Source organism: Taudactylus pleione, unplaced genomic scaffold (genome assembly GCF_031769625.1).
Source record: "Taudactylus pleione unplaced genomic scaffold, aTauple2 ptg000005l, whole genome shotgun sequence".
NCBI classification, from domain to species: domain Eukaryota; kingdom Metazoa; phylum Chordata; class Amphibia; order Anura; family Myobatrachidae; genus Taudactylus; species Taudactylus pleione.
The window spans coordinates 24019708-24091796 of record NW_028284408.1 but is presented as its reverse complement, the minus strand read 5'-3'; the positions used below and the strand labels follow the sequence as shown (position 1 = coordinate 24091796).

At 45.6% G+C, this 72089-nt stretch overlaps 1 protein-coding gene across 2 annotated transcripts; it reads left to right on the top strand.

Moving 5' to 3' along the window:
• The first annotated feature begins 25753 nt into the window (after nucleotides 1-25753).
• Nucleotides 25754-59218, top strand: DDX23 (DEAD-box helicase 23). Of its 2 annotated transcripts, none has more exons than XM_088448349.1 (17): nucleotides 25754-25842; nucleotides 26516-26703; nucleotides 38489-38572; nucleotides 40786-40885; nucleotides 41006-41071; nucleotides 44665-44803; nucleotides 46287-46420; nucleotides 47637-47749; nucleotides 48214-48357; nucleotides 49287-49512; nucleotides 49960-50105; nucleotides 50232-50409; nucleotides 54905-55147; nucleotides 55230-55381; nucleotides 55581-55689; nucleotides 55952-56126; nucleotides 57436-59218. In XM_088448349.1, the coding sequence occupies exons 2-17, from the start codon at nucleotides 26516-26518 to the stop codon at nucleotides 57657-57659; spliced, it is 2421 nt and encodes an 806-aa protein (XP_088304475.1). In that variant the 5' UTR covers nucleotides 25754-25842; the 3' UTR covers nucleotides 57660-59218. The 2 variants fall into 2 exon arrangements, with proteins under 2 accessions (XP_088304475.1, XP_088304383.1); XM_088448257.1 differs by having other exon boundaries at nucleotides 25759-25874.
• The last annotated feature ends 12871 nt before the right edge of the window (nucleotides 59219-72089 follow it).

The window sequence follows — 72089 nt, the reverse complement described above, 5'->3', positions numbered from 1 at the left end:
AAATGTCACCACAAAATGGCTGCCAGTAGCATGGCATCCTTTACATAGGGCTGTGACCTGCATTGTGACATCACAATGCATGCAGGCAGCAGCTGGAGATGGCTATAGCTGTGATCAGCTCTGGGCCCTACCTGCCACATTTATATAACATGATTAGATTTGAGAAATTGAGACATTATTGGTTTTAACCTTTTTCTCCTACTTTTGAATGTGCACTCATTTGTAGTTATTACTCATTCACTGTAATATTTTTAGACTTATTTTTTTTTTATAGTATAATATATATTTACTAGGGAATCCCGGTGGTAACCGCCTTATTTATGGAGGATATTAGTTACTGAGGATATTATGGAGATAATGAGTCCGTAATTTGAGGGTATTTGTCATAAAGAGTTCAGCTAAATATGGTGGAACAACCACATTGGGCAAAGAAACCTTTCCATTGTGACAGGACTCTGAAAAATGTCTGTTAATCTCCTCTGCCAAGAAGTGTTGGCACCACAGTTCATACATTGCACGTCCATAGGACCCAAAAGACGGTATTCAGTTGTTTCGCCCCTGTTGGGCGCGATCAGCTGCTGGGGCACCATTTCAGCTTGCAGCCCCAGGGGGGTGCGAGCTGAAATGGGTGAAAAGTGACCTGTCTTGACCATCGCGACCATCAACCTGGTCGGTTGCTAAAGCTGTGGGTGGGTGGTAGCTTAGCTAGCGACCGGGAGGCCGCACTTCAAAAGCCAAGCGGCCGCCCTCATTCAGAATGAGCGCTCGCATTTTGCGAATGCCTCTGAATTAGGGCCAGAGGGCCTGATTCAGACCTGCTCACAAGCCCATAGCACTCGCAAGCGGGTCGATGGTGGCACGTGCGCGAGCCCTGGAGCGCAAAAAGCACTCGCTCCGTGGCTCACTACAAAAGGGGCGGCTGTCGATGTTGATCGACAGCTCGCCCCGTTTTGTAGGCGTGGCCGGGGGGTGGCTTCACAAACGGAGGCGTTCCCAAGCGAACGCCTGCCATTTGTGGGTGGCCCCACTGACATCACCAGTGAGAGAGCTTCCGGCTCTATTAGAGCCAGAAGCTCTCTGGGGCTTGCGGCCTCGAGACCCTACCACAAGGGTCTCGTCGCAAGCCCGATGGTCGCGATGGTCTTTACCATCACGACCATCACCCTGGCCGCTCGCAATAACTGTAGGTGGTCATCCATAGCTATGCGAGCGGCCAGGAGGCCGCAACTAGAAAAACCAGTGCCCGCCCTGATTGAGAGCGAGCGCTCACTTTTTGCGAGTGCCTCTGAATCAGGCCCATAGAGTGGCCGATTGGTAAGTGTGTATAGCTTACCAATCGGCTGCTCTGGTGGCGGATGGGTCTGCTGAACAATCCGCAGTCTAAATGTGTACCCAGCATTAGGGCGCAGAAGCACACGCAGCAGCGTCTATTGCTGGTTGCCAGTCAGTGACTGTATGAAATTGCCATTACTAACTCCTTCCCTAATGTACATCTGTTTGGCTGAACGTGGACAGACTGGGACGCCCACTTTTAGCATCCGTACATGTAACAGTACATTGTGTCATCGTACACCAGATCGTGCAATGTGCAATGTGCAAGACGTGGTGGATATTGCATTGCACCGTCGCTGGGTACACACATCGTATAGCAGTGCCAGATTATGGTCTGTATGGGCCTGGAGCTGACATTTATGAAGGGCCTATTGTGTGCCGAAGGGGCTGTCACCAGCAATGTGGGAGGTATGTGTACAGGGCTAGTATCTCAATCTAGCTCACCTCTTCGTATACTGTATTTGTCCCTGACCCCACACACATTTTGGTAGGCTGATAGTTACCTATGTTTGTGGGGCACATATTGCACCGCCTTTGTGCAGGCACGTGTGTAAGTATTGCTGCTTGTTAGTCACTACCTTACTCACCACCCACCGAAATACATTTTGCCCATCAAACAATGCTGCTTACAAAACCTCATACCTACTAGTACTCCCAGATACCAGGGCCGTAGCTAGGGTAGTGCGGCCGGTGCCATCGCACAGGGCACCACAGGCCAGGGGGCGTTGTTTGGGCCTGTCAAATTTCTGTTTATTATCATTCTCACTTCCTCTTATTTCATCCTCATCATCTCCTGGCCTCTCCTATCTCTTCCCTGGCCCTTCCCCATGAAGTCATGGCCCTTTTTTGGGTGCATTATGTCCCTTTGAAAAATGAGGGGGCGTCAATGCTCTTTCTGGTACAGGGTATCTGGCAGAGTCGTAACTAAGTCTAGTTACGACTCTGCCAGATACCATCTAGTATCTTCTCAGTCAGCCACAGTGACAATGGCAGGCCTCATGTAGGGCCATGCATCCAGCAGCATCTATGTAATCTCAGCAGCTGCAGAGCACCTGAGGCATGCTACGCAGCACAGGGAGAGCATGTGAAGCCTTCCACTGCGCCGCCCTTTAAATTAATTTTATGTCGGTCTGGGACTCAGGGCAGAGAAGTTGGTTGTCCTGTCCCAGTGGGGGGTGGAGCTGGAGGTGATGGGAGGAGGGGTTTGAGTGGACAGGGCCCGAGTCGCATGGCCGCTGGTGGTGACAGGAAATTTTCCTGTCTCCAGCGGATCCTCCATGTACTGTGGGCCTATGAAGCTCCACCCACCCCATTGTTAATCCAGCCCTGTCGTATAGTGTGTGCCCATCTTAATATAAAGCGTGTGCCCATCTTAATATAAAGCAACAAACATTATTATAGTTATTTTGCTTATTGCAGCATAAACAAATTTGTTTTCTACGTTGTTCAATCAGCCTAATTCTGCTTTCATCATGTACATACAAAATGGAGAAATGTCGCTAGTGCCCCAATATGTAATAGCATCACAAATTAAAATTAAACTATGGGACAGCATAAGCAGGGCCACTGAGACATCGGCTGTCATGCTGTACATTCCCTTGTTGTGTACGATGGGTCTTGTTCTGGTGCAGGGGTGTTTCCGGTGGAAACGGAAGGTTCAGGAAGACAGCAACAGAGTGATATAAATTACACAATACACACACAGTGTGTTAATTAAGTAATTCAAATGATTTATTGGTACTTAGCTTTAGTTTCTAATTAATTCCGATAATGGTCCAATACAGCACAAATCACACCCAGGAGCCTCACCCTATCACAATAGGCCGGATGGGTACCCTGGAGCCAGCACCATCTGAAGTCAGTCCTGGAGACGGGATTTAAGACTCCAGACTTCCCCATTTCACACCTAATTATAGGGCTTCTAGCAAAGACCAGATACTATATACCTTATGGTCATAATATTCAAATAAATATTAACAATAGGGGGCAGCATTGCCTCAAATATAGTTACTGGCAAAATCTTATAACAATTGACATTGACGTTTATATGTTCAAGGCTCATTGCATTAAGCAGTGCAACTAGTAATAACATATAACTATAGCACATTCCTTTGAGAATCATATCAAAGAGCAACTTCTAATAAAACAATGGTTAACATAGTTGAATATTAGTATCAAACTGCATAGCTGAATTAGTAGAAAAACATTCAAAATACATTAATACAATCACTAATATATACATTAAATGTACCCTGAACAGTTTAACAACAAAATAGCGCAACAGCCATTTTGTTTCTATCACCTGTCACAAGGAGCTTGGTCGCAGCATCGCCAGGGAGTGGTTATACCACGCCTACAATGTTGGTCCCTACAAAGGCCCAAGTGCTTTGTACTAGCTCCCACCCCCAATTGGAACCCCTGAGCATAAGTTCACACTGACGTTAGACTTTTAGGTTGCTGTGTTGCTGATGAAAACAAAAACAAAATACTTGTACAGACACACATGAGCTTATACTGTTGCCAGTCCTGAGGAACAGTCTCAGCATCCAATTTAGCCACACAAATGAATGGCCAAATTGCATATCTCCCAATTGTCCTGATTTTTGTGGGACAGTCAGGATTCGTGGGCTGTGAAAGCGGCGGTGTTTCAACCAAAAGCGTCTATTTCTGGGGCTGGATTTGGCAGACTGGGGTGGGAGTTTGGTCATATTTGGGGTGTGGTAAATATTGTCCCAAGTGGGCATGGGTAAATGTTGGGAGGTGTGAAGTTGGTCAGGATCTGCTTGTTAGAATCTCTGGGCAAAATGGATAGATCACTAGGCCGTCTTGGTATGTATATATACATATATATATATATATATATATATATATATATAAGCATATGTAGAAATGTCTGGTTACCATTGCAAAGTTGGGGAGGAGCAATAGACCCTTTCAGAAACATTTAAATATATTTGTTCTGAAAATAATTTATTTTTACTTATTTAATTATTAGTTAATTATATAGCACACACATATTACGCAGCACTGTACCTAGAATATTTAGTCATTCACATAGTCCCTGACCCAGTGAAGCTTACCATCTATATTTCCTACTACAGGGCCACAACTAGGGATGGGCGGCCAGGCTCTGTGGGTGGCACGGTCGCCACCCCACAGCCCCTGCTCCGATCAGGCGCGAATGTAACTGACGTATTTCTGCTTGCACCCACCTGAGGTGGTGAGCAGAAATTCGCGAAAAATTGAGTTTTTGGGCAGCCAAGGTGGTAACCAGGACTTTGCATGGATTTAGCCACTATACAAGTCTAAACCCGGTGCAATTGAGTGTGACAGGTGCGAAAATTAATGGGCTCTCAAAACAATTCTTTATACTTTAGACTGGAGATTTGGTACGAGAAATACAATTGAATTCTCCCCTTAGAGAGTGAAGCAAAAAAGTTATATAGCTTTGCTGACGGAAAATTGTGTTTTGCCGGCTATACAGAGCAAATCCATATTCCCTACCACATAAACACACACTTATGGTGCGGACACACGTAGCGAAATAAATGAGCGATTTCAACAATATCGTTATCGTTCAAATCGGTCATTTAAATGGTCCCTATCAACTCACCATCGACCAGCGATGCACTGCCACGTATGCACGATAGTGATATCGTCCATCGTCCGTGCATGCAGGTCAACTTGCTCGATATCAGCAGGTTACTATAGGGACCCACGATCAGGGGTAGCTGCGCCCCTGTGCCGCCCGGGTGATGGTCGCCTCTGTAGTTGCCCGCCATGCACCCTAAATGACGTTAGTTGGGGGCGTGCCCGCATGGCACGCCTCCCATGTAACGTCAGGCTGGGGGGAGCCCAGCTCTTCGTCACTAGCTGGGCTTCCCCCAGGCCTCTCCCGGCACTGAATGGATGCCGCGCGCAGCTGTGGCGGTGGGGGTACCCAACCTCCCAATTTGACCACCCGCGGGCCACTTCGGCCCATGGGAGGAACAGGGGGACAGTGCTGTCTCGCTGAAGTCGGGATGTTGGGGAGGGGTGCGCTCTATATGGGGTGGCGCCCCTGTTCGACCACACTGGTCGAACACCCAAAGAGCCGTCCCTGACCGCGGGTCACTATAGTCGTCGGTGAGTTTGTGGTGTGCTGGATGTTCGATATTGATCATCCAGCACCCCAGGGAGGGTGCAGGACGATCAGCCAGCGTTATTGCATTACTGACTGATCACTACGTGTGTATGCACCATAAGGTTATTTTTTTATCAGAAACCTAACCTACTAGTATGTCTTTAGATTGTGGGACTGACTGAGGCTATGCTACAAGCATTGTATTTAGAAATAATTGCATTATGTGACATTTTTAAACTTTGGATATGTAAACTATGTGGGGCTAGTGGAAAGTTGGCTATAATTGAGCCCCAAATCGAACATGCAATTTGTGTACATTAAAAAAGCTGCAATTTTGAATCAAAACGAATAATGAAAATAAAAAAAAAGTTGCAATTGCCTCCAACTCTCGGTTACATAAATAGCCAATTAGTCTACTTGTATTCTGCCAGATGGAAGAGATTGGAACACTAAGCGGAAACTCATGCAAAAATGGTAAGGGCACACAAATTTCACAATGCACTGGTTGGACTCAAACCCCTATCCCCAGTGCTCTGTCATCAGGCTGTTCTTATAAGTATAGGATTTAGGACCCTATTTATCACACGTAGGTGGTGCGTTAAAATGGCATGTCACCACAGCCAGCTGGACTGCAACTGTGCCATCCAGCTGTGTGTCAAGACTTGTTAAAGAGGAAATCTGTTCTCAATATGTGCCCCAGGAGTAAATCTACCACAAGTGCCACTTTCCCTAAAGTGATATAGCAGTCTGTGACATCCCTGCCAAATTCTCACCCCAAAATGCCATGTGAACGCTAGGAAAAGCTGAAGGAGAAGAAATTTGTTCACCCACCCCACCCCCCGATCACTAATGCTGTTGAGATCAGCTGCAATAACCATTAAAATTATCCACTATTTGCAGCAACCCTTGACCACCTGCAAATAATATGGCTGTCTCAGGTGTTACGTAATGCATCTATGTCCATATCTGCAAACTGGCATAATACTCTGCATCATTCCTAGTATGTCCTTCTCAAAGTATAGTTACAATGTAGAACAGTGTGCGGTAGAGATATTCAGCTGACAGCCTTCAAAGACAAATCACATCCATCATTCAAAACATTTTCAAAGGAGCTGCTAAATATTTGATTAAACCTCTCCCTCTCATCAGGCACTGTTCCTTCTGCATTCAAACATGCCCTTGTCTCCCCCATTCTTAAAAAAACCTACCCTTGATCCTAACCTTCTTTCTAACTACCGACCCATCTCTCTCCTTCCCTTTGCCTCCAAACTCCTTGAGCGGATTGTCTACAACCGCCTTACCACTTTTCTTTCCTCCCACTCCCTCCTTGACCCTTTTCAGTCTGGCTTCCGTTCTCTCCACTCCACTGAAACTGCCCTCACAAAAGTCAGCAATGACCTCCTTGCTGCCAAATCCCAAGGCCACTACTCTCTTCTCATTCTCCTTGATCTCTCTGCTGCTTTTGACACTGTGGACCACCCTCTCCTGCTGAATATCCTTCACTCCCTTGGTCTACGTGAAACTGCCCTCTCCTGGCTGTCATCCTACCTCTCTGACCGATCTTTCTCAGTTTCCTCTCACGACTCCTCTTCCCCCCCATAGCCTCTTACAGCAGGTGTTCCCCAAGGTTCTGTTCTTGGTCCTCTCCTATTCTCCCTCTATACTTCCTCTCTAGGTGAACTCATCAGCTCTTTTGACCTCCGTTATCATCTCTATGCTGATGATACTCAAATCTACCTTTCCTCCCCTGATCTCTCACCCTCTCTTCTGACTCGTATCTCCAACTGTCTCTCTGCTGTCTCTTCCTGGATGTCCCAGCGATTTCTTAAACTTAATATGTCTAAGACAGAGCTGATCATCTTCCCACCCTCCCACATCACCTCACTTCCCACTATTTCTTTATCAACTGATGGAATAACTATCTCATCTAGTCCCAAGGTGCGCTGTCTTGGAGTTATCCTGGACTCATCCCTCTCCTTCAAACCACATATCCAGAACCTTTCACAGTCCTGTCGTTTCCATCTCAAAAATATTTCTAAGATCAGACCCTATCTCACCCAGGATGCTACTAAAACCATCATACACTCACTGGTCATCTCCAGATTGGACTACTGTAACCTCCTCCTATCTGGCCTCCTCAAATCCCATCTCTCTCCTCTCCAGTCTATCCTTAATGCTGCTGCACGGCTTATCTTCCTCTCCAAGCGCTCTACATCTGCCTTCCCTCTCCTACAAGCTCTCCACTGGCTCCCCTTCCCTTTTAGAACCCAATTTAAGGTTCTCACGCTCGCTCACAAAGCTCTCACCCAATCTTCTCCCATATACATCTCTGATCTCATCTCCCTTCACGCTCCTCTCCGCCCTCTTTGCTCAACTAATGCACGCCACCTTTCATGCCAGCTGATTACTTCCTCCCACTCCCGCCTCCAAGATTTTGCCCGCACTGCTCCCCACCTTTGGAACTCTCTCCCACTCCCCATCAGACTCTCCACCTGTTTGCAATCCTTCAAACGGGCTCTCAAGACCCACTACTTCATCAAAGCCTTCCAGCTATCATTCTAACTCCTTGCTACATGCTCCTTCGTCCCCATCTGTGTCAACCCAGTTTGTCTTCCCCCACTTTTTAGAATGTAAGCTCTCACGAGCAGGGCCATCTACCCTCTTGTGCTTCTCCTTACTATAGTGTCATTTACTTCTTACTCACCACTATGGCACCTAACACTTGGTTGCTTATGCTCTGTTGCTTATCTGGGTGATATGGTCGCTAATGTAGCAATATATATTATCCATGTCCTGTATTGTATTGTTCTGTAAGTCACTTGTATACAATTTGTTTTTGTACTTTGTAAGGCGCTGCGGAACACTTGTGGCGCTATATAAATAAATGATAATAATAATAATAATAATAATTAAACCCATTCAGATCACATAAGTATATCCAGTGCCTCATATTCACAGGCTGGTCGTACATCGCATCTTCAGATCTGCCATGCTGTAGGGCAGATTTGCCAATCTGGGACACGATGTGGTGCCGATCGTGAGTATTTTTACTCACTATGTATCGCATGATTCATTGTACGTCGCGTAACTTGACTGGCGGATCCCTGTACACGCCCAATCACCATCTTGTGCAGCATCGTGATTTGAAGGAAGGACGTGATTTGAGAGCCTGCACACCCAAGCCTGGGCTTTATTTTTTGGGTGAGTATATTGCTGCTGCATTGATGCACTACCACTGCACACCAATGTCAGCCACCCACTGTCCCCCTATAAATTGCATGACCCACCAACCGCATGCTTATATGAGGCATGCGGTGGCTGGATCATGCATTATAGACCCTGTCCCCCAGTGTGAGCCACCCACCTACCCACCAATGTCACAGCTCACCTATTAAATACCTAGAAAATATGAAAACACCACAAACATATTAAACAACGATGAACAAATATATTACACCACTATAAATAAATATATTACAACACCATAAACAAATATAATAACATCCTGTAAAAAAAAAACAAATTAAAATCTCTTAGCAAACATATTACTATCCTGTAAAAAATATATTAAAACAACATAACAAACATAATAAAACCCTGTAAAAAAACATATTAAAACAACATAACATGAACACTTAAAAAATTGCCTAAAAATGTAAAAATAAACATTAAAAATCACAAAATTATTTACAATTATTGCTAAAACTGTATATGTCCTTATTTTTCTCCTTCCAAGGAATGTCTATGGATAGCGAGCAAGAATTTCTCAATGGATTCCTTGAGATCCTACAGTCCAGTCTGTGGCGGATAAGCTGTAGACAATACAACAATAAGTCCCAAAAATTGGCAGCGTTGGAGGAGTTGCTGAAGTACACCAAAAAGTTTGTTGCAGATGCCACCCTCAAGACAGTCCGTCAGAAAATCCAAAATTTGAGGATGGTGTACGTCAAGGAACGTAAGAAAGTGGACGATTCCAAGCGCTCCAGAGAGGGCACGGACGACCTCTAGAATCCCACGCTGTGGTACTACAACATGATGGCCTTCATCAGTGATCAGGAGTCACAACGCCAGTCTGGCTGAGCGAGAGGGAGAAGAGGAGGCGGCAGAAGTGAGTGGACCATCTGAGGAGTTTATGGTAAGTAGGGACACAGTTCATACATGTTTTAAACAAAACATTTTAGAATAATCCCAAATGTCCACTTTGGTCAGTTATCTCAGACAATCCTCCTGCCATGGCACCTCACCTGGTCCGTTGAAATAGGCAATATAAACCTCCCTCACTTCTTTGGCACATGCGGTCGATGTTCTTTGAATTGGTGGTGCAGACACTGGTGTAAACTGGGCAATCTTCTTCGGATGTCCTGCATCTTCAGGTCTAGCTGTGACTAGTCCCCGTTGTGTTGTTTTTCTTCGCAAAAAGTTATGCAGCACACAGCACGCCATTACAACCCAGTCTATCTTGTCCACACGTAGGTTTATGGTGGTGTGGAAAATGCGGAACCGGTTACGCAGTATTCCAAATGCATTTTCCACAATGCGCCGTGCCCGGGATAGGCGATAGTAGTATAGTAGATGCTCTTCTCTCTGGTCAGGCCCCTCTGTGCAAATGGCTTTATCACATGTTGATGTAAAGCAAAAGCCTCGTCTGCAACGAAAACTTAATTTAGGCCGTGCTTTGTCTCGTCCAGTGACGGCAAGTTGAGGGTTTTGTTGGTGAGTCTCCGGTATAATGCCGTCTTTTTGAAGGACCCACCATCCGAAGCACGGCCATTCTTGCCAACATCTACAAACCAAAATTCGTAGTTGGCATTCACCACTGCCATGAGAACGATGCTGAAGAAGCCTTTATAGTTGTAGTAATATGATCCGGTGTTGGCAGGTGAGTTGATGCGTATATGTTTTCCATCGATGGCTCCTCCGCAGTTAGGGAAATTCCAATGTTGTTCAAACTCTTCAGCAATGCTCTTCCTCTCTTCCACGGTGTTTGGAAACTAGAAAAATAGTAACAAATGGGTTAAAATATGACATATAATATTTTTTTTCCTATATAGACTCCCACCCAAGAGCCAGATTTGTCCTCTACTCTGGACATCAGTTCTGATCGGGGACAGCAAGGTGGATACCTTATCCCCATGCCCACCGACCATTCAACCCGCCCAACATCTTCCGCACCTCAAAAAAAAAAAGGCAGGGGAGAAAGCAGCAGCAGCAATACACGGAGCAGGAGGACATATTTCTACAGCAGGTGGAAAGAATCCTCCAAAAACAGCCTGATGACATAGACGACTTTACATCCCATATAAAAAGCGCAATGCGCAAAATGAATGGCCACACTCAGAAGGAGTTCCAGAGGCTGGTGTATGAGCTGTTAATTAGGTCTCTTAATTGTAATATGCATGGGTCAACATATATTACAGACCCTCTTATGTACTCACCTGCCCAACCGCCTCTGTGAGGCCCCCCAGCCCAGTTGGAGGCTACTCCTTCACCCAGTACCCTGTCCACAAGCCAGGCTATTCACACTGCTTTGCTGGAGGCAGAGGATGATTTTCCCCATTATTCTAAAATGTAATGTATTTTTTTTGTATTATTGTTGCCTGTACTATCACCAAATTTTATCACTCCCAATAGGTACTGTATGGTATACGGTGGTGATGACTCTTATTTGAGAAGTCACTACACACATGGCGCAAGTACAGATTGATGGAAGACGGGACCACAACCTGTACTTGTGCCATGTGTGTATTGGCCTGGCATCTGACCTACCGTATAGCATACAGCAGCCTAGCTATTGGGAGCGATGAAATATGGCGAAAATGCTACTTTCTACATTTTACATGCATACTTAAAGATGTATATTTAAATGAAAACATTTTTTTTAGTTATAACTGTGCAGTGTTCACAAGAAACAAAATGTGTAATGTGTTTTTTAATTCTTTTTATCTGCAAGTAGTTTTTATTAAATAATTTTCACATAACAGTTACATAGGCATAATAATATGTGAAAAGGTTCATAGTACATAACATTGTTCAAAATAATATAGCCCAGATATTACAGTGTAAACACCATACAGCCTCAGCGTCTATATTCAATTAGTATGGCCATTTAATAAACCGTCACATAAAATTTTCTAATTTAATTAATCTACTAGTATAACATAACAAAACAAATACATAGATAATAATAGAACTAAATAATAATAATAATAATAAATAGGAATAATAAAAATAATAATAATAGAAATAAAGTAATAAAAAATAATAACAAGATAAAAGAGAGGTAGGGGGGGAGGGTATTTCCACTGGGAACCTAAGAACCTGAGTGAAAATCTAAAATCCAGTAATCTAGAGTGCGTAGGATATATATTTACTTATAATAGTCCCATTAGGGATTTATAACGGGTCGATTCACAAAAAACTATCCACGGAGACCAAATCTTCAAGTAGTTTTTGGATTGGTCAGTCGAAGACAATATTATATCGTCCATTGAGCGATATAGTTCAATTCTTTTGAACCAATCTATTAGGGTCGGAGGGGAGTTAGCTCTCCATCTCACAGGAATGACAGCCTTAGCAGCACTATTAAGGTCCTTAAGAAGGAATTTTTTATAGACCGATAAAGGCATGGAAATTAAGTTCAGGAGCCAAAATTCAGGCCCAACCGGTACCTCCTGGCACATAATCTCCCGGCTAACCGAAGTCACCTCATCCCAAAAAGGTCTAAGGACCGAACACAACCACCAAATATGAAGAGGATTACCATATTCCCCACTACATCTCCAACAATAGGCCGATGCACCCTGATACATTTTAGATAATACTGATGGACAACGATACCAGCGAGAAATCACCTTAAAATGAGTCTCAATAGTTAGTATGTTGGTAGAACTACTCCAGGATTTCTCAAAAATGGAAGTCCATTGAATATCACTAATATCCATGCCAAGATCCGTTTCCCACTTTTTAGTAAAGTTTGGCAATGAGGAAAAGCGATATTCAATCAGTATTGTGTATAAGGTGGACACCATATGGGGAGGGAGAGTTGGTGACAATACCAATTGTTCAAATGGGAGGGACCTACGGGAACCTGAAGAAAAAGGGTTCTGTGATTGTATAAAATGTTTAATCTGGAGATATCTCCAGATCACATTATTGGATAAATGCCACTGGTTTTGAACCTCCTGAAAGGACATAATTCCAGAAGTATCAAATAGTTGACCTATCCTGGATATCCCTGCACCTGACCAACCTCGAAAAGTCTGGATCGACATCCCAGGAGGGAAAGGATTTTCTAACAATGGGACTAGAGGAGAGGGAACCGTGGAGATACAATCTAAACCCCTAAGTCTTTTCCAAATTTTTAATGTAGGTTCTATTGTTGGATGTGATATACTAGGTAATCGCAACATCCAAGGTACTACCTTTAGGGGTAGCTGCATAAAGGAGCCCTCGATAATTACCCACTGCTTGACGGAATCAACCCTGGACCATTCCAGTATTCTACTGAGTATAACCTCATCATAATAAGAATTAAAATGCGGGAGCTGGAGACCACCCACATTTCAACGACTAATTAGGATATTATGTTTGAACCGGGGGGTTCTCCCACCCCATACAAAGTTTTTAACCACCCGATAAAGATCCTTAAACCTACCGTGAGGGATCAGCACTGGCAAAGTTTGCAGAAGATAGAGCACCCAAGGCAAGATGTTCATTTTTATTACATTTATCCTCCCAATCCATGAGATGCCTTTACATGTCCAAGTAGTAAGCTCATGTCGGATCTTTGCAAGTAGTGGGACATAATTTAGTGAATGAATCTTAGAGAGATCCCTGGGGAGGAGAACTCCCAAGTATTTTAAATGGGAAGGATGCCACTGAAAGGGAAGGCCTGCAAGAGCCGATGCATTAATCGTAAGGTTCATTGCTATCGATTTGGGATAGTTAATTTTAAAAAAGTAGAGATCGCTAAATGTTTTGAATTCTTTCATCAAGTTAGGGAGGGAGATCATGGGGTTTGAAATAGTCGCCAACAGGTCGTCAGCAAAAAGGGCTAGCTTATATTCTGATCCACCGACCCTCAGACCTGAAATATTTGGATTGGCTCTTATGGCTCGTGCAAGAGCCTCCATGCATAACACGAATATCAGTGGAAACAGCGGGCACCCCTGCCTTGTCCCGTTAGTCCGGGTTGGAAAAATCCCCATTAATTTTTATTTTAGCAGTAGGTCCCCTGTGAAGTGCTAAAATTCTATGTAAGGACGTTGGACCAAGTCCCATATGTTCCAACAAACCCTGCATAAACGTCCAACCAATGCGGTTGAATGCCTTCTCCGCAACAGTGGATAATGGCATCGAAGCCTCTGGAGACCGGATTGCCAGGTGAATCAAGCTAAGCATTTTGGTTGTGTTGTCCCGGGCCTCACGACCCAGAACAAAACCCACCTGATCTGAGTGAATTACTGAAGGCAAGAGTAATTTTATCCTGTTTGCAATCAGTTTTGCATAAAGTTTTATGTCCACATTTAAAAGGGATATGGGTCTATAGCTAGGGCAGCGTGAGGGGTCCTTCCCCTCCTTAGGGATAATGGTAATATGGGCCTCTAATGATTGTGTTGAAAAATTATGTTCATCAGAAATTGTATTAAAGGCCTGGAGCATCATAGGTGATAGGGTGTCTTGAAAAGCTTTATAATATGAAATCGGGAAACCATCTGGGCCCGGACTTTTCCCTGATGGAGCTGTTCTAATCGCTTCTCCCAATTCCTCTATTGTAAAAGGCCTATCCAAAGCAAGAGCGTCATCTGCTGACAGAGTGGGGAAATTAGTGTTTGAGAGATAGGCCCGTATCTTTTCAATCCTTACTTCACCTATAGTCTGAGTGGGACTTTTAGACAGATTGTAGAGTTCAGAATAGTATGAATGGAATGCTGCAGCAATCTCCGATGTTAACCGACAATCCCGACCCGAGTCGTCTACTATCGACTGGATATGCATGGAGGCCCTCTGCGCTCGCAAAGCTCTGGCCAACATCCTGCCAAGTTTATTCCCCCATTGAAAAAAGCTGCTTCTACATTTACGGTAATCCAATTTAATTTTATCCACCATGAGCTTGTTCAAGGACCCCCTAGCATCTGTGAGTTTTGCCAGAACATCACCCGACTGGGAGGATTTATGAACTGTCTCCAGCTCCTGAATCTGCTTCAATAAATTCACCTTTTGTGCCTCCCTCTGCTTTTTCATGTAGGAGCCTAGCTGAATCAGCTTACCTCTGGTTACACATTTATGTGCTTCCCAAAGGGAGATTTTGGATATATCGGGAGTATCATTAAAAGAGATATAGTCATCAATGCATTGCTTCAGCTGATTCCTACAATAGGAGTCTTGTAGAAGAAGATCATTGAGTCTCCAAGAACAAACAGAGGGAGGCGAACGGCAAATCGATACTTTAAGGGAAACAGGTGCATGATCAGACCAAGTTACAGAGCCGATCTTCGCGTCACTGATCGTATGCAAGTGTTGGTGTTCTAAAACTAGGTAGTCTATTCGGGTGTATACAGTATGTGGGTGCGAGTAAAAGGTATAGTCACGTTCTGTGGGGTGACGCAGCCTCCAAACATCAACTAGTTGGTGCTCGTGGAGTAAACGTCTCACTCTACGGTGCTGTGAGTCAGGTCGATTGGAAGACGAGTGTAATAAGGGATGAAGCGTCCAATTTAGATCTCCCCCCACCATTAAGAACCCCGTTTTAAGTGTGAACCTGGTCCAGTAGTCGGTCTAAAAAGGCAGGTTGGTGTAGGTTTGGGGCATAAATGTTAACAAACGTAAAAGCCTGAGCATGGATCGTACAGTTGATCAGAAGACCTCTTCCTTTGTTAAGGACATGCAAGGCGATATAAGCTAATGGAAGATGACGAGAAAAGAGAATCGCTACCCCTAATGTTTTGCCCAAACTATTGTTACTAAAATAGGAATGTGGATAATCACGATTGCTTAATTTTGGGGATGTCCGGGATGATGACACCCAAGGACTGAGGGGAGATGAGGGTTCCAAACTTCAGGTCTTCCAGTGACCTTCCTGTAGCCAGGTACCTCAGAGTAGCCACCAGCCTCTCTTCAGCAGAGATTGCCCTCCTCAGCCTTGAGTCCTGCCTCCTGATGTGGGGGGTCACCATACTCAGCAACTCCTGGAAGGTGTCGTCATCCATGCGCAGGTAGTTGTGGTAGTCGTCCGGGTTGTTCTCCTTGATCTCCATCAGCAGGGACATGTGAGAGCGAGTATCTCTTTGCAGCAGCCACTCCTTGGTCCAGCATGCTCTCCTCCTCCTTCGCTGGGCCCTCTCCGGGATCACCTTGACCCCAGCATGGATGTCCAACACTCTATACCGTTAGCGATCCATCAGCACAGAATTCAGGCACAGGATAGAATGCAGGTAGCACACACTTGCAGGTAGAACACACTTTGCAAAAGGCATGCCAAATACAAAGCAGAGCACAGGTGTCACGGCCAGGGTATTTCAGCATGGCGCTAGGCGAGTGTTACCTGTGAGGTCATTGTGGCGCGGGCTGTCTGGTGGCGGAGCTGGTGTCTGGCGGGGGGCTTTGGCTGCCCGCGTTGTTGTGCGGGCCTGTTGTCACTCTGCGCTGGTAAGGCCTGGCGGCGTCTCCGTTCCATTTGGCATGGGCGCCGCCATCTTGCCTTCTGGCCATGTGATGCGGCTGGCCAATCCTGGTGAGTCACATGTTCCCTCCGGCCAGTAACAGCACGGCATGGGGTATTTAGGAAGGGTCAGTGCCTTCCTTCTTTGCCAGTGCAACGTGTATCTCAGCCTAGCTGAGAGGGAGTTCTCTGTGCTTTCCTGTTCCTGTGAATTCGCTGTCTGCCAGTCTGCCTGTCAGCTCCTAGCTCCCACTGGACTACCCCGCTTCCTCCATCACCCTTGCCCATACCTGAGTGCCTGAGCCTGCTGACATCCTGCGCTTCAGTTCACTACCTGCAAACCTGGCTTGTTTATTTTCTGTTCACTATCTGCAAACCTGGCTTGATTATTTTCAGTTTCACTACCTGCACACCTGGACAGCTCTAATTGTTTCTATTTGGACATTAACCCTTTTGCTCCCACCACAGAACTCTTGTGCACATTTATATAATCCTGGACTTTTATTTACTGCCACATTATATGTCTACTCAAGCACTTATTAAAGATCCTAGTTTTATTTTCAAATCTGCTTCTGTGATCACTCCTGCTACCACCCCGGGTCCACAAACAACCCAGAACATAACAGTTTGCACTGGCCAAATGGAGCCGGCCACGGATCAGGAGTCAGGAGTGGATTTGTTCAGGTGCATTTCTGGTCGTTTAGAAAATCTGGAAAACATGCAGCATCAGATGGCTAAATTTCTGCAAGAGATGTCCAAGCGACAGGATAGTTTGCAACCTTCCTTTTCTACCCCTGAAGTACCAGCATCTACATCCGCATCAGCGTCTGGGAATACAGGAGGCAGACCATCTCCCCGCTTACATCTTCCTTTACCAAGTAAATTTGATGGCAATCCTAAACTCTGCCGAGGATTCCTAAATCAGTGTGACATACATTTTACCCTGCAGCCTGACAACTTTCTAACTGCAAGAACTAAAGTGGCTTATATAGTCTCTCTGTTATCCGGCCAGGCCTTGGAATGGGTTTCCCCACTCTGGGAGCGCTCAGATCCGCTGCTGGATAATTACGCAGGCTTTGTGTCATCCTTCAGGAGGATTTTCGATGAACCTGGGCGTACTGTATCAGCATCATCAAACATCATGACACTGAGACAAGGGGTCCGTCCTGTCAGTCAATATGCCGTGCAATTTCAAATTTTAGCATCAGAGCTCAAATGACCTCGGCCTTCTGGCATGGGTTGTCAGACCGACTAAAGGATGATCTAGTCACTCGAGAGCTTCCTACTAATCTGAACTACATGATTTCGTTGTGTATCAAAGTTGACCTACGCTTCAGGGAACGTCAGGCTGAAAAAAACAGAACTGACCGGCAAAGGTCATTTACCCCCTCCATTTCTACCCGACCCATTCCTTCTCCTACTGAAGAGGAGCCTATGCAGGTGAATCATACACACCTCTCCAAAGAAGAACGTCAGAGAAGAATGCAAAAGAACCTCTGTCTGTACTGCGGAGAGTCTGGTCACCTGCTGATCTCCTGCCCCCGTAAACCGGGAAATGCCAAATCCTAACTGACCCTGGAGACATCAAGTTAGGAGTTATGAACCCGTCTCCAAAAATGAAAGATTTCACGATTACCCTAGCCTTTGATCTTAAACCCAAACCTGTCTTTGCTACTGCTCTACTTGACTCGGGAGCAGCCGGAAATTTCATAACGTCTAGTTTCATAGATAAATTTCAGATTCCTTGTTTGTCTCTCAACCATGCCATCTCTCTGACTTCTATAGACGGACGTCCTCTAACTAACGGGATAGTCACGAAAGAGACTCAACCAGTATTGGTCCGAATTGGAGCACTTCATTCTGAGTCCTTAAAATTCCTGGTGATATCAGAGGCCTCTCAAGAAGTGGTTCTTGGTCTACCCTGGTTACGTCAACATAATCCCAGGATTGATTGGAGTTCTATGCAGATTCTGTCATGGGGTATGGACTGTCAGAAATCCTGTCTTCCTAAAATTCGACCTGTGAGAAAGACAGTTCCATTAGTTTCTTCTGCCATTCCCAAGGAATATCAGATGTTCGTCGATGTGTTCTCTGAGCAACAAGCAAATATCTTACCCCCTCATAGGGAATGGGACTGTCCAATTGAATTGATACCTGATAAGATACCACCTCATGGTCGTACCTATCCGCTGTCCTTGCCTGAGACTCAAGCCATGACCGAGTACATCCGGGACAACCTGGCAAAGGGGTTCATTCGCCCCTCTACTACACCTGCCGGAGCTGGGTTTTTCTTCGTTGGCAAGAAGGACGGTGGTCTAAGACCATGTATCGATTATCGAGGCCTTAATGACATTACTGTAAAGAATCGATACCCTCTTCCCCTGATTACTGAGTTGTTTGATAGGGTCAAGGGCTCTGTCATTTTTTCTAAATTAGATCTGAGAGGGGCTTACAACCTCATTCGTATCCGAGCTGGCGATGAATGGAAGACCGCTTTTAATACCAGAGATGGACATTTCGAGTATTTAGTAATGCCTTTTGGATTGTGTAACGCCCCTGCTGTCTTTCAAAGTTTCGTTAATGAGATTTTCCGGGATCTGTTATATGTTTCAGTCGTTGTCTATCTGGATGACATACTGATTTTTTCACCCTCTGTGGCTAAACATCAAGAACATGTTAAAGAAGTTCTGATCCGTTTGAGAGAAAACCACCTTTACTGCAAACTGGAGAAGTGCGTCTTTGGAGTGCCCAGTGTACCTTTTCTCGGCTATGTAATATCTGGCTCCAGTTTAGAAATGGACCCCAAGAAGGTACAAGCAGTTCTGGATTGGACCCGACCTCAGACACTGAAGGCCATCCAGAGATTGTTGGGCTTCGCCAATTATTATAGACGCTTCATTAAGGGATTTTCTACACTGCTGGCTCCCATTACAGCCTTGACCCGCAAAGGTGCTAATCCTGCCCAATGGTCACCTGAGGCAGAGTCTGCCTTTCATCTTCTAAAACAGGCCTTTATCTCAGCACCAGTTCTTCGACAACCAGATCTGGACAGGCCTTTTTTGTTGGAAGTGGACGCATCATCTGAAGCTGTGGGAGCAGTCTTGTCTCAACGTTATGAGGACAACAGAGTCCATCCGTGTGGGTTCTTTTCTAAAAAATTCTCACCTGCTGAAAGGAACTACACCATAGGTGAGCAAGAACTACTAGCTGTAAAGTTGGCGTTGAAGGAATGGAGATATTTGCTAGAAGGCGCCAAGTTTCCATTTACTGTATTTACGGACCATAGAAATCTCCTATTTCTCAAAAACCTCCAATGTGTGAGTCCTCGTTTGGCCCGCTGGGCAATATTCTTTGCCAGATTTCAGTTCACCTTGACCTTCCGGTCTGGAGCACTTAATCAGAAGGCTGATGCCCTATCGAGATCTCTCCTCTGTGATGATCAATCTGAAAATCAAAGCAATACCCCTGTCTTGGAATCAAGAGTTTTTGCCTCATTACAAGTTCAGCCTCCTACGGGAAAATCATTTGTGGCCCCGGAATTAAGGAAGCAGCTTCTCACTTGGGCACATTCATCTCGCTTCGCAGGGCACTCGGAAGACCTTGGAGTTCCTGAAAAGACACTATAGGTGGCCTTCTATGAAGGCAGATATAATGGAGTTCATCTCTTCCTGCTCCTCCTGTGCCCAGCATAAATCATCACAACAAGCTCCAGCTGGGGAATTGCTTCCATTACCTACTCCATCACGTCCATGGACGCATCTCTCCATGGATTTCGTCACAGACCTGCCAGTCTCTCAAGGTTTCAACACTATCTGGGTTGTAATAGACCGATTTTCTAAGATGGTCCACTATATACCGTTGAAGAAGTTACCTTCTGCCCCTGACCTGGCACAGTTGTTTGTCAAACACATATTTCGTCTACATGGCCTTCCTGCTGAAATTGTCTCTGACCGCGGTGTGCAGTTTACTGCAAAATTCTGGAGGGCTTTGTGTTCTGTTCTTCAAGTGAAGTTAAACTTTTCCACGGCCTACCATCCGCAAAGCAACGGCTCCACCGAGAGAGTTAATCAAGATCTAGAGACTTTCTTAAGAATTTTTATGTCATCTTCCCAGGACAATTGGGCTGCCTTGCTGCCGTGGGCTGAGTTTGCACATAATGCTTCCTACCACTTGTCAACTAACCAAACGCCATTTCAGGTTGTATATGGCCTTCATCCTCGTGTTCCCGAATTTCGAAGCCTGCCTTTTTTCGATGTTCCGGCCGTGGAGGACACGGTGCGGAATTTTGCTGCCATCTGGACTCAAGTACGGTCTGATTTGTTGAAGGCATCCTCTCGCTATAAGACCCAGGCCGATAAGAAGCGTAGAATAGCTCCACGCATGCAAGTTGGAAGCCAGGTCTGGTTATCCACCCGGAATCTTCGTCTGAGGGTTCCTTCTATGAAATTTGCACCACGCTTCATCGGTCCCTTCTCCATAACAGAAGTCATTAATCCAGTGGCCTATCGTCTGCAGTTACCCCCATACCTAAAAATCCCTAATTCCTTCCATATTTCCTTATTGAAGCCCCTGGTCCTGAATAAATTCCATAGTGCTCTACCGGCTTCTCCTCGAGTCCAGACGGAGAGAGTTGAGTTTGAGGTCGCCCAGATCTTGGACTCTCGTCTACGCAGAGGTCATCTACAGTATTTGCTGGACTGGAAAGGTTACGGTCCAGAGGAACATTGCTGGACCGATGCTCGTGATGTCCATGCTCCCACGCTCATCAGGAGATTCCATTCTGCCCATCCGGAGAAGCCTGGTGAGTGTCCTGAGGCCACCCCAAAAGGCGGGGGTACTGTCACGGCCAGGGTATTTCAGCATGGCGCTAGGCGATTGTTACCTGTGAGGTCATTGTGGCGCGGGCTGTCTGGTGGCGGAGCTGGTGTCTGGCGGGGGGCTTTGGCTGCGCGCGTTGTTGTGCGGGCCTGTTGTCACTCTGCGCTGGTAAGGCCTGGCGGTGTCTCCGTTCCATTTGGCATGGGCGCCGCCATCTTGCCTTCTGGCCATGTGATGCGGCTGGCCAATCCTGGTGAGTCACATGTTCCCTCCGGCCAGTAACAGCACGGCATGGGGTATTTAGGAAGGGTCAGTGCCTTCCTTCTTTGCCAGTGCAATGTGTATCTCAGCCTAGCTGAGAGGGAGTTCTCTGTGCTTTCCTGTTCCTGTGAATTCGCTGTCTGCCAGGCTGCCTGTCAGCTCCTAGCTCCCACTGGACTACCCCGCTTCCTCCATCACCCTTGCCCATACCTGAGTGCCTGAGCCTGCTGACATCCTGCGCTTCAGTTCACTACCTGCAAACCTGGCTTGTTTATTTTCAGTTCACTATCTGCAAACCTGGCTTGATTATTTTCAGTTTCACTACCTGCACACCTGGACAGCTCTAATTGTTTCTATTTGGACATTAACCCTTTTGCTCCCACCACAGAACTCTTGTGCACATTTATATAATCCTGGACTTTTATTTACTGCCACATTATATGTCTACTCAAGCACTTATTAAAGATCCTAGTTTTATTTTCAAATCTGCTTCTGTGATCACTCCTGCTACCACCCCGGGTCCACAAACAACCCAGAACATAACAACAGGGATCAGCATGTATACACCTAATCTCGCTAGTAGCAGAGCAGAATGTGCATAGGGTTAAAATGGTGCCTGCTTTTTATACCCCCTAGTTAGCAAGCCCCCCCATTATTTAAATTTCCAACCAATCATGAAGATCCTTGTGTGTTGTTTGGTAAACTCACGATCTATCATGCACGATCTCACGATTTGGACTTCCGACACGATTCACGAAAGATTGGGAGACAGTGTGTCAAATTGGCAGCTTTTTTGACCAAATCATGCCCACGACTGCCGGGGAGCTCCCAGGGAGAGTTAATTGGAAATCGTACACAATGTCGGATCGTGGACACATCGCCAAGTGTGTAGGCACCTTTAGACAGTAGCATAAGTCACCTGCAGCCCCCAACTTCCATTACATTTGTTTGTTATAACATGTAACGCATGTGATCACCAGACACTAACATCCAACCAGAGCCGTAACTAGACTTTTTGGTGCCCTGTGCCAGAGAGAGCACTGGCCCCCCCATTTTTCAAATAGGGATGCACCCAAAATAGGGGAATGGCCTCATGGGGAAGGGCCAGGGAAGTTAGGGGAGGCCAGGGGATGCTGGGGATGAAATAAGAGGAAGCTACAAGTGAGAATGATAATAAACAGAAAATTGACAGGCCTGAAAGATTCCGCTGCCCTGCGGTGCCCTGTGCCGTGGCTCAGGTTGCACTACCCTAGTTACAGCCCTGCATCCAACACTACAGAAACTCAGCACAGGGGTATCAGCACATAGGTGTGTTTGGCGGGTGAGAGGCAGAAGGCCTGATTCAGCGCAGTTGAGTGATTGTTTGCTACTGTACATGTGCAAACAAATCTGGAGACCGACCCCTACGGCGCATACATTTCACTGAGTGTTGCATACAGAAGTGCTGGCATTAGTAACAGCGAGGCAAAACCATGGGCTTTCCTGGTTGGTAGCTGGAAGTGTACGCAAAAATAAGCCGTCTCATGGGAGTCTCGCAGCTCTGTCAGTGAAAGCAGCTGCGTTCTTAGACACAGAGCTGCAGCCACAGAGGTCATGTTTAGATGAATTACCGAAGGTGAAATTAAAAGTGGGCTTCTCATGCAGGGTCATCCTAAGAGCATTGTATGCCCTGGGGCTCCTACCCACCCATTCACGGGAATACAAATATAAACAATCCAAAAATTAAACCTTTAGATTTATTGGTACTTTCAACTAAATCAAAGTTTAAACATAAAAAACATGATGCAAAGTGAGGATTAACAGAAACTTTTGAACATTATAAGCAGTGGCGTAACTAGGGTATTTGGAGCCCAGGGCAAATTTGAAAAGGGAGCCCGCGCCAAAGGCGCGCGCGGCAAAAAAATGGGCGTGGTCACTTAAAAATGGGGCGTGTCAACATGACACACCCCTTTATTTTCAAACTGAACATTCCTATCCATATGCACCTTAACCCCAGTAGTACCCCTTATACAGTACCCCCAGTATGCAGTTGTGGTCCCTCTCATGCAGGCCCATAGTAGTGCCCCTTATACAGTATCCCCAGTAGTGGTCCCTCTTATACAGCCCCCAATTAGTTCCCCTTACTCAGTACCCCCAGTAGTGGCCCCCCCAAATGCAGTGTCCCACGTAGTGTTCCCCCTTATGCAGTGCCCCCAGTAGCAGTCCCCACAATGCAGTGCGCCCAGTAGCGGTATCCCCTTATGCAGTGCCCTTTTATATAGTGCCCCCAGCAGTAGTCCCCCCCATGCAGTTTTACCAGTAGTGGTCCCCTTATGCAGGCACCCTGTAGTGATCCCCCTATCTAGTGCCCCCTGTAGTGGTCCCCGCAGTGCCCCTAGCAGTAAGCCCCTTATATAGTGCCCCCAGCAGTAGTGTCCCCCCCTCCCATGCAGTGCCCCCAGTAGTGGTCCCCCTGATGCAGGCTCCCAGTAGTGACCCCCCCCTATCCAGTGGTCCCTGTAGTGGCCCTTCCTATTATTGCCCCCAGTAGTGGTCCCCCGAGTGCAGTGCCTCTAGTAATAGGCCCCTTTTAGAATGCCCCCAGTGGTAGTCCCCCCCCCAAGTAGTAGTCCCCAGTAGCCCCCCCCAGTAGAGGTCCTCCCAATGGCACCCCCAGTAGTAGCCACACCTCCCCCAGTAGAGGTCCCCCCAGTAGTAGCCAACCCCTCCCCCGTTGTGCAGATAGGTTTCAAAATAAATAAATATATATAAAAATATACTTACCTGATTCCACGCTGCTCCTGCTCCTGTCCGCGATGCCACTCCCACCCTCCAGTCCGACCGGGCTGACACGCTCAGCATTATGGGACTGACGTCATGACGTCAGTCCCATTACCCACTGCAGGAGCCGGACGGAAGTCCAGCTCTTGCAGTGGGTGCTGCAGCAGTCAATGAGAGTCTATCTGACTCTCACTGGCTGCTGTTTAACACACGCATCGCCACCAGCGCTGGCGGCGATGCGTGTGTTATGCACAGCCTGAGCCCGCCTCCTGGCGCTATTGGGCAAGCGCTCAGGGGGAGGGAACGGGCTCAGGCGTGCAGCACAGGACCGGCGCTGGAAGCCTAGTGCCGGTCCTGTGCAAATGTGTAGCACTGACCGCACTCATTGCGGTCGGCGCTACACTGGCTATTTAGGGCGGGCGGGCCGGTACCGTGCAACGGCGCCCAGGGCACGAACCCGCTCGCCCTGCCCTAGTTACGCCACTGATTATAAGCCTTGAAAAACAGAAACATTTCAACATGTAAAGGATAATTAATTGGTAAACCGTACAGTATGAATGAATTACTTTATTATTAATCAACACAAATGTTCACAAAATGTATTTATTGAAATCTGGTTTCTATTTGGCTTGAACTCAATGGACTTCACGATGTCATTTTCCTCGCACATGAGTGAAAGTCAGTTCAAATGCTGCTGCCCCATTGTGCCCTTACACATCACCAGTGATGTCAGTGGGAGTGATTTTGGCTCTGATAGAGCCCAAATCACTCCAGGGCTTGCGGCAGTAAGACCCTACCGCAGGGTCTCCGTCGCAAGCCCGATGGTCGCGATGGTCTTGACCATCGCGACCATCATGGACGCTCACATAAGCTGTGGGTGGTCACCCACAGCTATGCGAGCGTCCAGGAGGACGCTCCATTTTCATGGAGGAGGGCCCTGATCAGAGCGAGCGCTCTGGTCAGAGCGTTCGGCTCTGAATCAGGCCCTCTGTCTGCTTCTCAGGTGCTGCTTTGGCCACAGTAGCACAATTATTGGTGGATTGATCCTGGTCATGTACCAAAGAGAGTGCATGAGGGGTAGGACTATGCTAAAAACATTTCCGAGAGGTATTGTTGTGCATGGTATCCCCTTTAGTAAAGGTAATGTCTAAATCTCCCCTTTAGTAAATGTATCGGACGTGACATGGAGTGAGGGCAGAAGTGCAGTTCCATGCCCTGACAGCAGCGTTATTTTGTCTCCACTGTAGAATCTGGCCACCAATAGTAGTCATTTGTACCCTCGCCACTGGTTACTATATTCCCAGAGTTGGCAGGTAACTCTGGCAGATGGCACACTGGCCCCATACCTAAATGCACAAATCGAGGCAAACGTGTGGACCAATGGTGATTTTCTTCACCCTTGGATAATTTACACCTTGTAAATGATGTCCAGTCATCTTCTGGGTGCTGTTTGACAATAAATTAAAACACTGCTTCATTTCTACCTTTGATAGTGTAGCATAATATACTTTACCAACATCATTCACTTACCTTTCACTACTCCATGCACAAGTCAGTGCATCTATTCCCCTTCACTTACCTTTCACTACTCCATGCACAAGTCAGTGCATCTATTCCCCTTCACTTCCCTTTCACTACTCCATGCACAAGTCAATGCATCTATTCCCCTTTTATATAACAGTCTTTATTAAAAAAAACAGAAACTGAACATTAGGAGAATCCTCGGCATTTGCAGCACAGTAATCGCTAGAGGCGCTAAAGAGCAGCCTATCACCTCAGCCAAGGACGTAATACGTACACTTCCGTACAGCGGCAGCCTGGCTTCCCAGCATTCCACAGGAAACCAAGATGGTGGCTTAGTGTGTACGGATCAGCGACGTACCGTACAGTAAGAAATCAGTATATTACCGGTGTATAGTGGTGAGTAACGGTGACCGGTGTGAGTGTGCTCACGGCCATAGCAGAGTACGGGGCTGGTGTATAGGGTTGTCCTTGTCCGTGTTGTGTCTATGTTCCATGGCACCTGAGAGGTTATCAACACAGTCTGTTTCCATGCAGGGTGAAAACAGGGTTTGTGGCATCTGATTACCTATTAGCCTTGTTAAAGTGATGTCTGATGTGTTTCATGCATAGCCTGTGTAGCTTTTACAGATTGCATTTATTGTGTCATCTCTTCTGGAAAATGTATAAGTATTGATGCTTTATTAATATTATTATTGTGTGTGTAAATTGGAGATCATACTATACCTAGAATGTTGTCTGTCACACTTTATGTAAAATAGTAAATCATCTATTTTAAAGTCTCGCTTGTGTCCAACGTATCATCTGTAACTTCTCTATAAACTGTTCATAAATACATCAGGCTGCAGTATTTGTTATATAAAGTTTAGAGCAAGACCAGGGCCTACATGTAGCATTCGGAGAAGTTCAACACTTCTTGGGAGTAAGACATTCCCTGAAAATGATTTGTACATCTCACCTCTGATTTATTTTGCATGTTTTTAAGTTAAAGATACAAAAACCATGTATATATCTTTTATTTAGTTTATTATTGTATACAGATGGCTGGGGAGCTGACTGATAAACGTGATGGGTCTCCATCCAAGGAGCGTAAGCGGTCCCGGTCCCGATCTCCTGAGAGGGACCGTGATAGGAAATCTTCTCCATCAAAAGACAGGAAGCGACATCGTTCTCGGGAGAGAAGACGCTCTCGCAGTCGTACCCGTTCGCGGTCTAAATCTAATGAGAGGTAAGAGCAAACTGCCTTCTGCATTTTATAAGCTTTTTTTCCGTTTTTAAAGTCAATGAAGGAAAGCTGTCAAATATAAATTTTTAAATAAATTCTACTTAGCAGTGATTGCAAATATGCGCTATAGCGCGTATTTTACCTGGCATTAAGGACTGGGGACTCACTTTTAAAAAAGAGCCGGGGATGCACTGTGCCTCTGCCAATTCATGTCAGGCTATCAGGGATTGGGCGCAGCACAGCGCGTCTTCGGTGACATGGCCCTGCATGCATCGCTAAATGCACCGCTGTCAATCTAATAGGTGCCGGTCGTGAGCCAATTGGAGCTTGCGGACTGGCAGCCAATCCGTAGCGGCTGCCGTTGCACAACTTCCAATTGGCTCACGCACAGCACCAGATTTGTATGACAGCAGCGCTATGTTCAAGGGCTGCACTGACTCGTGCCGTGGGCTGGTGTGGCTGCCTTCTGATGTGGGCACGGGGGGCTAGGCAGCAGGTGAGGTCTACTAGAGGGACACAGGTAAAAGGCTGCTGGGAATGGGGGATGCATAATGTATAAGGGGCATTACTGTGTAGCATATTTTGTAAGGGGTATTACTGCGTGGCATAATGTGTAATGGCCGGACACTGCTGTGAGGCATAATGTTTAAAGGTCATTAATGTGCGGCATAATGTGTAAAGGCCGGGCTTAGCTGTGTAGCATAATTTGTAAGGGGTATTACTGCATGACATAATGTGTGGAGGGCATTACTGTGTGGCATAAATGTGTAAAAGGCATTTCTGCGTGGCATAAATGTGTAAAAGGCATATTGCGTGGCATAAATGTGTTATAAGGGGCACTACTGTATGACGTAACGTGAATAAGGCCTACTATACAGTGAAAAGCTAAAACAGCCATCCCCACTTGTAGGCCGTAGTGACCGGCATGGCATGTATTCACACTGCTGGGAGAGCTTGAATGCTGGGCACTCCCCCCTACAGTGATGAAAAGGGCACGCATTTCAAGGACACGTCCCCTTTCCTAAATGACCACACCCCTTTTTCGTGTGCTCGCCAAAGGTGCGCATAGTGGCCCTTTCTGAAAGGCGCCCACTGTTTGCCCTAACAAGATGACTAGGGCATTGCAGCAGATATCTGGAATATCTGCTGTGGTCTCCTGTATATACATCCCGGTAGTTTTTAATTTTTATATACCACCTCAGAAATCGGTTGCCTTCTAGGATATACCACACATATCCTTTGATAAATCTGCCTCTTATTACCTAAAGTGTTATTCATAGGCTAACCATACTATCCCTTTAAAACAGGACACATGAGTTAATTACACAGGATCTGTGGCTGGTTGACTTCAAGCCTGGATTTCACCTGGTTTTAACGAGCCACAGAACCTGTGTAATCTATGAGTGTCTCAGTTTAAAGGGATGATATGGTAAACCTACTTATTCACTATGGGTTTTGTGTACAGACAAGTCATATCGCCTGTAAGATCATGGAGGCTTTAAACATGCAATTAAGGGCCATGTGGGGATATCTGATGCTTTTGAGGGTATCAGATGGGCATTTTAGGGGCATGTGGCGAGTTCTGAGAGGCATATGGGGAGCTCTAAAGCATAAATTATGATGGGACCCAGAAATGGTCAGGGAGGACCCCATTTTTATTTATTTTTTTTTTTTTTAAAGTGGACGATCCCTGGGACACACATATTTTGTCATTAAGCATGATCACTGCTTAGTATAGATAAAGATCCTTAAAACTTGTCCCTGCATGTACTTTTGTTTTTTCTTAAGACTGCGTTAGATTAAACAGAAAAATATTTGGGGCATTAAAATATTCTAGTTATAAAGCCATGAGTATTGGAAGGAACTTGAGTCATAATCTTTGTAACAAGTCCAGAGATGTTGAGAATTTGTGTGTGTGGATATAATATAATGCGTGTGTGTTGTAAGGGGGGGGGGGCAGCGGCTGCTGCGTCTGCGGCTATCCCAGAAGAGCTTTCCTCTGCACATGTCATTTACTAATACGATGGGACAGTGTGGCCTGTATGCGAGTCTACCAAAGTCTGGAATTGACCAGGTGTAATGCTGCATCATTCTTCACAAGAACATCATTTAACCGACACCTGATTGATGGCAGAAATCACTGTTTTGGGCATTTTTCCAGGATATCTTGTAAATGCATACTAGTGTTCAGATCTGGTGACTAAAGGTGCGTACACACTTTATGATTAAAATGAACGATATCGATCATATAGTTATCGTTCATATCATGCATTTTCTACTTCAGGGTCCATAGGGTATCCACAGGATACCTTGGGTATAGGTGTGACGTCAGTCGCTGGGCACCATAGAGTTAAGCTTTTCAGCCTCCCAGGATGCACTAGGGTCCCTCTCCTATACCCCGCCCCCGAGCCAAGGCACCTCAGTTTAGTTTGGTGCCCGACCGGCGTCGGGTGCACCTGTCGGAGTGGGGGCTAGAAGAGCCCCTGAAGCTTTCTTCAGTGCAGCTGTGGCTGCACATCTGGATGTACAGCATGGACAGTCAGTCCTGATGTCCATGCTGTCTTCCCTACACCCCCGCCGGTACCAGAACGCCGGTACCGATCCGGGGATGCTGGTGAGCATCTGGGGTCACAGCTAGCGGTGACCCCAGATGTTCCGGACCATGGCCGGATCCTAGGGGGACAAAGGTAAGCAGCGGGGTCCCGCGGTGGGTCCCCGCTGGTCACATGGTCCTAAGTCCCCAGGCAGGGGGCTCCCTGGGGACTGGCTGCAGCGTGGAGCCAGGCGACCAACCTGCGCTTTCCACTACCCCCTGGGACAGCGGACCGCAGCAGAGCGGTAGCGCTGCGGCGTCCCAGGGGTTAAATGCATGCCAGGGGAGCGCGCCTTCCCTGTCTCACAGCCGGCGCCTCCCCCGCTGCACACAGCCCTCTCTGCATGCTGCCGACTGGTCCTGTGGCAGCGCTCCTCCCCCAGGCCAGCCTCCTCTCTGCTCCTCGGCGGCCATCTTCTCCAGAACGCATGGTGAACGCTGCTGGAAGTGCTGGACGGAAGCATCGTGGTCTGGGTCCCCCCGCATACCTCTCCTCCGCTGTGGCTCAGGTCTGTGTATGCAGCGCTGTGTCCTACCAGGCCCTGTGTCTGTGTAGTTGAGTGATCAGCGCTGTTAGTGCAGGAATTGTTATTTCTCTGCATTGTATGTGACTGTGCTAGCGCTGCCTGTAACTTTTCTTCTCTAAACTGTCAGCTTTATTACTGTCCCTGTTCTTTCTGCTAAAGCCCTTGCGGTGCGGTGCTGCAGGGTGGTCTCTCGCCTATTTAATACTTAATTGGTGAGAGAGGTCACATACGTGGTGCCATTATGTCTGAAAGTGATTTTCCCCTCCGGCTACAGTGTACCACGTGCAAAGTACCGTTAGCGGAGGGGGAGGGTAGCGCGGAGGGCCTTTGCTGGCAGTGTTTGTCCATGGCGCGGCCTATTACGGTTACAGCACCGGTACAGGAGCCGCCCTGGGCTTGTTTCGCTCAGGCGTTAACAGCTTTAGTGGGCCAGTTAGCTCCGCAGCCCGCGTTTACTCCGATGGGTTTGTCCCAGCAGTCTGTGGTGTCGTCACCCATGCAGGGGTTCCCACGACAATTGGTGGTACCCCACAGTCTCCCTATTTCCCCGCTCCCGGGTTCTCAGGAGCCAGCGTGGGTTAACTCCCTGACGAGTTCTGTACAGCACTTGTCGGATGTGTTGCAAGGGGAGTCTGTGATGCGGCCTCATAAAAGGCCGGTGGCGTCTCTGTCCGCTCCTTATGAGGATGACGAAGGGACGTCTGATGATGGGGAGATTCTGGATCCTTACGATCAGGAACCTCTCCATACTAAGGACGCTGATGCTAAGTCCAAAGTATATATTCCTGGACTTATTCGGGCGGTCCACACAGCCTTGGTGATTGAGGACGAAGTTCCCCCAGCGGCTAAATCTAAGTATGCCTTTTTCAAAGATGTGAAGGGCGATGCCACAGTCTTTCCTCTTTCGGGTCAGTTGGTGGACCATTTAGAGGAGGCGTGGAAACAACCTGGCAAAAGATACCAGCCGCAGAGACGCCTGGCGGTGGCTTATCCGTTCGCGGATAATTATTTTGCTAAGTGGGAATCCCCTCCACAGGTGGATTCTCACGTGACCCGTCTTGTCCGTAGTGCCACATTGCCGATGCCATCCATGTCCTCCCTTAAGGATGCTACGGACCGCAAGGTAGAAATCTGCCTGAAGTCCGCTTATTCCCTTGCAGGGGGGGCAGCACGGCCGGCTATGGCCATTTGCTGGGTTGCCAGAGCGATGGAGCGCTGGGCGGATTCATTAGAGGCTTCTTTTGAATCCGACTGTCCGGCCGAACAGGCGGAGTTGATTGGCAATCTCCGTGATTCGGGCACCTAGATCAACGAGGCGGCTCTAGACATTAGTACTCTGGTGTCTAGAATTTCTTCAGCAGCGGTAGCTGCTCGTCGCACCTTGTGGCTGCGATCCTGGAAGGCGGACGCAGATTCCAAGAAAGGTCTGGAAGCGTTGCCGTTTACCGGAGAAGTTCTCTTCGGTCCGGATCTGGATAAGATTGTGGCCACGCTGGCGGCAGCCAAATCTGCTTGTCTCCCGTCGGCCGCTGCTCCTTCTGGTTCTGGACCATTGTCCTTTCGGTCATCTAGGGCCCAGGGCAGGCCCAAACCACAGTCGTTTCCTCGACAGGCTGGCCCTAAGAAATTGGTCAAGCCCCGGAAGCAGGCATGGAGTACCAGACGTCCGGCCCCCAAGCCAGATGACAAGCCTGCGGCCTGACGGTCCGGGCCTCCCTTTGGGGGATCCCAGGGTGGGAGGCCGCCTGCTACAGTTCGCCCAGTGTTGGTCGACCACTACGACAGACACTTGGGTTCTGGAGGTGGTTTCCCACGGATACGCCCTCTCCTTCCCGCACAGACCCCCGGCTCGATTCTTCACCACGGGTCTACCATCAGACCGGAACAAGGCTACGGAGCTGCGGAAGGTATTGCACACTATGCTCCAGGCTGGAGTTATAGTGCCTGTTCCATTCTCCCAGAGGGGCCAGGGTTTCTATTCAAATCTATTTTTGGTACAGAAACCCAATGGGTCATATCGTCCGATTCTCAACCTCAAAGCACTCAACAAGTCTTTGCGGGTCCCGAAGTTTCGGATGGAGACCCTACGGTCCATCATTCTAGCGCTGGAACCTGGGGACTACATGGTGTCATTGGACATACAGGACGCTTACCTGCATGTCCCTATTCTTTTGCGCCATCAACAGTTCCTCAGGTTTGCAATCCGCAGCGACCACTTCCAGTTTCGGGCGTTACCTTTTGGCCTGGCAACAGCACCACGTGTTTTCACCAAGGTGATGGCGGTCATGGCGGCTTCTCTGCGGCTGCAGGGAGTCCGCATGTTGCCGTATTTGGACGACCTGTTATTGGTGGCAGGATCTCCAGAGCTCCTGTTACGCCACTTGGACCTGACCATTGCACTGCTGCAACGGCACGGCTGGCTAATCAACTGGCAGAAGTCCACTCTAATCCCGTCTCGGAGGATTCTGCATCTTGGAGCCTTATTGGACTCGGGACAGCAAAGGATCTTCGTGACGGAGGACAAGATCTCTGCTTTACAGTCAAGGGTGCGCAGTTGTCTGCACAGCCGCCGGGTGTCCTTACACTCGGCGATGAGGTTACTGGGCTCCATGGTGTCGGTGTTCGACATGGTGGAATACGCCCAGTTTCACTCCAGACCTCTGCAGCACCTGATCCTGTCCAAGTGGAATGGGCTGCCTCAGTCTCTGAAGTCCCAGACGATTGTGCTCACCCAGGAGGTTCGCCTGTCCCTTGCGTGGTGGTTACAGACGACCCACCTCAACAAGGGACGTCCGTTCTGGGTTCCAAATTGGGTTCTGTTGACAACGGACGCCAGTCTTCGGGGCTGGGGAGCAGTTTCGGGTCCACACTTGTTCCAGGGCAGGTGGACGCCGACAGAAGCGGAGCTTCCAATAAATATCTTGGAACTCCGTGCGGTCTTCAATGCTCTCCAGCAGGCACAGCGGTTTCTCCAGGGTCGCCCGGTGCAGGTCCAGTCGGACAACGCTACCACCGTGGCCTACATAAACAGGCAAGGAGGAACTCGCAGTCGGGCGGCTCTCGTAGAGGTCTCTCGGATCCTGGTTTGGGCGGAGCGCAATCTTCCGGCCATATCAGCGGTCTTCATCCCGGGAGTGCTAAATTGGGAGGCGGACTTTCTAAGTCGCCAGGACGTTCATCCGGGGGAATGGTCCCTGCACCCGGACGTTTTTCAACTACTGGTGGACAGGTGGGGTCTTCCAGAAATCGACCTCATGGCGTCCCGGCACAACAACAAGTTGCCGGTGTACGGGTCTCGCACAAGAGACGAAGGGGCGTCTCTGGTGGATGCTCTGTCCGTCCGGTGGACGTTCCGGTTCGCATACCTGTTCCCTCCGGTCTCCCTTCTTCCACGGGTAATCTGGAAATTCAAACAGGAAGGAGGGACGCTCCTGTTGATAGCTCCCGCGTGGCCCAGACGGCACTGGTTCTCAGACCTTCAGGGTCTGTCCGTGGACAGTCCTCTGCGGTTGCCGCTCCGACCGGACCTTCTGTCTCAGGGTCCTTGCCTTCACTCGGACCTGACTCTGCTGTCTTTGACGGCGTGGCTGTTGAGACGGCCATGCTGAGGTCCCGGGGGTTTTCCAGCTCTGTGGTGCGTACCATGTTACGAGCTCGGAAACCGTCTTCCGCGAGGATATACCATCGCGTGTGGCATACGTTCTTCCAGTGGTGTCGACCGAGAGGTTATGCACCGCGGGAGTTTCGTCTGTCTCGGATTCTCGCCTTCCTGCAAGCGGGACTAGATCAGGGGCTTCGCCTTGCTTCTTTGAAGGTACAGGTTTCGGCCCTATCTGTCTGGTTTCACCGTAGGATTGCTACAATCCCGGATGTGCGCACCTTTATGCAGGGTGTTCTCCGCATTCAGCCGCCCTTTGTTCCACCTGTGGCGCCTTGGGATTTGGCTGTGGTCCTGAGGGCTCTCCAAGGACCGCCGTTTGAACCACTGGGCTCAGTGGATCTTAAATGGCTAACAGCTAAGACTGTTTTCCTTCTGGCCATTGCTTCGGCCAGACGTGTTTCTGAGTTAGGGGCTCTTTCTTGTAGACCCCCTTTCTTGGTTTTTCATGGGAACAGGGCAGTGCTCCGCACTCGGCCCGAGTTTCTTCCCAAAGTTGTTTCCCAGTTTCATGTTAACGAGGAAATAGTTGTTGCGGCCTTTAACTCACCGGGTCTTTCCGTGGGTGAGGCCTCTTTGGATGTTGTGCGGGTCTTAAGGACTTATGTTGACCGCACTTCTTCGTTTAGGAAGTCGGACGCTTTGTTTGTCCTCTATGGCTTCCGTAAAAAGGGTTGGCCTGCTTCAAAGCAAACTTTGGCAGCCTGGATCCGTATGGCTATTTCTGAAGCTTATCTTCATGAAGGCCTACCGGTCCCTCCTTCTCTGAAGGCTCATTCCACTAGGTCTGTGGGTCCTTCGTGGGCAGCTCGACGTGGTACCTCGGCAGTTCAGATCTGCAAGGCTGCTACGTGGTCCTCTGTCCATACCTTCGTGAGGTATTACAGGTTTGACACCTTCGCCTCTCAGGATGCTTCCTTCGGGCGGCGGATTCTCCTTTCTGCACAGGAGCGTCCCCACCCTTAAAGGATACTGCTTTGGGACATCCCCATGGTATCCTGTGGATACCCTATGGACCCTGAAGTAGAAAATATGAGATATGGTAAGAACTTACCCTTGTTATCTCTATTTCTACGAAGTCCATAGGGTTCCACAGGACTCCCGCCCTGTCGCACCTGTGCTGCAGATGGGCTTTGCTCTGGTCACCGGTTTTCCGTCTCCCTCTGGTGAGAATGTGATTCTTGTATGTGTCCAGATCTTTTTTCTCTCTCTTCCTTCTCCTCCTCCGGCCTATGGCTTGATAACTAACTGAGGTGCCTTGGCTCGGGGGCGGGGTATAGGAGGGGGACCCTAGTGCATCCTGGGAGGCTGAAAAGCTTAACTCTATGGTGCCCAGCGACTGACGTCACACCTATACCCAAGGTATCCTGTGGAACCCTATGGACTTCGTAGAAATAGAGATAACAAGGGTAAGTTCTTACCATATCTCATATTTTTTGGTGCCCTGCGATGCGCGGGCATGTATGGACGATCTCGTCCATCGCCTGTGCATGCAGGCCAACCTGGTAGAAATCAACCAGGTTACTATAGGGACCCGCGACCGTTGATCGCTATAGTCGTTGGTGGTGTGCTGGATGATCGATATCGATCGTCCAGCACACCCGGGAGATCATATAACGTTATCGTGGTCGATCATCCCGTGTGTACACACCATAAGAAGCCCCTGTCATATGGATAGCATTGTCATGCTTATTACATTATTCGGTGACAATACATGGTCTGCAGTGTTTTCCCCAGAAATTTGCCTGCTTGTTGGCATCAAGAAGTAACCGGGTGGTGACGGCCTTTGCAATAATAAAATGTTGAAATCCTGTCCTTAAATTGATTTTAAACTCGAAATTAACATATTATATATTAATTCCTCTCTTGTTAGAGGCCCAGTTGTTTGCAGATTTTTCATTGTCACAATCTGTAGGATCTGGTCCCTCTATTGAAATCGGCATCAGGTTATTTAGAGTATTTTGCTTCATGCAATTCTTTAAACAGGTTTTAATTCGTTTTAGATGGCAAAATCCTCTAAGAGTGGCTCAGATACTGCCCATTTGCTATTTGTACACACAATTTTTTAAACAGCGTCCAAATACATTGAAGTGCCAAAAGTCATGGGATAGATGCCTAGTGTTGGGTAAGACCCCCTCTAGCCCAGTGAAGTGCAGCAACTTGACATGGCATTGATACCACAAGTGGATGGAAGACCTCTTTAGAGATGTTGAACCATGCCGTCTGGATAGCTTCCCACAGTTCCCTGATATTTGTAGGTGCAGGATATTAGGTGCGAATAGACCTCTCCATCATGTCCCATAAATGCTCGATTTGGGTTCATGTCGGGTAACGTGGTGGCCACACAATTTGTCAGAGCTCTCCAAAATGCTCCTTGAATCAATTCTGGAAAACTTGGGACGATGACACAGTGCATTATCCTGCTGGAATATTCCATTATTGTGGGGGTACATGAAGTCCATGAAGGGTTCAAATGGTCATCAAGTAATGCAACATAGTGGTTACCGGTCAATGATGTGTTCAGGTGGACCCAACCCATGCCACGTGAACAGGTGCACTCTGGTGGGTCTTTTGCTCTACAATTCCGTCCTTGCAATTATGGTAATGCAGCAGGAGGCTTCATGCCTCCTGCATGTATTACTTATTCGAGCTGCTTCCGAGGATACAGCATCATATAATCTGCAATAACATCGTCCGGCTGAGTAACCCATGGGGTCTCGCAAGCCGGCCGCTGCAGATACAACAAAGATGCCAGGAAATCTCTTTCAGCTGACGTATATCCTGGCCTCTTCCAACCCCCCCCCCCCTCTCTCCGGCAGCGATACTCCTCTGTTTTGGGAGCAGACTGTCTGCTGCCGGACTGCATTGCGATCACTCATGACCTGTACTGCACATGCGCAGTATGGATTCGGCACCTGCTCAGATTCCCGACCATTGGGAATCTGCATTCAGCAGTGCATTACCGTGCACTGCTGAATAGGGCCCAAAGAACATGCACTGACCTGCTGGATATGTGTCTGGTACCACCTGCATTAAATGTTGATGTGATCTGAGCCATTGTCGCTCGTCTGTTACCAAGGACAGATTTGTCCAGACCCCGCTGGTCACGATCATTAAGCACCCATGGTCGGCCACTTCTACGGTGCATGGTAATGCTTTCCATGAGGTATTCCCGGTGCACACATGACACTGTAGATCGAGGAATGTTGAATGTCTGCACACCTTTGGAAATGTAATGTCCCATCCATTGGGCACACACTATCATGCCCTGTTCAAACTTTGGTAATTCAGAGTTTTTTGACACACACAACCTTTTAAACACCATCCAGATACTACACCATTGCTTTTCGGACAAAATGTTAAAAAAAACAAAAAAAACACCCAGATGCTGCTCCCACTGGCTGGATGGACTGATACTACCCTACTTGCTGGCTACAGAGAAGGCCCTACAGTAACAATCACGTGACCACTGAAACGCAGAGAGTAGACACAGAAGGACCACTCTCTTCAGTCTTCCTGCCAGCAACAGCTCCCTTCCTTTAATACAGACTGACCTCCAGTCTGGCTTTGCCTGGCACTGTGGCGCGGCCGAATGTCACGCTGCGCTGACGTTTCTATATGAATAAATCGTGGGGAGAACACTGCTCTGTGGATGGTTTTATTGGCATTCTGGAAGACCTCTATCCTCTGAAGACAGAACTGATGCTATATGGGGTGAAGATGATCACTTGGTCAATTAAGTAGTAGTTACCATTGACCATGCTATCTAAGGGGATGATTGCAATCAAACGATGCCAGGAAAATGGGCCTTGCAGCTCATTAAACCAAGAAATGGTAACTGGTGAAATCAAGTACTAAGAACTGTAGATTTCTTTAGGCTCGGGCCACACGTGTACTCTTCTGTTTGTCAATTACATGGTAAAGGTGATTTATCTGATCAGGTTACCATCTTCCATTTCCTGGTAGTCCAATGCCAGTGCTCTTTGCACCACTGATCTAGTAAATGTGTATGACCAGGTGTGATGAGCGGCTTATGCACTGCAACCTGACTGACAGGCGATCAAGGCAGTCCAACATTTTCTTATATAGCCTTGATCATGCTGGAATGTTATTTGCTTAATGCAGAAGTCAGACCTGTGTGGAAGCTTTATTTTCAGTGCAGTGTCCCTAATTTAAAATAAAAACAGATAACATGGCAATATCTCCAAAACTATTGAAATATTTGATTTATCAAAATTCTCTGTTTAAAATATAGAACAAAATCAGTTTCAAAATTAATAAATCGAGAATTACTCCAGATGCCTAACAAACCATGTAAACCAGAATAAAAAAAATCTTAATGGTCTAATGAGTCTTTTAGTTTATTTGTGTAGCACAGTATAATATGTATCTCCCAAATATTCAATCTAGACCTTGGACAGTAACAGCGTTAGTGTATATGCAATCTGTTTTTTAGTGTCCACATACAGTCTGATAAATATGTATGTAGTCCATGACCTGTCAGTGATTAGTAATTAGTCCAGTTAGTGCATTAACAAAATATACATTCAGTACAGTGTGGAATTATAGCTGTATCTCCACCTACTAAACAAGTCGTAGGTTAATTATGAAATTCATTAAATAACTCAAAAAGAGAATTATGACTGTACCTCCAGTTAGTAAACAAGCCGCGTTAGTATCAAAATTCACCAGAATGACAATTTGCATATCACAATGTTTACATGCTTTTTTACGTGCAGCCTCAAAGGTCTTCCGCAATCAAAATACGTATATTGCGTATTGCATATTACTTATGTGGTGGTGGTGTTTTGTTTTTTTTATCCACTACTTGTACAAACATGTTGGTAGTTATTGCAATTAATTTTAGTTTCATTTTTTTTATATTCTTCCAGTATATATACTGGAAGAATATAAAAAAATGAAACTAAAATGAATGCAGACATTACATGCCACTTCATAATCTGATATTATTTTTTTAAAAATCTTTCTAATTACTTTATTGATTTATAGGGATCGAAGACCGAAAGATAGGAAGAAAGAGCGGGAGAGAGAAAAGGATACACATCGTCGGGACAAAGAAAAGAAAAGATCAAGGTAAAAGTATCACAACCATATTATAAACATTTCTTGAAGGAAGTACCATACCATAATGTTTAGTTTCAATGTGAATTGCTAGATTTCGGCATACGAATCCAGTGTACGTTAATAGGGTCCACACTCCAGACATAATGCAGAGTTTACCAAACTCCACCATTACAGTCGAGGTTTTAAGGATAGCCATGCTTTAGCACAGGTGACTTAATTAGTACCTCAGTCAATTTGATTTAAACACCTGGACTCATAGGGCCGAATTCAATTCAGTGCAATGATGAATAGCCGCGGGAGGGAGCTCCCGCAGCTATTCAATACAACGTGCTGTTTGCCTGGTCGAGAATTGGTTAAGTCAGAGAATGCCGGTTCTCGCGACTTGACCTGGGTGTTAAGGCGCTGTAACCAGCATTCTCTGACTAAAATGCCGGGCGCACGGCTGTTAGTGCCGCGCTAAGCCGGCAAACAGCTGTGCACCCGGCACTTTTGTCGGATTTCTTCTCGCATCCCCGGGGGGAGGGGTGTGAGAAGAAATCCTTTAGCCGCCAAACAGCGCAGTGTATTGAATATATGCGGGAGCTCCCTCCCTTGGCTATTCATCATCACACTGAATTGAATTCGGCCCCCTTATCCTTATAACATGAACTGTAATAGCAGAGTTTGGGAAACTCTGGCTTAATGTAAAAAAAAAAAAAAAAAAACTTTTTCTCCTTCCACTAGGGGACACTGGAGTTACACTGGGGTATAGATGGATTAACAGTGGAGCCTGGCACTTTAAATTCTATCAAGATCAGAAACTGTCTTCTCCCCCTCTATACCCCACACAACGTTTGTCTTGAGAAAATGAATTCTGCAAAGTTCAGAAATCTTGAATCCCATTAATTTTCGTGAACTATGGCTATGTTTTTAATATTATGGTTTTGAATGTATAGCATTCAGACACTACTTCACAAGGATACAGTTAGTCAAAGGAGAATTCAACTCTGATTTTTCATTTTACTTTTTGGAAACTTTTTAGAAACCAGCTCAGCCCAAAAATAAAATCTGTGTTTGTCAATGACTGCTCTTAATATGGAAGACAGGATATATGATGTCCTAAAATGTCTGTCCCTGATGTGTAGGGGTAGACGTTTTCCCGTACTCTCCGAGTCTTGTCTCCTGCTGTCATTTAACCCAAAATTTGGCATGGAAGCAAAGGGACACCTGCAGCTGTTGTGACTGCAGAGTCCACTCTCCAGAGCAGGACCCAGGCTTCAGCTGCTTGTGAGTCACACCCAGCAGTGTGGCAGGTCAGCTACCGAGATCCCTGCGCTAGCAGCGCCTTAGGGCTGATGTATTGATGAGCTCCTCGGGATATCAGATTGATAAAGGCACTATTTGCACTAATTTAGAAAAGGTGGAGGGAGGGAATGGGGTGGGGCATGTGAAGAGAGATGAGGGCAAGAGCGGGAGAGAGAGATGTGAGCAAAGATGAGAAAAACGAGACAGACAGGGGGTGGAAGGCAATGGGAAGAGTTAGAGACAGGTTACGATGGGGAGAACATAAGAGAGACATGGAAGGGGAGGGTGGACACTACCACCTCTGAGCACAAAAGCTAGTGACCCAGCGAATGAGGTGTCTGTAATAATGTAGGTGATACATGTTCAGGTCAATTTAGCAATAAAAAAAAATACTTATTAGCATTTAGACAGAACTTATGCTTTCTTATTTGGATTTATGTAGTGCTCCATGCATAAACCAGGGGTTGTCTGCAGTAACCACTAAACATCTAGACTGAAGGAACATAGGAATTTCCTAGCACAAAACTCATCTATTTGACTTTAGTGATATGTGCAAAAACAAATACAGAGGCGCAACTGGCTAGAACAAGTCTTTTACTGTAAGCTTTTCCTTGTACGTCATGTCTACCTCTTCAGCAAATGGCAGAACAGCGGGGACTGGATGTGTTACCCACTGTATGCCCTGAAACATGTCATGACAACTTTGCTGGCAGGCAAATTATGATTGTCACATGGCCAACTTTCACGTGTACTTGGTGGTCCAATGTTGGAGTCGCATACGTTGGTACCCTGCTAGTTTGGGGGGTCATCATCATTATGGAAGGTCCTCTCCTTTAAAAATGCCCAGAAATCTGATTTTATTTTATTTCCTGTCTCTCACTAGCTACATCCACTTTAGCAAGTGCTTATAGATCTATCTATTGCATTTTTTTCCTTAGGAGCCCATCTCCTGGCCGAGGTAAAGATGTCAAAGTGAAAAAAGAACTGAAAAAGGAAGGTGAAGAGGAAACACAGGTTGAGAAAGAGAAAAAGAAAAAGGTAGCCTCATGGTTCTGCATTACTCCACTATATAAGCACTTAATTGCTCCTTTATTATAAACCAGACAACGTACTGTATCCCAAAGCTCGGCAATGATTCTTATGGTCTGTGTGTTGCAGGTTAAGCCGCTGTCATTGGAGGAGCTGTTGGCAAAGAAGAAAAAAGAGGAAGAGGCAGAATCTAAGGTAGATCATGAGTCTGCAGCGCCTCCTTTGCTTATACAATAACCTCTGACTTATATGGTCTGTACGTCTATCCTCATCGCAGCTTGTTCATGTCAGTGGACACTGCTCCATATTCCATTGCAGTATTCTGTCATTTACAAATAACCTGGTTCCATGGCGTAATCTTCAGGGCTTCCACTCAATTTCAGCAGCCTTAATAAATAAGGTGTTGGTGTTTAAAGCATCATAAGGCAGAGGTTTCCTCCTTGCATGTCACTGGATCCAATTGAGGGCCAAGTTAGGAGCAAATAATAAAAAAAAATGGAACAAACCATGTTGAAGTGCAAGGGGTGCTTTGTTTTTACACTAAGGGCCGTATTCAATTGCCGGCGAAAAATTTCTGCTAATGGCGTCATTTTGCCAGGCGGAAACTTATCCCCGTATTCAATTGCAAAGACTTTTCGCCGGTGCGAAAAGTCCGCGCTTTGTAACCAGCGGAAAAGATTCGCCTCTGAATGGAGGCGAAAAAAAATGCAGAATTGGAGGTTTGGGGTGCAAAGTTGCGGGAACACACCTGCAGCCTTGGGACAGTCCCCCAAAGGAAAACTGCGTAAAAAAAACTTTAAAAAATACTTTAGATCACCCCAAAAAAGTACTTTCGTAGTGGGGGCCAAACTTAAAAACTAGCTAAATAGACTCCAGGGGCTCCCCCAAGTATGCCCCAGGTGTATTTTTGATTGCAGGTGTTAGCTGAAGGTGCGTTTTTTTGCGTTTTTTTTTTTTTTTTTAAATTCCTCACTTTAGCGATTTTAAGCCATGCTTGCACCCATTTTCATGTACCCCAAATTTGCTGGGACTACTTATTTTTGCAAAAAAATACTGCTAAATGCTGTTCTTCACCACTTGTGCAAAGACGCTAAATAGCCGCAATTGAGAGCATTTAAGCACCCCAAATACCTTCAGCAGGGCTATTTGGGGGTATCCATAGTGATCTCCCATGTCAGTTCATCTTTTGGGGGTGTCAAGCTGATTTCCCCAAATGTGACAGCACATTTCGCCGGGACGCGTTTTTGCATCCTTTGGAATAGAATAGGGCGAAAATTGGTCTCGCGCACGGAAAGTGGTTTTCTCCAAAAACACGCGATGTAGGCGGAAAGTCTGGCAGGCGACAAGTCCGGGACTTTTTCCGACAATTGAATATGGCCCTGTAATTTAAAGTGAAATTAGGACATGCCCCTTCCGAACTCTAAATCTTTGTGCACATTTTAAACCTGCCCCCATTCCTGCATGGTACAAAATGTTTATGCCAAAGTGAAAATTGCCCATTTTTAGATTTGCTCCTAACTTTGTATAAGAACCTGAATGTGTAACAACATTTTATATTCCAAAGTGGAACTCTTGATATGCAGTTAGGGTTATTTGGGGACTGTAGTGTTAATTAAACATATCTGCTTACATTTTACAACCTACTCCTATTTAATTGTGACTCTGGTTTCGTTTAAAATATATATCCCTTTTCTTCAGTTGTTGTGTTGTATAGGGACCCAGCACTTTGCACATAGCTGGCTCCTTGGCAGCTCACACCAGTCCTCCTCTAGTAGGAGAGATCCAAAAGCCGGCTCTGATTGGGGGAGCTGTTATTCGCAGCTGCTGCACCTGATCTCTACTCTACTGGAGAACCTCTAAGGAGCTTCTCTCCCTCCCTCCCAGCCACACATACCAAAGTACTATGTTACGGAAGGGATTTAAACTTCAAATGAGATAACACCTTCAACTCGTGAAGTTGGTCATTAGTTCACCATTACCATGCTTTGCAGACGAGTAAGATTCAGCAACAAATGCTAGAAATGAGGAATGCTCCATGCTGTAGTTATTCTATGCACATGAGATTGAAAATATGGTCTATTTTCAGTAATTCTCTTTTTAGAACTACCTTTCTGTATATAACCTTTTGTTTACTAGACATAATATTGCATTCAGGTTCCACCCTTTTCATGTTTCTTCCATTCATTCTTTGTGAATGGCGTCAGTCGTCTTTATTACTATTTTGAATCAGGTTTTATACTTTTATCCTGTTTTCAAACATGAAATAGGAATGTTGCCACAAATCAATAAGTACTTATCTAGAAGCAAAATATATAGAATTTACAAAATCATTACTTGCTGCCCATTTTGTTTCATAGATGAGAAAAACATTCTCTGTAAAGCGCTGAATAATATGGTGATGCTAAACAAATGATAAACCATAAAATTACACAATGTGCTACAGAAAATAGTATGAGGGGTGTGCCATAAGGTTTCGGATGCACAAAAAGTATTATATTTACAAACTTTTTCAAAGTATTCGCAAGAGCAGTCTATGCAAAGTTGCATGCACTCAAACCACTTGGTGATGCAACTGGACCAGTCCGAAGCAGGTATGTCTTCTACATGCTGGATGAAGGTCTCCACTGCAGGTTCAGCTGACTCAAAATGAATCCCATGCAACTTGCTCTTGGTTTGTGGGAACACAAAAGAAGTCATAGAGGACCAGGTCTGGACTGTATGGTGGATGACCAAGCTCCTGGATGCATTCATGGGTCAGAAAATCCACCACTTTCCTGGACTTCTGGGCAAGTGCATTGTCATAATGAAGTAGAGCACCACGAGCGCAAGTTCTTGGATGGGGCCTGGAAATGTCTTCCAGCACCTGCAGCAGGCATTTTTGGTATACCAGTCCCCAGTGACTGGACGCTGCTGCTCGAGTGGTACGGTAGCTACATGTTCAGTCTTGGCCTCAAATACAATCACCATCTGCTAGGCTATACTGCGCTCACATTGGAACTTCTCTGGTGGCGCTTCACCTTTTGGAGTCCACTTGGCCGACTGTTTGGTCTTTGGGTCAAAACTGTAGGTCCAGGATTCATCACCACTGATTATCTCCCAGACAGATTTCCAGCCACCGCCATCAAACCTTGTCAGCATGTTGAAACTCCCAAGTCACCTGTGCCTCCTCCTGCACTTGAGTCAGGTGATGGGGCACCATAAACTTTTCTCAGACTAAGCTTGTTATGGAGCATTGAGCGCATGGATCCCAGTGAGATGCCTACCTGCGCCGAAATTCTGCAAACCACTCAAACACAGTGGTTCAGGACGGTGCTTCCTTCGCAAAAGCATCTCACAGTTGGTAATAATCTCCTGCTGTCGCAGACCACTCTTGTAGTCGTAGAAGATCATGGCCCTCCATTGACTACTGTTGAGCTCCATTACTAGTTTTTTTTTTTTTGAAGGAAGTGAACAAGCTGATTTTTTCGGTGTGCAGTGCTGCTTAAATACGGTTCTGTGTCCTGAAATGTAGTCAGAAATTACAGATCACAACAAGACAGCCTCTACCTATGCACTGCAAATTCAGAAGCTTATTGCATACCCCTCGTACTCCCCCCCCCCCCCCCCCCCCTCAGTCTCTCCTCAACTTGACTTTATAATATTCCCTACTGCACACACGCAGTTAATATTGTCAGATGCCATTCACCCGCCAGTTTGTGTTTGCAGTGTGGAATCGTGTATAACTTTTTTGTGCAGAAATAATGTTGCTATTACTATTCATTTATTATTGTGTTGTCACCATCATCCAGCCTAAGTTCCTTTCCAAAGCGGAGCGTGAGGCTGAAGCCCTGAAACGCCGGCAAATGCAAGTTGAAGAGCAGCAGAAATTAATAGAAGATGAGCGTAAAAGAAGGAAGCAGTTTCAGGATGTAGGAAGAAGAATGCTGGGTAATATCCTATCTCTGCTCCTTTTACATAGGCTCAAATATTATGATACGTTTTTGTAAAAGTAGAGCGTGAATATGCCAAAACCTTAAGTTCCGCTCTGCCTTGTGTATATCATTTGAACCTTTTACCACGGGCACATTAGCATTAGCTTTCTGACCAGAATCTTTATTTTTTTTTTTTTTTTTTTGCTAGGATGGATCTCATATAATTATTATTATTTTTTTTTCTTGACATATTTTTATGCAGCGCTAAAATGATTCTTTAGTATTTTTTATGTATTTTGTGTGTTTTGAGTGTTCCTTTTTGTTTATATGAATTCATAATTAGGTGAAAATAGATCTGGGTGGTGCAAATAAATTTTTACAGCACCTGTGTAGTGTTCATTCTAGCACTCTGCACCTGTCACAACCCTTGCAGTTCCTCTTTCCTGCCTGGGACTGTCACGCTCTGCTCTGGTGCTTTTAGCACACTCAGCTGATGCAACAAACTGCTGACATACATACCAGAGTGTGCTAAAAGGGGAAGCAGTTGGGAAGCCGACGGACGTAATACCGACCGCCGGCTTTCCGACTGTCTAATCCCGGCAAGGGACCGAATGACAGGCGTCGAAATTCCAACGCCTGTCATTAGACCTACGCCAGGAGCCCGACACCCAGGTAAATCTTACTGATTCCGCTAGAAGCACCAGAGCAGGGAGCGACACCGCTGGCAGGAAAGAGGAACTGCACGGGTTGTGACAGGTGCAGGGTTATAGACTGAACATTACCTGTGTAAATTCTGACATATTTGATGTAGCTCTTAGCCAGGTAGACACAGCAAGGTTTTTTATTGTCTTCACTTGTGAGAAGTAACATGTTTTTTTCTGTCCACACCCAGCTATTTTAAAGAAGTATTTTAACTGCCTACTTCTCATCATCATTCCAAAACGGTATAGAATCGACTGCATCTTAATAGAACCTTGTACTTTTATAAGTCTATTGATGATTCCAGAATATTTTGAGCAGGGTTGGAAAAAAGTTTTGTTTTTAAAAAAGAGAATTTTTTTTTTCCCCTCACCCTTCTGAGGCAAAACGCCTATCGAGAAAATTTTTAAAGTCTGCTCTTTTTTTTAATGAATGTTTCTAGAAAATCAGTTATGCTTCTTTTTAGCTATTGGACTTCAAAGATGGCGGAAAATTTTATCGCAAGGTTTGTGAATGCAATTTTAGATGACATTATCACAGGAACTAAGTAACTTTAAAGTCTGTTATGTTCTGATTGTGATGGTGACCACGTAGTTAGCTATACTAATGTCATAGTAAAAAAAATAAAAAAAAAATTTTTATTTTTTTTTTTAAGAAGAAAAAACATTTGTTTTAAACCAGCCAACCCTGATTTTGAGGTGTACCGTATTTATAGAGACTGGAAGAATTTCACTACTGTCCTGATTTTCTGTGAAAGTTGAACCTGTTTTGACTTCTTGCTTTATGTTATCCATTTGCAGAAGATCCACAGGAAAGGGAGAGGCGAGAACGGAGGGAGAGGATGGAGCGGGAAAATAACGGCAATGAGGATGATGAGGGAAGGATAAAAGTCAGAGAGGAGAAAGACAAAACCAAAGAACTACAGGCGATAAAGGTAAATATGAGCTAATGAAATGCACAGTGCACCTTTACTTGTCATACTCTGATGGTTCCTGACACTTTTGAACTCAATCTCTTAACATGAAGATTATTGACTGTTGGATAAATCTTGGTGTATTAAATATATGGGAAATCTGCTGGTATAAAATGATCTTATTGTACCGTAGAGTAATGGTAAACGAGGATGAATTACTGAGGTCTTACTATATTCCCGTTGTCTATACCCCCTAAGATGAGCTTTCTCTGTGGTTATAGGATCTTCAGTGCCGCTACTGCATCTTATCAGGTCATTAGAGATCAGTGACTGCACTGCACAGCTCATGATTAATATTCATAAAACACTATTTATAGTGAATTGGCCAACTACAGTAGTGCTTCAGCCACCAATAGCTACTCGTGTGCAGGTGACAGGTACTCTGTTTTGTGGTTCTTTCAATAATGATCTTGAATAATAGTTGACCTGTTTGTTTTAGATATACTGTCTCAGCTTCGCTTGACTGCCAGATAAGCTAGGTATAGGGAGAATATCACTGTCTGTATGCTGCATTATAAATTGTCTGACATCCCACCTTGGTTCGGTGCATAAACCGCCATATTAACATGTTTATGGATTACGAGCAGAATTTATTTTCCCCGTCTGTCTTTGTAGTAAAATGAGAACATCAGAATAAAGCTTTGCTGTCAACATTGTGTGCTCTCAGTGAGTAAAGCTACTTGGCCAAAGATGGTCATGTCCACTCACATTCAGCAGCAGCTGAGTTTGTTGAACTGAAATAATCCATTTATATATGAATAGATGCTTTTACTGGATTATTAAATTCAGCCGTTTTATTGGTCTCATTGTTTAAGATGATGGTGAATATGCTAAACTGGCACAAGCATGGATGTAACATAATATACTCGGCAGAATACTTCCCCAGAAAGTAAATGTCTTAAGGTGCCTTTCTTGCACCAATTGGGCACTGTATAGGTACACACCTTTCTCCCATTACTGTGATCGCCACCGTCACATAGTAAGAACAGTGCACTCTTGTGATCTGTTCATCAAATGTGTCCTTTTACAAATGACTTGCAACATTGCTAATGTATTACAGTTTCAAGAGCGATTTACCTATCTAGGTTTTATCCCGAGGTGAGTGCAGGTAAAGGCATCTGGAATAACGGAACAATGTGCTTGTTACAACTGACATATATACTTTCTCTCCTCATAGGAACGTTACCTGGGGGGTATAAAGAAGAGAAGACGCACTCGCCATTTGAATGACAGAAAGTTTGTGTTTGAATGGGATGCATCAGAGGATACTTCAATTGACTATAACCCTCTGTAAGTGGATATTAAGGGCCAGATGTACTAAGCTCTGAAACGTGATAAACCACCAGCCACTCAGCTCTTAACTGTCAGTTTTCAAACACAGCCTGTAACATGACCGTTGGGAGCTGAGTGGCTGGTACTTTTATCACTTTACAGAGCTTAGTACATCTCCCCCTAACTGTGAAAGCAACACATTATTATTTGTTATATAGCACATACAACTTTTTTTTTTGTACTGTTGTATTTTTTTTTACTTGTATATGAGCTGAAGTTACTTGGCATCATTTTTTTGTTGCATGATACCACACCTGAGTTTATACACCATTCCAGCCCCTAATTTAGCAGGCAGATGTAATTGTGGGGCTTCACTGTGAAACTTTTCTCAGCAAGTAACTGTCTCATGTTTATGAAGCACTAGTCTGTGACATCCCACATGTATATCGCTACATCCATCCCTGATCTGTCTTCTCTCTTAGGTACAAGGAACGCCACCATGTGCAGCTTCTTGGCCGTGGCTTCATTGCAGGTATAGATCTAAAACAACAGAAGCGGGAACAGTCCCGGTTCTATGGAGATCTGATGGAGAAGAGGAGGACACTGGAGGAGAAGGAGCAGGAGGAGTAAGTGGGCCTTATGGACCTTATTACTGTAATTCACTGTAGTTTTATAAAAGTGCCTTTTTTTCTTTGTTGGCAGAAAGAATGAATTTTAATTTGACATTAGTAAGTAAAGCAGTGAATGCTGTTGTATTACATGGCATCTGTTTTTAAGCATTATCAGTATATCATATCATATATATCTATTTTTGTCACCTGTGGTTTGGGATACATTCAAAATGTTGGCAGTTATGATGTCGACATTATTATGTTGACATTGAGCATGCCGACATCTGCAGAATGTTCACATCTGAAATGTCGACATTACATTGGAGTTAGTATGGAGGAGCTGAGGGTTAGCATTATGCTGCTGGATGTTAGGGTAAGGCATTAGAGGGAGGGTTAGTGCTGTCACTCACCACCGAATGACAGCCATGTGACCGTCTGACCTAGAAGACACTGCCGGAAGTCAGGTAAGTCAGCGCTCTACCAGGACACACTGTTTTGTTGACATTTAATCTGTGTCTGCATTATGTACGTCGAGAAAATATACCCAACCCTTTTATTTTGCCTGCTGTGTGGTATTCTAAAGTGCGCCCAATTTTTTGCGCTGAACCAATCTTCATGCTAGGGCAGCCTATCCATTCACTAGGAGCAGTGACATCACTGAAGGACAGAAAGGACAGTGGAGGCAGCGTACATACAGGTTGTCTATCTGTATACTGTGCCTCCACTATATTTCATTGATGTCACTTTCTGCTTATAGGCTATTGTTTCCCATTAATTTAAATTGTATGCATAAGTATGCGGTATATCTATAGGTGCCAACAAACAACTCCTCTACACTCAGCTTTGCTCCACTTCTGGTCGTTGGAGAACTGAGAAACTGTCTTCCCCTTTATCCACATTCCCATTAAGCAGAATCTATAACGCATTGTTTTGCTTATAACCAGGGTGCGGCTGCGCAAGTTGAGGAAGAAGGAAGCTAAGCAGCGCTGGGATGACAGACACTGGTCCCAGAAGAAGCTTGATGAAATGACTGACAGGGACTGGCGTATCTTTAGGGAGGATTACAGCATCACCACCAAGGGTGGCAAAATTCCCAACCCCATCCGCTCCTGGATTGACTCCTCCCTGCCGCCCCACATCCTGGAAGTTATTGACAAGTGTGGATACAAGGTGTGTTGTAATGATCGGAGAGATTACTGGAGTAGTGAGTGTGCTTGGGTTATTCTCTGTAGCATAGATTAATCTGGTAAGGAGTGACTGAAGGCATAGGAAGTTCCCTGCTACAGGAGCAGATTGTAATGGCAAATTTATACATATTGGTCTAGTAAAAACTTCCATTTTAAGAAGTTCCCTACTCTAAAGCTACAATATCAACCCATTACCCAGAGTAACAGAGGCTGGTGTGACTACACGTGTGTGTGCGGAAAATTATTCAGTTATCCTCATATAATGTCTCCCCCATTAGTTTCTGGCATGTGGGTTTATATTGCATGGTGCATGCAGTTCTAAACCTGTTTCCATCTGGGATCTGGTTGAACTAGCTTGCTGTGTCCATAAGAGAATGAGACTCGCTACCCTTTCAGTATCTGAACCTCATGTTGCCTTTAACGTCTACAGGAACCAACACCCATTCAGAGACAAGCCATTCCTATTGGTCTGCAGAATCGTGACATCATTGGTGTGGCTGAGACTGGCAGTGGTAAAACTGCCGCCTTCCTCATTCCCCTTCTGGTCTGGATCACAACTCTGCCCAAGATTGACAGGTTAGAAGAACCTAGCTATTGTGCAAACAATCTGCTTGTTGAAGGAGATAACTCACAATCATTGGGATACTGTCATACCTCTGTGAAGCACATTGGATAGTACCATTTACATTGTCTATTTTTTAGGATTGAAGAGTCTGACCAGGGACCTTATGCAATCATTCTGGCTCCAACAAGAGAGTTGGCCCAACAGATTGAGGAGGAAACAATCAAGTTTGGAAAACCACTGGGTATTCGAACTGTGGCTGTAATTGGAGGAATCTCTCGTGAGGACCAGGGATTCCGACTGCGAATGGGCTGTGAGGTAAGTCTTTCCTAGGTATTATATACGATTATTTTTGTTTTCATGGTTGGGGCACACTGGATTTACATGGAGTGTAGAGTGAATACATACGATTTACCGCCGGCTTTTCAAAATCCTGACAGCGTGAGCCCGGCAGGAGTGAAAATCCTGATCGTCCTACGTAAGTATTTCCTAACCAAATTCCTAATTTTACCCCCTAACCCTCCCTTAGGGGTGCCTAACCCTAAGCTCCCCCCCAAGTGCTGAAACATAACCCCCCCCCTTAAGTGCCTAACCCTAACCTCCCACTGGGGATGCCTAACCCTTCCCCTAGCCTAAACCTAACCTCCTAGGGGGGATTTCCTTGGCACACAGGGGGGAAATAGTTAAGTTTTTCCTGTGGGTGTCCCTAGACCCAAGAGTGCTAGATTTTTTCTTGAGTAGACAAACCTCTGTTATTTCGATGATCAACTGATCAAGGTGAACTTTCTGGATGGATTTCTTGAATTCAGAATCCAAGACCAAAGTACTTCTCAGCTGATGATGATCATATTTCTTGATGCCAGTCAGCAGAGGTTGCTCTTATTGGATTATCCCCTCATTAAAGGGACTTATCAAATCACTGTTTTATATAGTTTACCCTTTGCGTGAAGATCAGTTCAATTTCTGCTTTCATTAAAGGACGTTCCAGATTTTATTAATTTGAAAATGGAAATAGTCTTCTGAAAACTTGGCCAATCGGCTGTTTAAATACAGGTGTTTATCATGCTACTGGTGGTTGAGAGGCTGTAATCTCAACAAGGCTCACCGCCACTACATCTGGAACAGGACTATCATTATAGATGCCTGCCTGCTGGGAGCCTTCACTCTTCAGGCCCTATTATAGTTTTTGGACTTGACACGAGTCATAGCTCCCCGATAAATGTGCTTAAGCTCAGAGTGATGTTTAAAGCACTGGTCTGTGGATGCCAGTTCTTGCTAGGAGGGGCAACCATGCCACGGCTGTGGTTTACATAAATCACCATGGAGAAACCAATAGTGCCCTGGCTGTGAGAGAGGCCAGTAGGATCATGCATAGTCTGTTAAACAACATTACAGCTATTGCAATGTTTTTTATTCCTGCGTGAATAACCTGGGAAGTAGTCTCTTTGCAGACAGATTTTCACCCCGGGAATGGTACCATTTAAAAGCTGGTGGGAAACTAGGGGCCTGATTCAGAGCCGGACGCTATTTGCGCTCGCTCGTTCAATAAAAAGGGGTGGCTATTCAAATGAACCGTTCGCACTTTGCGGTCTGTTCACGCCTCTATGTCTGAACGAGCGAACAAAACTTGCGGTCGTAATTTTGAAAAAGACGCCCCCTGGCCGCTCGCACCATACGTCATGTCCGCTATTAGATTAATCGAGTACATCGAATAGCGTATAAAGTGCTCGCTATTCTTGTGGTTGGTTTTTCCTACCACAATCTTGCGAGCAGTTCTGACTATAAATCAACCAAGTGACGTGGTTAATGAAGCTCCTGTATTAATTATGCACACCCATAAAACGCCCATTTTGACCTTTAAGCACGCCTGCGTTCTGAGTTCCACTCCCAGTTTTCAAGCACCTTCCCCTGTTACCACCCACATACGCCTCCTCCTGTCACTCAAAATAGCAGGCATTCGCTATTTAGCGAACAAACGATTTTCGGCCGCACTGACTGGTTCGCGCATGCGTATTAAAATCCGTACGCATGCGCTGTTGTTCGAACATCTGTCAGAACGAACGAGCGGCCGCTTACGAGCGGCTCTGAATCAGGCCCTAGGTGTCGACATGATGACATCTCAGTTGTACCACAGGGCGGCACACTTCTGCTGTCAGATGAGGTATCCCCATGCATTTTTGGTTATGTGCCTTATCTGTTCCTGGATTTTTGATCTAATCCACTTGCCCCCTCTGGTAGCTATGCTTCCACGGGTGCTCAGAGTAAATAGAGTGTGCTTTCTAGTGACTCTGGCATCGGACTGACCAAGAAGGTCTTGGTACACAGACGTCATAAATATAGTAGTGTGACATCTGCCTTCAAGATCCAATCTTTTAAGTCATGACCCCTTTCATAACCACAGTTTACCTTGGTTGACTTTAATGGTGTAGCTGTTGAAGCAATGATGCTTAGAGCGAAGGGTTTTTCTTTCTAACAGTGTGGTTCAGACTAAGCTTAATGCCTGATATGAACCGAAGGCTTTCCTGTGTCTACTTTTCACCGTCGCTGATCCATCTAAAGGATGGTCTGTAAATGGGTTCAAACGTCAGCTCTTTGAAGATTCAAGTTCCAGCCCTTTTGGTTTTATTTCAGAGAAAGCTGGCACCTTTTCTTGAAGTTCAGACCTTGTAATGAGTGCATGTGCAGCCTCCAAATATCCCACCTGTGCCGTCTCCTCCTGGATATCCCAGCACTTTCTTCAACTCAACATAACTAAAACCGAACTCATTGTATTCCAACATCCCTCCTCCCTCCATGGGGCATATTTACTAAAGTGAGAGTTTTTAGAAGTGGACTTGTTGCCCATAGCAACCAATCAGATTCTACTTCATTTATTTCGCACCTTCTAAAAGATAATAGCTAGAATCTGATTGGTTGCTGTGGGCAAAATCTCCAATTCGAAAAACTCCGCTTTAGTAAATTTATCCCTATGTGTTGACAGCACCACTGTTTTCCTGTGTTCTCCAGTCCATTGCCTAGGCCAGTGGTTCCCAAAGTCTCTTTGAATCACGGCGCCCTAGAGTATCATCATTGTTTTCACGGCACCCCTACGCCAAAAGTTTGTTATTGAAAAATTTTGACAAAAATGAAGTAAATTGTGCTTATCTGTCATGCTTAGGTTCAGTTATGTGATGGTGGACAGGGCTATACTTATGTTTGTCCATTTGTTTTATGTTTTTCACTCTTACATTGACCATAAATAATTTGATTTGGTGCTGGACCACCAACCTGAGGCACCCTTGCTAGTGTCCCAAAGCACCCAAGGGTGCCACGGCACACAGTTTGGGAACCACTGGCCTAGGAGCAATCCTAGACTCCTCTCCTTCACTCCTCACATTCATTGGAGGTGAATTGTATAACAGCCCTCGCTCTCAGGTGACTTTGATGGATAGGAGCTGCTGATACGTGGGGTGTCCAACCTCAAAACAATTGATATATAGGAAAATGGGAAGTCCAGTGCTCTGCTTCTAGGTGAATTTCCTCCAACCGTCTGCACACCACACATGCACATCATACAGTGCACATACATTAAAGCAAAACATTTTAACCAACATCTGGAAGTTGAGTGCTGGACTTCCCATTTTTCCAATACCCCACATTCAGTCTATCTCACAATGTTTGCCTTTCCACCTTCTCAATTTCTCTAGAATTTGAACTTCTCTCACCTGCGTCTTCCCACTTAAAGCTAAACTTAACTCTACCTCCTATATATTTCACCTCCTACTGCTCTTCACTGGGCACCCCTTCTGCAAAGTGTTTCACTGGCTCCCCATCCACAACAGAAGACAGTTTAAACTTCTCAGCCTCACATATAAGGCCATCAATTTCTCCACTCCCTACATCTCCAGCCGCATTCTCACCCACCGGCCGCTGTCTCGCCTCCACTCTGGTCAACTCTTCCCACTTCCTTCTACTTCTCCAGCCACACCCACCCACTGGCCGCAGCCTCACCTCCACTATGGTCATTTCTTCCCAGTCCCTTCTACTTCTCCAGCCACACACTCACCCACACACCGGCCGCAGCCTCACCTTCACTATGGTCATTTCTTCCCAGTCCCTTCTACTTCTCCAGCCACACACTCACCCACCGGCCGCAGCCTCACCTCCACTTTAGTCACCTCTTTTCACTCCTGCATCCCAAATTTCTGCCGTTTTTTGCCTCTCTGTTCTAGAATGCGTTCCCTCACTTTATCAGACTTTCTGCCAGTCTCCACATCTTCAATCTGGCCCTTAATAGGATGCGACCAAAGATGCCAGTTTTGTAAATAAGTTGCTGAGTACTACAACAGTTGAGACCTCTCCATTGTAATAGTGTCCCCCAATGGTTGAATAGAGAGAGTGATTCTTGTTCTTGCATTACAATTGGAGGACACTAGGTGCACTTCCTTTACATTATTTGTGCTTCTGTTCTTGTTCATTGCTTCTCTGTTCCCTTGCTAGGATGATTGTGCTCATGTTGTTCTCCTCTCCTTCTCATTCTGTACCCCTGGCCTGTCGTTTGAGGCTTTAGTACACAAACCTGAACTACACAAGCAGCCAATGGGGTATAGAAGGGGTGGAACTTGATCTTTTTGCTGGTTAAATGTACAGGTTCCCTGTCACCATACTCTACATCCCATGGTATTCCAGTGTCCCTGAATGGACTGTGAGAAAAGGATTTATGGCAACTACAAAAATGCTGTGTTTTCTACATGCATTACATGGGTAGTTGGACATGGCCTTTTGTAATAGTGTTACAGGTTTTGATCATCTCACATTCTTCTCTTTACAAAAGATTGTGATTGCTACCCCTGGACGTCTGATAGATGTGCTAGAAAACCGATACTTAGTCCTAAGTCGCTGTACATATGTGGTACTGGATGAAGCTGACCGTATGATTGACATGGGCTTTGAGCCTGATGTGCAGAAGATCTTGGAGCACATGCCAGTCACCAACCAGAAGCCGGATACAGATGAGGCGGAAGACCCAGAGAAAATGATTGCCAACTTTGAGTCTGGGAAACATAAGTATAGACAAGTGAGTGTTTCATTTCTTTATCTGTATTTTTATATAGCTGTCTGCCACCACAGAGTAAATGTTCACCTTTCTCCTTGTGCAGACGGTCATGTTTACAGCGACTATGCCTCCAGCTGTGGAGCGGCTGGCCAGAAGCTATCTTCGTCGTCCTGCGGTGGTGTACATTGGCTCTGCTGGCAAACCTCATGAGAGAGTTGAACAGAAGGTGTTCCTCATGTCTGAAGGGGAGAAGAGGTGGGTGTTCTTCATGTTCCCATGTTTTTTGTGGCGCTTGATGTAGATGTGAATTTGGCCCAGTTGCTTGTCTAAAAGAAACATTAAGGACAATCAGCCTTATAGTGTGTATGAAAGAAAGAAGCAGATGGCATAAATAATTTGATTTTCCACCCTACGTTGCTTCTAAATTGACATTTGTTGGCTTTCCTTCATTTAGGAAGAAGCTGCTTAACATCCTGGAGAAAGGCTTTGATCCTCCAATCATTATCTTCGTCAACCAGAAGAAGGGTTGTGACGTACTGGCCAAGTCGCTTGAGAAGATGGGGGTATGTAGCCTAAATGTTTGTTGTTACTCAGAGTTTGCATATATTTGTGCTGTAACCTCACATCTGTAAGGACGTCTAGCTGCCTCCTGCTCTGGGCGTCTTTGTGCAGCACTGACATGTTTTCCATAAATGAAATGTTTGCATTACTTATTATTGGTTGCTTCTCCTTTAGTAGAGGCTCATTTGAGGCTTGTTAGGATAAATTATATGAAGCAATGTGATTTCAGAATGATCATGAACCTGTTTCATTTATTTCCCACAGTACAATGCTTGTACTCTACACGGTGGTAAAGGTCAGGAACAGAGAGAGTTTGCCCTGTCTAACCTTAAGGCTGGAGCTAAGGATATACTGGTGGCCACAGATGTGGCTGGTCGAGGTATTGATATTCAGGATGTCTCCATGGTCGTTAACTATGATATGGCTAAAAATATTGAAGGTAAGTCCACTCCTGTGCCACTATCTGTTTTCTGTATACATATGGTATTTAGTGTTTTACTTCAATATGCTACCACATAAATCTCATTCCTATGTCGCATAAGAGATATATATATATATATATATATATATATATATATATATATATATATTAGCAAAAAGCACTTAGAGGGCGCACCAAGCATATAAAAGTCTTTAGCTGAAGACAAGAGCTTAAACACTATATTATTACAAAAAAAAATGGAAATTTTAAGGAAAAAAGAATAGGCGCTTCACAGGGATGAACAAAAGCCGCCTCTAAACTAACACCTCTATCCCAAAAAAGATCAAAAAGGTATGTTAGAAAATGGTGGTCAGTGCAGAAGATGGCGCTGATGTTTTAACACAAAATATACAAATAGAGATATATACTTATCCAGAGAGATTTATTCGCTGTGTAATTAATATCTTCCTTTGTTGTTCTCCGGAAAGGTATTTTCATTAAAAATTCATACCTTTCCAGAAAACAACAAGGGAAGATATTAATTACACAGTGAATAAATCTCTCTGGATAACTATGTATCTTTATTTGTATATTTTGTGTTAAAACATCAGCGCCATCTTCTACTTAAACACTATATCGTAGCGATGGGAGGAAGATCCAATCAGGAATGTCAAATGCTGGACACTGATGAAAATTTTCCTTTCTTTGTGGATTTTTTTTTATCAATAATGGTTCTAAAAAAGACCCCTCATCAAAGAACACCCAGAAAATTTTGCCAATAAGGCCTCCCTTTAGAATCAATCCAAAAATTATTTATTTTTCAGAAATTTTTATTAAAATTCACTAGTCATATGACATATAATGTAAAAATATTACTTCATTACTAAAAAATATCTTACATCAGTAGTTATCCAATGCCACAGTTTGGGAGAAATAAGTATCCTGCTTCTACCCACACATGGGTTAGATCTTTTCTAGCAGATTCCTCACTTAGGCCAATCGGATTCCACAGATTAATACCCTACGCGTTTCATCATCAAGTGTAAACAATTCAAAATAAATGCTGTAACCAACCCTGATTATAAGTTGGTTAAAAGAGTGTCCTTATATCAATTGGGACCAGAACAAATGATGTAACCAATCCTGATATTAAGTTGGACAGGATGAGATCCTTGTATCAATTAGGACTTATAAGGTGATCTAAATTCACTCCTGTGATGAGCTCTGACCTGTTCCCAGGGTAAAGTAAATTGCAGCCTGTAACATTACTGGTATGGGAACCCATGTTTAGTGATCTCTGCTGAGCTGAATTCTTCTCTCTCCGCAGATTATATCCATCGTATTGGTAGAACTGGTAGAGCCGGTAAGAGTGGTGTTGCCATTACTTTCCTTACCAGAGAAGATTCCTCCGTGTTCTACGACCTTAAGCAAGCCATCCTTGAGAGCCCAGTGTCGTCCTGCCCGCCTGAGCTGGCAAACCATCCTGATGCCCAGCACAAGCCTGGCACCATCCTTACCAAGAAGAGAAGGGAAGAGACTATATTTGCTTGAGCGGTTTCTGGAAATTGCTAGAACTGTATTCTGGCACTTGTCAATATTTATTCCTGGTTTTATATGGATGAAAAGTCTCCTGGACATTACATGGGAAGATTGGTTTCAGTGACTGTTTATTTACTTGTTAGGATCTGCAGATAAGAATTTTCCTGAAATAATGAGGGGGATATAAACACAATTAGCCTCTTCAGTCTGAGGCGCTAAGGTCCACAGAATGGCAATGTTCCTTCGTAAATAACATATGGACAATAAAGACCTTATAGTCTGGGTGGAACATCTGCTTGTCCAGTTATTTCCATATTGCTTTTGTTTTTTCTTTTTTGAAACTCCTGAACTTCACCAAATGTGAATCAAACGGTCTGTTCATCACATAACCTGCAGAATAAGTAATCTGGGTTTCAGAGCACAATTGTGATTTAAATGAAGTAATGAAACTGTGATGGTGTTCATTGTTGTGCTCATGAGCCCTAGGCAGACTCCGCTCATTCAGAGTATTATACGTATAAACCTTTAACTGGCCTGTTTTATGTATGGTACTTTGATCGGATCAATCTGGGTGAAGGTAAATTTTCTGCCAGCCAAATGTATATGTGTGCGTATATATGTATGCATACATGTATATGTATGTATGTATATGTGTGTGTATATATATATATATATATATATATGCATACATGTATGTATGTATATATATATATATATATATATATATATGCATACATGTATGTATGTGTGTATATATATATATATATATATATATATATTATTTTTTTTTTACATATATTTTGTTTAAACTTAATTAAACTAAAGCTTATAGCCCATTAGTTCCCAGCTCAAGTTTGGGTTTACTGGTAATCATGCTTGAACACAGGTGGTTAAGTAAAAGTCACTGTGGTACTAATTAAGTCACCTATAGTATATTCAAGCACAGAACCTTAAAACCTGCAGTGTCGGGAAGTATTGAAGACTGCAGTTGGGGAACACTGCTATAGAGATTCTTAAGGTGATCCAGAAAGCTCACCTATTGCTTTGTGGAGATAATTGTAGGTGTTTGTTCCACACGTTTTTGTTTTTTTTTTATTTTGCCAAGTTTTAATCTAACTTTCTGATTACAGAAACACTCTTTAATGGCAATGAGATCCCACCCGTTAACCATGAGTAATTTCCTATGGCAATGTTAGATTGTACATAGTTCTGCTGTGCATTGCCATGTTTTATGTTTTGATCTCAGTTCTGCTTTAACCTCTGTCTGCTGGCTAGATCATACACAATATCAATTTCTGTTGCTGCTGCTCCACAAAATGATACAACTGAAGCCCACAGTGTGTGCAGTATTTAATACCTGTAGTTCTGACCAAGCTTTGTGCCTCTACTACATTTTGGACTGAAGTGGAGCTTTAAAATGTGTTGTTTCATGAACATATTCTTTCTAAATGTAATGTCATTTCCTGCAGACTGTAATGTGACTTGTGCCTGTAAATACTTGTGTTAAAAGTGTATTTTTGATATTTTCTATCAAATACAAAGTTCTGCTGATTTTTAAATTAAACCTCTAGTCAAAGTAATACGACTGTGAATTATTTTAGGAGGCTGATGCAGCCATTTGGTCTGGGGTTTTTGCAGCTGTTCATTTTAAAGCAACAGATTAAACCCCTCTCCCGCTCACTCTAGGAAAACAAATAATATACAGGAGTCTGTTCCAGACAGGCTAGCATAAAAAGGTCTTTATTGGTTTAGAAATGTCATACAAGTATTCTGTAACCCTGTAAACTGTTTTGAGATTTTAGAACTGAATAAGTTATTAGTACAGATCTAGGAGATTACCGCAAGACTTAATTGGTATTCGGCTTTCACGGTGTAAGTAAATGGCCAATACTGAGCTTCTGGATTCCCTAATTAATGGCCAGTGTGATGCACGGTTAGCTGCCCTTTGACTTTTGCATTGTTTGACACAGAAGGAAAGTTGTACAGTTGAGTCAACTAAATATTAGCCTCTAGGTTTAGCTCATTAATGCTCAGTAGTGTCACCAGCTGCTGTACTCACCAGTTCAGATGGTTTCATTACTTCAGCACCAAAGGTTTCTGGAACAAGTTACTCAGAATCATCATTTGTTTTTTCACTGTATATAGATACAGTATTCCTATGTAATGAAAAAAGTTCACCACCAGGTCCGTCAAGACTATATTGTCAATTGATGACTTCCAACCATCGAAGTGACTGAAATTTCTTCACATGTAGTCGTTTCAGTACCACTCGGAAGAAGAAAAAAGAAAAAACTATAGCATAAAACCTTTTAAGACTTTATAAATGTTCTTCAGTGAATAACAGATGTATCCATACCAGAAATAGAGGTCTACTATATAGAGTAGGCAAATCCACTTTTAATAGGAGAGGATACCATCCTGCAAGGCATCTATAGTGATGAATATTCTTCAAAAGACGATACACTCCCGTAATATATGTAGGAGGAGATAAACTCTTGATAGTATAATACTGTTTTATTGATATTGACAATTTTGCTTTTAAATACATAAACATAAAGTGACAGATGGAAGCTTACCAGATGACATGGTCTACATATGACAGAGGTAGACAAAAAGGCAGAGATAAGTGAGAACCAGGCGTCCCCTGAGATCCATGTTCCCCAACCAAGGTAAGCTCCAAAAAGTTCTTGTGTCCTTCCCTCGACAATGCGTTTCGATACCAGGGTATCTTCCTCAAGGCATGAGGGAGCGACACACAAAACCCTATATTTATACCCCCCCAGATCAAAGAACACTTCATTTCAGGAAAACCTATTGCCAGATATGGAATGACTAAATCTACTAAATGTCCATATATGTCCTTCAAAATCCCCTCTGTATGGTCCGGTCCACGATCTTTAATACAGCCGTCTCGGGTGTAATAGAGACGCTTACTGCACACAGCAGAGAAACCGCAGCCTGTTGCAAACAGCATCCTAAGAAATTTGTGGCATGAACACTCTAGCACCCTCCCTGTTGGAGGTCGAGAGTACACTGGGGTGTTTTTCTGGGCTGCTGAGTGAGGGGAAATTTACATTAGGGATGGAGATGGTGACTCACTCCATACCGGGAGGTTCCTCTCTTCATCTGTGTACAAGGTTCCTCTGCTCTGTGTGTGTGCTTACCTGTTAGGGTTGAACAGCATCATGGTAAAGGGGCAGCTGCAAAATATCTCAAAAGGTGTTTGCTTGTTCTATATGTAATTCAAAGCTATCTCAGGCACGCTCTGATGGAGCGACCCTATGTGATTCTTGTAATTCAGTGGGACTCATTGTTGCGGGACCCTCTTCAGATACAGGCCTTATGCCACCTTGGATATCTAACTTGGCGGGGGTTATGACTGATCTAACCACAGAACTGGCTGCTCCACGCAGAGACAGGGAATCGGCTAGGAACCAGGCCCGTTTCGGGATCCACAGTCAGAACCAAGCTGGCGAGAAATTTGGCCTGTTTTGTGGAGGGCTTGGCTCAACGCATGGGTTCTTCTCCCTCTCCTTCTAGGGTCAGTGCATCCACTTGACTATCAAAAAAGAGGCTTCTCCCAGCGGTCCTCCAATGGGACGACTCAGACGCAGAGCCTCTCACAAGAAGAGGAGGAAGGTGAGTTAGAGACCCTTTCAGACCTTCACTAACAAGCCTTTGATTCTGGTGTCCAGGGAGTGGAGGCCCTTATGCTGGCGGTCCAACATACAGTACCTTGAAGATCTTGGATGAGGAGACCATGGTATCTCCTGATGCCTCTTTATTTGGACCAAAACAAAGGTCCTTTTTCACAGGAATTAAATGCAAAATTGTCTACAGCTTGGCAGCATCCTGACAAGAACATTCAGATGCCCAAACGGCTTTTGTCCATTTACCCGTTTCCAAAATCTGTCACAGAAAAATGGGAAGCTCCTCCTCCGGTGGATTCATCGGTCTCAAGTCTCTCCAAAAAGACCACGTTGTCTGTCCCTGCAGCTACAGCCCTTAAGGACAGTTCAGACCGTAAGCTGGAATCCTTAAAATCCATATACTCTGCAGCGGGGTTGTTGCTTAGACCTGCCTTGGTTGGCTCTTGGGTCAACAAAGCTGTGGAAAGATGGGCGGAGGAGTTGGTCAGTGGATTTGAATCGGGAGTGTCAAGGTCTGGACTTATCTTTCTAGCCGAACACATTCGTGAGTCTGCTGTATACTTTGGTGAGGCATCTAAATACATTGGTCAGGTCAGATCCAGGATCTCAGCATCAGCTATAGCGGCTCGCAGAGCTCTATGGCTGCTGTCCTGGCAAGCAGATGGAGACTCCAAAAGAGCTGTGGAAGGCCTTCCTTTTAGTGGGGATATCCTTTTTGGACCTGAATTGAACTAATGGATCTCACAGGCTACAGGTGGTAAGTATACTTATTTGCCCTCCACTACTCCTGTGCCGCGTCGCCCTCCGGCTGGGCCTTTCATTCCTTTTGAGGATGTTCATGCGGTGTCTCATCTGCTAACAACGGAGGTAAGGACAGCAGTCGACAGTCTGATGCGACCCGCCATCCGGATCCAGAGCCAGCTGACAAGCCTTCCGCATGACAGGCTCCAGGGTGGGAACTCACCTTTTGAAGTTCAGGGATGTTTGTTTTGGTTTCAGACTAGTTAATCAGTTTGGATCCGCAATCTGCTGTCTCTGGGGTACAAGATAGAATTTGCAGAGCCACCTCCACATTGGTTTTTCACCACAGGTCTGCCCGTCTCCCAACAGAAGAAGGTGCTTTTGCAAGCAATCCAGAAGCTGGTGAATTCCGAGGTTCTGATACCGGTTCCGGCCAATCAGCTTTGTCTGGGTTTCTACTCCAACCTCTTTGTGGTTCTGAAATCAGACTGCTCTGTCAGGCCTATTTAGAATCTGAAATCGTTAAATCTATATCTGACAGTTTACCGATCAGGTTTTTATTCGATTTGCTATCAGAGAGGAACATTTTCAGTTTTAGGCTCTGCCCTTCGGTCTGACATCGGCACCTCGGGTCTTTACCAAGGTATTGTCGGTGGTGGTCGCTCATCTCAGATCGTTAGGAGTCACTATTCTGTATCTGGATGATGTCCTCATCAAGGCTCCATCTGTTCTGATTCTCAACGACCATGTAGTCTTGACACACAAGGTTCTTATCCATTATGGTTGGATAATCAACTTTGAGAAGTCCAGTCTGATTCCATCTCCACACCGCCAATTTCTGGGAATGATCTTGGATACGGCAGCTCTACAGATCTTCCTTCCGGTGGACGAGGCTCATGCTATTCGTTATCTTGTCCTTCTGGTTCTCAAGCCAAGGCAGGTGTCCATTCACCTATGCATCCGTCTTCTAGGGAAGATGGTGGCAGCTTTCAAGGTTCTTCAGTTTGGAAGATTTCATTCTCCACCCTTCCAGTTGAAGTTGCTGGCCCAATGGTCCGGATCACATCTTCATATGCACCGCTGGTACGTTTATCACCCCAAGCCCGAATCTCCCTTCTCTGGTGGATTCAGCTCAACCACCTCACTGCGGGTTGTTGGTTCAGCATATGGAATTGGATCATTTTGACAACGGATGCCAGCCTCAGAGGTTGGGGAGTGATGGTTCGGGACCATCACTTCCAGGCGGTTGGTCTCGTTAGGAGTCAAGTTTACCAATCAACGTGCTGGAACTCCGGGCACTTTTCAATGCTCCTCTGGAATCTGTTTCTATGCTGGAAGATCAACCGGTCCGTGTCCAATTGGACAATGAGACAGCCGTAGAATACATAAATCATCAAAGCGGGACTCGCAGTCGCATGGCCATGCACGAAGTAACTCGCATTCCTCGATGGGCAGAGATACATGTGGTGGCGATTTCAGCTGTGTTCGTTCCGGGAGTGGACAATTGGGAGGCCGACTATCTCAGTCAGGACATCCATCCCTGAGAATGGGCTCTTCACCCGGACGTTTTCAGTCAACTAGTACTGAGATGGGGTATGCCAGAAGTAGATATCATGGCTTCCAGACATGACCATCAGGTACCCAGGTATTGTTCCAGGACTCGAGACCAGAATGCGGAGGCGATCAACACTCACAGTTCCTTGGAGTTACAGCCTTGTGTACCTTTTCCACCCTTTTTCTCTTCTTCCACATGTTCTCAAGCGGATCAAGATGGAAGCAACAACAGTCATCTTAGTGGCTCCGAACAGGCCTTGGAGAGCGTGGTTCTGGGATCTTCAGCAGCTCCTTGTGGGGGATCCCTGACCGTTGTCTCTTCGACCAGATCTTCTGCTTCAAGGCCCCTGCCTTTACCTGTATTTACAGCAGCTGCGTTTAACGGTGTGGCTGTTGAGTCCGCTATCTTGAGACACAGTGGGGTTCCAGCCTTGGTAGCCCATACTATGCTCCGGGCTCGTAAACTGATCACATTGGCTCAATATCACCGTATCTGGTGCACATATGTCGACTGGTGTGAAGACCGGAGGTCTCACTTCTGGATTTCCCATCTCCTTCTTTTTCTCCAGTTGGGTTTGGAGTCACTTTGGACATGGGTTTGCACCTTGGTTCTTTTGAAAGTCCAGGTTTTGGCATTATCTGTCTTTTTTCAGCGCCACCTTGCCTTAATCCCACAGGTTCAGACCTTTTTTCAAGGCGTTCTGTGTACTCAGCCTCCGTTTATCCTGCCTACAGCTCCGTGGGACCTTAACTTCATGCTGACTTTTCTCCAATTTTCCGTGTTTGAACCCTTGGAAGACATGGATCTTCGTCTTCTCACTTGGAAGACTGTTCTCCTTTTGGCCTTGGCATCTGCTAGAAGGGTTTCTGAATTAGGTGCGCTCTCGTGTTGACCTCCTTATCTAAATTTAACGATGATCATGCGGCATCCTTTTTACCAAAGATGGTTTCTTCCTTTCACATCAATCAGCTGATTGTGGTTACGGTGTTGTAGGATACTTCTCAGTATTCACTTACCCTCGATGTTGTTCGGGCTCTCAGGATTTATGTGGGCTGTACCGCTGCCCTACGGAAGTCTGATGCCTTATTTGTTCTTTATGATGCATCCAATCGGGGTTGGCCTGCTTCCAAGCAGACTTTGGCATGATGGATTCGTCTAGTCATCAGACAGGCCTACATTTCAGGTGGCTGTCTCCATTTCTGCTCATTCCACTCGCTCCATGGGTGCCTCCTGGGCTGCTCGTCGGGGAGCTTCTACTTGGTGCCGTGCGGCCACTTGGTCCACGGTTCATACCTTTGTTCGTTTTTTTTCTGCTTGATACCTTTTGCAAGGTTTTGCAGGTTTCCCAGAGCTCTTCCACCCGGCGAGAAAACTTTGGAACATCCCCAGTGTCTTAAGCTCCAATGTCCCCTGGTGGATGAAGGAGAAAATGGGATTTTGGTATTTACCAGTAAAATCCCTGTCTCCGATTCCACAGGAGACAATGGATGCCCTCCCAGCCCTGCTTTACCTGTCAGGTGTTATGTTCTATTTCACATGTTGAATGTTCGCTTGTTATGTATGTTTCTATTCGGCTTGCCGTCTGTTGTTTTGACTCCTCAGTTGTATCTTATGATTGTGTTTCCGCCTCCTCGGGCTCTAATTCTCTAACTGGGGCTTCTGGGGGATAGAGGGGGAGGAGTCACTGAAACTTATAAATTTAAAGTGCCAGCTCCACTCATCCACCTGTCTATACCCCAGTGTCTTCAGCTCCAGTGTCCCCTGTGGAATTGGAGAAAGGGATTTTACTGGTAAGTACCAAAATCCTATTTCCTTTAAATATACGGGACACTAAGGGGCTCTATGTACTAATAATTGCGGACCAGCCACGATTATTATTTACCTAACTCGCTGGGAATATTTTAATTTTTAATAAAAAAAATCACCACTATGTACTATGGGGAACTCGCAGTGACAGCAGTTGCGGTAACCACTGTCCCTGCAAGTTATATCCCCGGCATTTAGGAGGTCTTTCACAGAAGCGAAACACTTCCCCAGGGGAAGCTGACACTGCGCATGCACACAGCGTCAGCTTCCGGAACTGGCTGGGGGCTGCGGAGGATAGATCGAAAGATCTCTCTCCTGAAACTGGAGCCCCTATAGGCTTACAGTAGTTTACACCATCTTCATATGGTGTAAACTACCGGGGCTAAACTCTGAAAAGCTTTGCTTTTTTTGAGTGTAGTAAATAGTGGTCAGATCGCTGATAATAATGGGGACTGCGATCTGCAGTGCTAATTAGCACTTTGCCGGATATTTCGGTGACATAGGTTCACTACATAAAATTATGCAGAAAACGCAGTTTTATTTGTTAAAAAAAAGGGCTTGATACATATGCCCCTATATCTTTGTGCATATTGTTTGGCCTATTACATAGGCTCAGTTCATATTTGTAGGTTATTAAGGAGAGCTCCACCACTGACACCTCTTCTGTTATTTGGAGCAACCATCCAGTTTGGCTTACCACATCGTCTGTATGTGTGGAAATTACTCCAATGCAGATATTTATATTTACTAGTACAACACCCATCTCTATTACTTCTAGTACATTGACAATTGGCAGAACTTTCTGGTGTAAAAACTCCCTATTTGCAAAAGTTTTATTGTATTTTTTTTTTTTTGCTCAGTAAATCCAATGTTCCCCAATCTTCAAGGGATGTTTAATTAAAATCAGAATATTGCTTGGAAATGCCAAACAAGGTTTAAAGCCGTTTTCATGACATTTTGCCCAGTACGGGCATGGTTTCATTTTAGTCTAAGTACATTTTATTTTACCTTGGCACACGTTGTACTACTATGAGCTAAATAGGATATGTTTTTCAAGGTGCAGAAGATTTAAATCTCAGGGTTTATTACTCGTCTACGGTAGATCAATTTCTATACATACCCTTAATTAGATGTGCTCCAATAACTGGCATGGGAAGAGCAAGTGCCTAAAAAAAAGTTTGCACTTTATTGTAATGTGCTCACCAAGGAAGTGATGCTGTGTGATTACTAACATCTGCAAGTGTATGTGTATAATATGTATTTCTTCTTCAGGGTCCATAGGGCTCCACAGGGAGACCTTGGGGGGATAGGTGGTGGTTGAGGACCAGGCACCATGCAGTTAAAGCTTTCAGCTGCCAGGATGCACTGGTCCAACCCCCTATACCCCGCCCGCGAGCCAGAGGAACCTCAGTTTTGTCGGGGCCCAGCCCGAGTCGGGTCACCATTATGCAGACGGGCTGCTTAGGCAGCCCAAACAGCTTTCTTTTTATGATTTATTTTATTTATAGTTTGTCTTGAGAGCGCAGCAGCAGACTGTCCATAGGACGTCTGCACTGCCGTTCCGTCACCCCTCAGGGCGCCGCAGCGCCAGTTTCGGCTGGGGATTTTGGCGGGCAATCCGGGGTACTCGCTAGCTGGCCCCGTGGACAGACCCAGACTGCAACCCGCATGCAAGGAGACAGGTAAGACTGGTCATCGCTCGCGGTGACCCGCGCATTGGCAATCATATCTCTGATCTCAGGAGACAGACCGGAGGCGCTGAGTGTGAACAAAGGCTCCGTCCATTGTGATCCACTAGACCACCAGGGTACATATGGAGCGGGAATCCAGCATCCTGGTGGTTAAAAAATCAGCATGGGGAGGTCAGCTTTCCCCATTAAAGCAGCCCCTCCCCTCAGCTCATTGGCCCCATTCCTCTGAGGTCTCGCTTCCCTGAGCTGCTTTCCTCCTCTGACCACGCCCCCTCAGAGGTCGCTGGTGGCCATTTTCTCCAGGCAAAGTTACAGCTCTCTCAGGGAAACGCAGGTTCCGGTCCCCCTACATACCTCTCCCTGGAGTCAGTGTATGTAGCGCTATAGCCTACCAGACACTGAGTCTGTGTAGTTGATTATAGTGCTATTCTGCAGTTGTTTTCTGCGTTGTATGTGACTTATGCTAGCGCTGCCTGTTTATCTCTCTATACTGTCAGCATATATCTTTCCCTTTTTTTCCTGACTTTGCCTTAACATACAGGTGTATTCAGGGTTTTTCCTGTGCCTCACATCTATAAAAGTATTTGTGAGGCTTGTCACATACAGTTGGTTATTGCACAGTGCCATATTTGTGCTGTGTGCTCCTGCAGCTTGCCCAAGTATAAGACAGGACCAGTATATTGCATTCCTACTAGTATCCTCCATACACAGTGGCTGCATTATACCCAGTGCCATATTGTGTGCTATACTACTCTACAGCTATGTCTAGCAAAGGCAAGAGTAACAAGCAACATCTGCACCCATACTGCTATCATGCAAATGATGTGCTGCAGGCTTAAGTGAGCAGGATTTGATACAAGATGGGTTATGTAGTAAGTGTTATACTCCACAGGCCCATCAGAACCTCCCAACGCCTGTACAAGAGCCCTCGTGGGCTTCTTTTTCTCAGGTGCTGGCTACTATTGCGGACCGTCTAGCGGTTGCGGCTGTAATTCCCCCTCTGGGGTTACTGCAGCAGGTCGTAATTCCCCCTCTGGGGTTGCCACAACAGGTTCGGGCGATAGAGGTACCTCCTGTACCTCCAAAATGGGTAGATGTTCCCTTTAACTCGGTGCAGAGTCTGGTGGCTACCTCTACTGCCTTTCAAACTATGTTGCAAGGTGAGAAGCCCCTACCCAGTAAGCCTTTTAAGCGTCCTATGTTATCATCACAGTCCGCGCAACTCTCAGATTCTGAAGTATAATCTGAGGAGGAAGAAGATGCTGATCTCTCTCTGGAGGAGGATGAGAGTCAGTCAAAAATTAATATTCCTGCCTTGGTGTGAGCTGTCAGATCCATCTTACTAATAGAAGATGACGAGCCAGCCCCTAAATCCAAGCACCCTCTGTTTAAACGACAGAAAGTGACTTCAGCAGAATTTCCTCTATCGGATCAACTAGCTGAACACATGGCTGCAGGCTGGCAGATGCCTGGTAAGAGGTTTCAGCCACAAAAATGTCTGACCTCCTGTTACCCTTTTCCTAAGGCTCATTGTTCAAAATGGGAAACCCACCCCCCCTGTGGTGGATTCACATGTTACACGCTTAATTAAAAGCGCTACATTGCCTATCCCTACAGTAACCTCTTTCAAGGATCCTACGGATAGAAAGGTGGAATCTTACCTGAAATCGATGTACTCTCTTTCAGGGGTTGTTGCCCGTCTGACCATGGCTGATGCATTTGAAGACTCTTTTCCCTCAGATGCTTCTAGGGATCAAATGTCTTTTGTTGCTCACATTCGAGATGCAGCTTCCTATATTGGAGAAGCGACAGTGGATGCCAGTCTCCTAACCTCCAGAGTCTCGGCAGCAGCTGTGTCTGCCCGCCGTACCCTGTGACTACACTCATGGAAGGCAGATGCGGATTCCAAGAAAGGCCTAGAAGGGTTACCCTACAGTGCAGAGATCTTGTTTGGCCCAGACCTTGACAAGATTGTAACCACGTTGGCAGCATCAAAAACTGCATTTCTGCCTTCAGCAACAACTACTACAAGGCCTCGGACTACGTCCTTTAAGTCCTTTCATCCTCAAGGAAAGCCTAAAGGTCAGTCATTTCCTAGGCAGTCAGCTTCCACTAGGGACGCTAAACCCAGGACCAAGCAGACCTGGAACACCAGATGCCCTTCTTCAAAACCTGAGGATAAACCCTCAGCCTGGCGGGACGGGCCTCCCTCTGGGGGATTCCAGAGTGGGAGGCCGACTTCTTCAGTTTGCCCAGTGCTGGTGTCAAACCACAATGGATGCTTGGGTAAGAGAAGTGGTCTCTCATGGGTACGCCCTCTCATTTCTCAGACAGCCTCCCCACCAGTTTTTCTATACAGGCCCTCCTTCAGGCCCAAAAAAGGCCCTACATATCCAGAAAGCCATACAGTCCTTGCTGCAAGCAGGGGTAATTGCACCAGTCCCACTATCTCAGCGAGGGACTGGATATTATTCTACTTTGTTTCTGGTTCAGAAGCCAAATGGGTCTAATCGGCCTATCATCAACCTCAAATCCCTGAACAAATTCCTCATGGTACCCAGGTTCAGGATGGAAACCCTACGCTCCATCATCCTAGCTATGGAGCCTGGGGACTTGATGGTATCTCTGAATATTCAGGATGCGTACCTACATGTACCTATAGCGCCTTCTCATCAGCGATATCTCTGGTTTGCTATACTACAGCAACACTTCCAATTTCAGGCTCTGCCCTTTGGACTATCAACAGCTCCACGGGTGTTTACCAAAATTATGGCTATCATAGCAGCCCACTTGCGTGGTCAGGGTGTCTGACTGCTACCATATCTGGACGACCTCCTGCTCTTGGCAGGTTCCCCAGAGGTGCTTCACCGCCATCTGCAGCTAACCGTTGCTTTCCTGCACAAGTACGGATGGTTAATCAACTGGAAAAAGTCCTCCCTATATAATTCATCTGGGAGCCCTGCTGGATTCTCAAGATCAGAGAATCTTTCTGACATCAGACAAGATTCCCATGCTTCAACTACAAGTGCGCAGATGTCTCTAAAGTCGCCTAGTGTCAATCCACTCGGCAATGCAGGCTCTGGGATCCATGGTGTCCACCTCCGAGATGGTGGAATATGCTCTGTTCCATTCCAGGCCTTTGCAAAGGTTGATCCTCTCCAGGTGGAACGGGTTACCCCATCGGATCAAAGCTCAGACGATGATGCTCTCTCCGGAGGTGCGTCTGTCTCTATCTTGGTGGCTACAGACTTCTCATCTAACCAAGGGTTGCCCCTTTTGGATCCCAGACTGGGTAATCCTAACAACGAACGCCAGTCTCCAGGGCTGGGGCGCAGTGACCGGTCTACACTCTTTTCAGGGCCCATTGGACATAGGTTGAATCAACCCTGCCAACCAACAGCTGTCTACAGGGCCCTACAACTGGCCCAGCACATACTTCACGGAAAACAGTACAGATTCAGTCCGACAATACCACAACAGTGGCTATCATCAAGGAGTCACTCGAAGTCGGGCAGCAATGACAGAAGTGTCACACATTCTGACATGGGCCGAAGGTCATCTCTGCAGTGATCATTCTTGGAGTTCTCAATTGGGAAGCCGACTTCCTCAGCTATCACGACATGCATCCCGGGGAATGGTCTCTTCACCAAGAGGTGTTTCAACTCCTAGTGCCCAGATGGGGCCTCCCAGAGGTGGACCTCATGGCTTCAACACTATGCTCAGAGCACATAAGCCAGCCTCTGCTCGGATCTACCACAGAGTGTGGCATACATATTTCCAATGGTGTCGTACCAGAAGCTACGACCCTCAAGTGTTTAGGATTTCCAGAGTCCTGGCCTTCCTTCAAGCTGGATTAGACCTTGGACTTCGCCTTGCCTCACTGAAAGTGCATGTCTCTGCTCTATCCATTTGGTTCCAGCATAGACTCGCTCCACTACCTTATGTCCACACCTTCCTCCAGAGTGTCCTCCGTATACAACCTCCCTTTGTCCCTCCAGTGGCTCCTTGGGATTTGTCAGTAGTTCTTCGTGCCCTCCAGGGTCCTCCATTTGAACCCCTGGATTCTGTGGAACTCAAGTGGCTAACAGCAAAGACTGTTCTGGCTATAGCGCCCACCAGAAGAGTGTCAGATTTAGGGGCGCTCTCCTGTCGCTCCCCATTTCTAATATTCCACCAGGACAGGGCTGTGCTTCGGACTCGCCCTGGTTTCCTTCCAAAAGTTGTTGCTAGTTTCCACATTAATGAGGAAATTGTAGTCCTGGCCTTTCAATCACCAGACCTCTCAGCAGGTGAGGCCTCCTTGGATGTGGTCCATGCCCTCAGGATATATGTAGACCATACCAGTTCCCTTCAGAAATCAGACTCCTTATTTGTGCTCTATGGAAGGGATGGCCAGCCAACAAACAAACATTGGCTAGATGGCTTCGCATGACATCTCACAGGCTTACATGCAGACAGGCCTTCCTGTACTGGCTGTTACTGCTCATTCTACTCGCTCTGTGTGTCCTTCGTGGGCAGCTTGCCGTGGTGCCTCAGCTAAACAGCTTTGTAAGGCGGTCACATGGTCCTCTGTCCATACCTTTCTGAGGTTCTATGCCTTTGATACATTTGCCTATCAGGATGCTTCATTTGGGTGCTGGATTCTCCTCTCAGCGCAGGAGCGTCCCCACCCTTAAATTACTGCTTTGGGACATCCCCAAGGTCTCCCTGTGGAACACTATGGACTCTGAAGAAGACAATTAGAGTTATGGTAAAACTTACCTTTGTTAACTCTCTTTCTTCGAAGTCCATAGGGTCCACAGGGCACCCGCTCTGACGCACCTGGCTTCATATGGTAATGCAGCAGAAGGTGTCATACCTCCTGCATATGTTTCTGGTCACCGGTTTCCCATCTCTTTCTCGAGAGAATATGATTCTTGGGTGTGCCAGTCTTCTTTCTCACTACTCCTCCTCCGGCCTTTGGCTTGTCACGAAACAAGGTGCCTCGGGGCGGTGTATA

Excerpts from the sequence above, each read along its gene's own strand:
- DDX23 (XM_088448349.1), top strand. The coding sequence starts at position 26,516 with ATGGCTGGGGAGCTGACTGATAAACGTGATGGGTCTCCATCCAAGGAG. Across the intron at positions 50,106-50,231 it reads ACTCTGCCCAAGATTGACAG|GATTGAAGAGTCTGACCAGG; the intron begins GTTAGAAGAACC and ends TCTATTTTTTAG. Across the intron at positions 55,690-55,951 it reads AGTCGCTTGAGAAGATGGGG|TACAATGCTTGTACTCTACA; the intron begins GTATGTAGCCTA and ends TATTTCCCACAG.